Source organism: Alligator mississippiensis, chromosome 7, assembly GCF_030867095.1.
Source record: "Alligator mississippiensis isolate rAllMis1 chromosome 7, rAllMis1, whole genome shotgun sequence".
NCBI classification, from domain to species: Eukaryota; Metazoa; Chordata; order Crocodylia; family Alligatoridae; genus Alligator; species Alligator mississippiensis.
Window position 1 is genome coordinate 59,134,844 of NC_081830.1, and position 72,089 is coordinate 59,206,932.

Sequence of the window (72,089 nt, forward strand, 5' to 3'; positions counted from 1 at the left end):
CGTCGGAATAATACATTTTTAAAATCTGTTCAAACGACAGCCCCTTGCTACGGTGGTGTAGGAAAAACACACAATGGTATCCGCAGGCGACAGATTGGGGGTCTTGTAACTGTTTCGTTTGAAAAACAGTGCCGGTGACGTTCTTGTTTAAAAACAACATAATGCTTTGAGGAAAGAGAGCGCTGTTTGGGGGGTGACCGTACGAGTCGAAAAATTCTCCGCTGTTCCGATCCTCCAAGTAAACAGCCAACCAGTGTTCTCCGGGTTGATTATGCGGGTGGGTGTTGACTACTAAGCTCAGGGGCCTTTTAGACTGCTGAGTCTTAGGAAGCCAGTCGCTGGGGAAAACATCTAAGAAAGTGTCTTTGGCATAAGGGTCTGAGGATAAAACCCTGATGATCTGTTCAGTGTCCATCTTCACATATAGTCAAACAGGACGTTTCTTCTCTGATTTATTTCTATGACGTTGTCAAAGACCCCATACACGATCATGTTAACCGTGGTGGGCAAAGCTGCAGCAAAGCGTATTTCTGCTCTCAGGTTCCCGGTTTTAATCAGTGAATAATGATCAGCACACTCCTGGTCAGGAGACAGGTCAAAGGCAAATAAGGTGTACCCCAGAGCAAACTTCTCACGGTTGATGATCAGGGCCCGGTCTTTCGTATGTTTACCGGCTGTCTGTACCAGCTGCATGTATTCTCTCAAGCAGTTACCGTTTTCAAAATCTGGTTGTAGGGGTTTTGTTGGGGTTTGTTCTCCATCAACGTAGAGGGCCACAAAATTAATATTGTAATGTTTAAAATTAAAGGGGTTCTTAGCATAATTCCCACTAAAGGCATCGTTATCCACGAACCCGATGACGATGAGTTTGGGTAACTGTCCCAGAAACAGATTCTCCTGGTTGCTGACTCGGCTGCCGGCAGGAATGCTAAACACTTTCATACCCACGCGGTCTACGGGGTATTTAGCATTGGCCGTAAGCAAGGCCTCCGCGTGGCCCAATCGGACACCCGGAGCTACCTTCACTTTTTTCACAAAAAGTGAGGCAGATGTTATTTTTAGTTTACATTGGCCAGCTGCTACATTGCCCATCAAGCAGAAGGCATCTTTGCTACGTGTCAGCTTAATTTTCACATCCACGCCGTTCAGCAACAGTTTTTCTTGAAAAAACAAATCGCTATGGAGATGACCAAGCAGCTCTATCTTTTTGCTCCGGTCTGTCAGATTTGCCCGTCTTCGAAACCCCTGATTATGGCCATCCCTTGCAACCGATTCATGATGCCCAGGGGTATCTTTGTAAAACAGGCCGGCAGAAAATTGGGTGGCGAGGGTGTCATCACTGTAGTTGAGAACTGATTCGATGAAGGCTCGGTAAGGGTAACAGTTGTTGCTCTGGCTTATGAGACGGTCTCCCAGAGTGACATCCAGCTGACTGAAGACAGAGGCTAGTGGGTAATTCACCAGACCCACTGCAGCTCCGGCATCAAGATCCGTTCCATCACCTTTTACAATCTTGCAGCAAAGGTACAGCAGCGTGTTGTTCAAATCCATGTAATCTTCACCATTCCCAGCTATGAAAAAGTCAAGGGGGCTGGACTTGGTAATAGCCGAGAGTGGGGGGATCTCAACATACAGGCTTTTCTCAATGCAGGTCTGCGTTGGGGCTATTTGAAACACATCCAGTTCGGATTTGGCACATTCTTCAGACCCACAGTGAACAAAGGCCATGGCGGTTAAAATATATTTCTGTTTCCTCCAGGAGAGCGCCCCTTCTTTTTCCCAGGCTGCTTCTTGGTTTTTTGTGTCTGGCTTCCCCGTCGACTTACCCTCTTCTTTTTAAGGGGTTGTGGAGGTCCTGCACGTCCAGAGGCCGGTACGTCTCTCTTTCTTTTAAGGCTCTTTCTTTGAATATACATGAGACCAGACCCCTCCTGCTTTGCCGGCTTGACCACTTTATCTAGGACAGCTCGGGAGACATGACCAATCACATCTTTGGCTATGTTTTGTGCCGCATTTTTAGCGTGGGGTTTAATAATCTCCAGACCCCTTCTCAAAAGTGGAACGGCTTTTCTAAAGAGGCTGCGAAATATACCTCCCACACCAGCCCCATACATCACGGGTACCCCATGATATCCGGGAAGGCCATACCCAGCCTGGGCTTTATAATAATTTCTGTACAAATTAGGGTCCCCATAGTTTTTTACCATTACCATTGTACTTTTACTTATTTTAAAATCTCAAAGTCTTCCGGGGGCGTAGGTGAAGCTTAACGATCACCTTACCAAAGCGAAATGAGACGTGTTTGTTCTGATCCGTCTTTATTTCAATGCTGATTGTGTCGATGTGACGTTGACTGATGGGGACATAATGCGGGTTGTCATACGTGATGGTGACAAACTCGTTGTTGCTTCCACGGACCGGGACACAACGTAGCAAAGGTACCGAAAACTCCCCGACAAGCTGATGTTCCACAATGTCTGTGTAGACATACAGCGAATTGAATCCTCCGGTAATATCAGCTGGGAAGGGTGGTTTTTTAACAGAGACTCCGGGTAGCATTCCCAAAATATAGGCTAGCTCACCATACGTATAAAAACCATAAGAGTTATCTTTGGCTTTAAGTCTCACTTTCCCGAATGCTTGGTCATAGTGCATAACTAATTCTGGTGGAGTAGGGTTGTTGGTGATTGTATTGTTTATAAGATCCAGTAACTCTGTGATGGATGTATAATACCCCCGAGGCAGGCTGTACCCCCATTTTTTAGTCCCAGAAATAATTTTGAAAGGGGTGTCTTCGTTGATGTTGTTCCAGCTGTGTGGGTATTGTATTTCTGCTAACCCTATCTCCCAGTTCCCCAACAGATCCAGAGGTTTAACCAGTTGTATGGTAAAGTTTGAGCTGGTGTTCTGCGGAAAAATGCTGGAGCAAGCGTTGCTGGGTAAAGTAATGTAAAAGTCACCATCACACATCTCGACCTTTTGACTGAGGTACCCCTATATGTTACAAATTTGGGAGGCTTCCACCCAACTGTTAAATTTAGATGGCCACCCCAACCATTTTACCAACAACTGCTTCTTTCTTCCTTTTCCTTTCGTTGCTAGAACTTTTTCAACCCTGTAAACTCTGTCCTGTTTGGGATTCACTTTTTGTAGTTCTTCAGGGTAGAAAGAACCCTCAATAGGTTCATCTTCGTAATCTTTTAGGCGGTATACAGGCGTCTGCACACGTCTAAGGACTTCATCCACTATGAAAATCTCATCGGTGAATGTTTGTTCATAACCTTTTTCAAACTGCCCTTTGGCTCTAGACACCCTCACGTGGTTTCCTTTTCTAAACACGGGTGCTGCTGGTTTTATTTTGAAATAGTCTCCGTACACGGCTTTCCACACCCGTGGAGAGTTTGAGAAGTTCACGCCAGCAGGCCTGGTGCGAATAGTTCTGTGAAAACTGTGGTTGTAGCTCTTTATAAACTCTGGTAACACATCAATGTAGCGAAAGGTGTTGCGGGCTGTAAAATACCTCCACATCTTTGATTTTAATGTTCTGTTAAACCTCTCTACCACTGCTGCTTTCACTTCACTATTTGTCACAAAATGGTGAACATTATACTGTTTTAACAGCTTACTTAAAGACTTATTTAAAAATTCTTTTCCCTGATCAGTCTGTAATTTTTGAGGTACACGGCCCTCTGTAAAAATGGTTTTAAAGGCTCGAGCTATTTCACCACCTGACTTGTCTTTTAGACCCACGGCCCACGCATACTTTGATAATATGTCTATCGCTGTTAAGATGAACTTAACCCCTCTGTTGTGTTTAGAAAACTGCTGCATATCCACCAAATCTGCCTGCCATTGTGCATCAATATCTGAAACAACAGTCTTGTTTCTTTTAAAATGTCTTCTTGCCGGTTTGTGCAGGGTATAAGCATCCTGGTCTGAAAGCCAGGCGGCCACCCCACTTCTATTCAGGAACTTATTCTGCCTTTTGGTAGCTTCAAAAAACGCGTTCACCCCACCAAAACTACCAGCTTCACCAGGAGAGTAATAAACTTCCTTTGACATAGCCTCCTGTGTAGACATGTCTGTTAACCGTTCCCCCACTACACTTACCCCCACACTAACACCCATGTGGTGCATTCAAACACTTGAGGACAAATTTAAACCACAGCACAAAGACACCATCTTCCAAATTCTCAACTTCTGTTTAGTGGTCAGGGACCTGATAGGCCATAACAGCACCACGTGATCTAGGGCGGATCTTGCAGCATGAGGGGTTGGGCTTTGAGGGTCTGCCTGGGTTGTCCTTCTGATGTCATGAACCATGTGGTGTTGGTGTCACACACCACGTGTTTGGGGTCAGGGGTGGAGTTGCTGATGTCACGCACCATGTGATTGGGGTCAGGGGCGGAGTTGCTGATGTCACGCACCATGTGACCGGGGGCAGGGGCTGAGTTGCTGATGTCACGCACCACGTGACTGGGGTCAGGGGCGGAGTTGCTGATGTCATGCACCATGTGACCGGGGTCAGGGGGTGTGGCTGATGACGTCACACACCATAAAAGAGGAAAGGGGGTGGAGCGAAGGGGGCGGGACTTCCAGTCCTGCCCACCTGTCACATTTGCATTGAAGGGCGGAGAGCCATATACTACTACAGATCACGCAATTTATACATAGGCTCCAAATCCATACCTAATGTTGTTGTTGTTGTTGTTCATTCTTCAAATTTGAAAATGACCATGACATCATTGATTGGTTTGGTTTCTGTGAATATATGAATTGCTGATGAGGTCAATTTGGGCTTTGAACTGTCTATGGCACACTGAGCAAGAGATACCGCTTTGGGTTCTTTGATCAACAGTGGACATGCTGCTGTTGCAAGATTTAGCTGTTTGCGCTTCTTTTCTGCCTCTCCAGTTCTTCTCTGCTCATAAACATTAGATCTAGCAATGGATGAAGCTTCACCAGGTGTAATCATCATGAGTGAGATCTTCCCAAGACTTCAGGTCAATGTTGAAATGTTTCAAGGGTGACTTGAGGGAGTTCTTAAAGTCAAGTGTTTCTTTTGGCATCCCTGAAAGCACTTTCCCTCCTTTAGTTCCTTGTAAAAGATCTTCTTTGACAGTCACTCATCTGACATCCTGGTGACATGGCGTGCCCATCTCATCTGTGATTTCAACAACAAAGTATGGATGCTTGGAATGCCTGCCCATGTAAGAACCTCAGTGTCTGGGACCTTGTCTTACCATCTTATCCTCATCAATTTTCTCAGACAGCCTACATGGAAGTGGTTCAGCTTCATAGCATGGCATCTGCACACAGTCAGGTTTCGCATGCACACATCAGGCTTTTCCACACAATGGCTTTGTAGACCTTAAGTTTTGTTTGTTGATTGATGCCTCCATGCTCCCATACATTTGCACGTAGTCTACCAAAGGCCATGCTTGCTTTAGCAATTTTGCGTTCATCATCGATGTGAACTGCACATGACAGTGTACTGCTGAGATAGATGAACTTGTCCACTGCCTTGGAGGATTTGACCATTCACTGTGATGGTAGGCTCTACGTAAGGCTTTCCTGGTGCAGGCTGGTGCATCACTTCTGTCATCTTAGTATTGATTGTGAGACCAAAGATGTCACAAGCAGAAGAGAAATGGTCCATACTCCATTGCATATCAGACTCAGATTTGGCATTCAGGGACCAGTCACTAGCATGGATCCAGGTTTTCCGTTTCCCACAGAAAAATGCAGTGAAACCCAGACTTTCTCATTTTGAGAATGACCTAGATTTTCTCTTTTAAAGGAGAAAAACATGGGTAATAGTGGGTTTCCCAGAAAAACATGAGAAATGATGCACTCCTGGGGGAAGCAAGAGAAGGGCCATCAGGCTGGGGGTGTCATGTGCATGTGCACATGTACACATGCACATGGCCACCAGGCAGCCTAGAAAGCAGTTTGGGGGGGGGGGGCCGGGAACAGTGATTGAGGCCCCCATAGGGAGCAAAGGAGGGAGTTAGGCAGGGCTGGGGCTGAGCCCGGGCAGTACACGAAGCTTGGGGCCCAGTGCCAGAATGTGTGGCTAGAGCCTGGGTGGGGAGTGGGACAGGGCCTCAGGCAGTTCATCCAGGGGACAGCGGGAGGGCTGGCTCTCCACCACTGCGTGCACTCCTGGGAGGGGCATAGGGGGACATATGCCCCCCAGATTTGTGTGCGACACAGGGGTGGGTGCGGACTAGCTGCTACAAGCTTGGGCTCCTTGCCCTGCTCCTAGGGGCCTCCATGGCCCAGCAGGCAGGACCCAGCACAGCAGGGCAGAGAACAGGGTGGGGAAAGCTTGGTGCCACTGCCATAAGTCCCACGCTGCAAAGGCAAAATGCCCCCCGCCCACCCAGTAGCAGCAGGGGTGACAGTGCAGTTGTGCCCCTCACTGCTGCCGGATGGGCAGGTGGCACCTTGCCAAGGCAGTGTGGGGCTCCCAGCAGTGGCACCAAGCCTTCCCACCCAGCCCTGCTCTGCCCTGCTGTAGTAGGTCGCACCCGCTGGGCATTGCAGGGGAGCCCAAATCTGCTCTTCTCCCTACAGGCTCCACTCCGGCTTTGCCACCCATGGCGGAGGGGGACCCAGGCTCCATACTCTGCTCCACCACAGCAGCCGCTGCCTCCCATGGGCAGCAGCCAGGGCTCAGGTGTTGCAGGGGAGGCAGGGGGCTGTGGACCCAGGTCCCTGGCCCCACAGCCCTGGCAGCTGAGAGCCCCATCCCGCCAGTGCTCCTTGCCCAGGTAGGGGGCAAGGAGCACTGGCAGGACCCAGGGGGCTGTGGATGAGGAATGAGGGGCAATGGCATGGGCAGGACACCAGCATATCAGGGCTGCTCAGTGCCACAAATCAGTGTGGTGCGGGGGATGGGGCGCTGCAGCTGGACCTGTGTCCTGGTGAGAGAAGGGAGCAGGGGAAGCTGATTTTCCATGATAAAAAACCCAAAATCAAAACACCAACATTTATAGGTATTTAGAATTTATTTTATTATAGTGATTCAGGCACTGGTAGATTTTGAAATTTCTTTAAAATTGTAAATATCAATAAAACATTGTGTTCAACTGATACATACACCCATCTATATCAATATTGATACCAATAGAGATATAGTGGTGTTTCATTTTAATCATGAAAAAACCCAGATGTTGGGGTTTTTAGTCAGAGAATTTAAAAAATTTTAAATAAGAGAATTTGCGATTTTTTAAACAGAGAAAACCAGGATTCCTGGTCATCAGCCAATAGAAGATCACAGATAGTCACCTCCTATAATCTTCACCTGCAGGCTCCTCAAATTGAACAGTTTTGCATCAGTCCAGTAACAGATGTCAATCCCAGCATCAGTCATGAAAGGCATGTGTAAGCATGGCAGAGAATGTCAGATTGAAGAGGGTTGGGGCCAACATACAGCCCATGCAATTTATACACAGGCTCCAACATGAGTGACTAGTGCCTCCTGAATTGGGGGGGAGCACCCAAAGAAGCCACCAATGGCGGCAGCCCTGTCATGGGGGGCACCTGCCCTACTGACAGTATCAGTGTTTTCTGTTGGGGGGGCACTGGCCCTGGTGGGGGGGAGGGGGGGAGGTACTTGCACTCTCTGCCAGTCACCTATGGGCTCCAAATCCATACCTAATGTAATTGCATGAAAACTAAGTTACACCTGAGAACAATTTTTCCTTGGATGTTTCCCACAAGTTTGGTAGCAATAATTATATGGTCACTTCTATTATAATTGTGTGTTTACATATGTTCTTCTCTGTACTTTTTGAATGCAGTAAATAGATCTTGTCATGAATCGAAATATCTGAAGTGCTTGAGCAAGTAAGAGGGCTAGAGTACAACAGAGGTTTGGAAGGGCTCCTTCGTTTTTCATTGTTTAGGGTTAAGAGTGTAGTGCCATATACATATGCACCCCATTGAAGTTCAGCAATTTAAAGCAGACCTGTAGCTAGTGGCCTCAGGGCTACATGCAGCCTCTGAGTGGTTAACAGCTGGCCCATGGTCTCCTGCCCAGTTGCTGCTCCTCCCACCACTCTTACTGCTGCCATTGTCAGGGTCTCCAAGCTCCCCCTCTGTCTTTCAGCTTCTACTTCCTATCCCTCATCTGCTCATAAGGAGTGAGGCAGCATGGAACATTGAGGTCCAGGGAGCCCATGGTCCCAGTCATACTGTTGGTGCTACCCACACAGCAGCAAGGAAAGCCTACACTTCCTCTGCAGCTGTGGAGAATGGGAGGAGGAACAGAGGGAACACACTGCCCACAAGGAGTTGGGCAGTTCAAAAGCTGTACAGCCCTGCATTCTGTTATACAATTACAGTCACTTCCCATATCTGTTATTTTAGATATCACCATATATTACCCCCACTTTGATTGCCTGATGTTGACCTGTATGTAGATGGCTGATATGTAATACCCATACCAAGATACACCCTAATGAGTAAGCAGCCATGGGATTCTGCCTATGCAAGAGATCAGGGATTTTACAGCATGCTTCCCTATACATTCTTTCCTGTGTCCACACAATGAAGATGTAATTCCATCAGGACTTTAACAACTTCCAGCCCTCCATCAACTGACTCTTGAGTATTTCACCCAACAAATTAATTTCATGGACTTCACTATGAAACTTGGTAATAGTTACATTACCGCCATACCTTATCAGAAACCAACTGACCATTACGTCTACCTCCTCTCAAACAGTTTTGATCCTAAGATCACCACTAGATTTACTGTCTACATCCAATCTGTTACAACCACACCACTCCAATTCCACTGAGTAAGATACATACCTCAGGGATCTAGAAAAGGGTTTCCTACACTTAAAATACAAACCCCAAAGCAAGACTCAGATCCTGCTCCAACCTGCTTGCAATACCAATCCTGTGACAAGGACAATAGAATCCTTCTGGTCATAACTTACAGCCCCCAAGCTTGAACACATCTGACACATCAGTAATGAACTTGAATCCTTCCTGGTACATGACAACCATGTCCTGGCTCCCCAACCTCAAACAATATATTTCCAGCAAGAGACTACATATCTCCAATTTTCACCAAGCTACCAGGTCTTGTTGCAGACCCATAAGCCTGCTGTGCTCCTTCATCAACACATATCATATCATAACTGGTCCAAACAAAACAAAGTATAACACTGGGGGTTCATTCACCTGCTCCTCCACCAATGTCATATACACCATCACCTTCTCACAGTGTTTTTCTGCTGTCTCCATTGGCCAGATGGGGCAATCCCTACATGAAATAATGCATGGACATTAATTCAATGTCAATTCCAGAAATCCACAATACCCCACGGCAGCATGTTTCAACTTCCCTGCCCACTGACCTCAGAATAGCTGTAACTTTAAAAACCAACTTGAAGATGAAATTGTGGAACAAGGAATCATCCACAGACTGGATTGTGTTAACTATGAGCTCAACAGGGACTATGGATTCTTACCGCATTACCTAGGCTAGCTGTTAACTCCAGGGTCCTTCACGCTGCTACCTACCTTGTTCATTTCAACTGAACTAACTAACCCACTTTTTACTTCTTAGCAGTGTCCCTGCCCCTGTTTCTGTATAATACCTACCTTCTACCAGTCTATTCATGAGCTGTGAAAGTTCATGCCTCTAAGAGCTGGTCAGTCTCTAAAATAACAGCCTGTCCTAGCTTCTGCCTGACTATAGACGAACACAGCTAACACCCTTCTGTAACAAATTTGTCACACAGACTAGTGGAGAAGTTACTGCTGGACCTTGCATGCAGCTACTTCGACTCAGGAGGTCAAAAACATCCAAAGGCAGGATTAGCATAATATCCGAGTACTTTATTAAGTGGCTCTAAATTCATATTGAAACTCTTTGGGACAAGGACAACCTTTCATGTGTTTTTACAACTTCTAGCACAACTGTGTCATGACTACAGGCCCTGGGCACTACTGCTATGCAGTAACAGTGGAAGACAGAATTTAGGATTACCTCATTTGACACAGGAGAACCACATCAGTCCTGATAGCAAAACCTCAGACTGCAGCCAGTTTACCCAACCCCAGGGAAGATCACCCCAATGAAAAGGCAACATATTGATTCTCACACCTTAACACTTGGAGGATTACCAGTTAGACAGCCTTGTGTCAAGCTAAAGATGAAAATGAAAAAACCCTTGAAAATATATAGCAAAACAAATCAGTTCTACTGGAAAGACTGCTGACAAGAGTTCAATAAAAATAATAAAGTTGACATTGGAAAATAAATTAAACTGACGACATATTTGTATTTAATAACTGGGTTCTCTCAACTTTATATTTAAAATAAAGAACTTAATTGCTCCGCACAAAAAAAAAGAAAGGCAACACCTTTTTAATTTTTAACACAAGAGGCAAGGAAGAAAAACAAAAACCTTTAGTACTTTTCTTGGAGATATTATAGATAAAAGTCAATCAGAAGAAATAAATGCAGAATTTAATAAGAACTTGAATATAAACAAAAAATTGGATAAGTGCAATATATAAACAAACCTTCTTGTGAACTTGATGTAATATGGTGGATTTACATTCTGACAGTCTGTAAATCACCTACCTACAAAACAAAAAAAAAACTGGGCCCATAATTGGTTCAGAGTAGATGTGCATTAGTTTAATTTCTTCATAATACATTTTAGTAAAATTAGGAGAAATCCAACAGGACCCAAAGCTTGCATTTCCCACTTTATTACTAAATTAGCTCTGAATATTACATTCAGAGAAGAGCATGGACCAAAACCCTTGTTTTTTTGATTGCTTCTGTTGTACTTCTGGTGAAGAGCTTTCTGTAGATGGCAGCTGGAATTTCATTTAGGGAGAATTCCCAGGTGACAGCAGGGAGAAAGAAAAAAGTTGGCAGGATTCCTACTTCCAGTCCTCTTGCAGGAAAGTAGGTTTGAGAAGCAATGTCCAATCAAAAGAACAGCCCCAGACTATACACCATCTGGAATGATTTAGAGCAGCTCCTTTAAGTGATGCCAGGGGTTTCAGCCCCAACTTCATGGGAACTTAAAGACATATTTTCCTCAACATCTGGAGATTCTACTCTTAGTATCTTAGCACTAGAACTTAGTTTCATACAACAGTCCTGGTTTGTTTTGGCAACATCAACAGCAATAGCGGAAGAAGTTATTTATATTTTAATATGGGAAAGGCAAAGTTTAGAAGTGATGCAAATGCAGCAGCTTCACTCAAAGTGGAAAAGGCATTAGATCAGCTTAGGTGCAACTAACTGCAGACTGTTATCAGTGAGGATTATTTCAGCATTCATAAATCCTGCTATAACTTTGAATCTTAAGTGGACATTCGTTCACTCAGAAAACTGTTTTCCTTAATTTAGGACAACCCCTATAACCCAGATGCCTGCGCCTTTGGGATAAAAGTTAGGAGCAAGCTAATTATTAATTTGTCCACCTCTGTCTTTCCCGAAAAGCACAAGAAAGAAAACAAAAAAAACAAACCACAGTTTACAAGAATGGTTATAAGACAGAAACTAGATGTTAAAAATTGACAGTACTGCATAAAATGATGTCAGAATGGTCCTATGTTTATTGTATCTACCCATTTCCATACCTAAATGCTATGTTTAGAAATATATAAAATTGGGGTGCGTGTGTGTGTTTATACACACACACACACACACACACACACACACACTCACTCATCAACCCTTATATACCCGAGACAGCTATTCGCTTCACCAATAGCCATGAAAAGTAGTAGAGAAACAATGATGTGATCACAGCAATGAGGGATAAGTTAGTGTTGTTATTCTTTCAACATATGAGTATTTGCCCTAGTCCTAGGAGTAATTGTTGAGTTTGTGGAAATGAATTAGATGAAGGATTATAGTATAATTTTTCTAGTTTTCTAGTATATGGTTAAAACACAGTGAGACACATCAACTGTTGGGCAAATTTGGACGTGTAGATACATATAGAAGAATAATTAGACCCTCGCTATACTTCTGTTAAGTCTGGTGCAGCCTTCTTTTATGAAAAATATATTTGTGTTCTGTGTGTGTGTGTGTGTGTGCGCGTGTGCACACACACACACACACACACACACACACACCTGAAATGCTCTTTTTCATATAAGAATTCTTGAAAGTTTTTTCAGAACCACATGTCTAGAACAGAAGTTAACTACATGTTTCAGTAGTAAAGAGGAATGCCTACTAAGTGCTCAAAAATCTTGAGAAAAGCTTATGTCATATTCACAGTAAAGTGTGACATACACTTCACATTATAAAATATAAACAAGATTTGCATAGACAATTAGACTTGGTTAGACAATTAGACTTATTTTGATACTGCAAATAAAAATATATAATAGAATCTTCAGATTACAAAAATAGCAAACAAGCAAGATATTTTGAAATCTTCAGGCACAGGAGCCTTGTGGCATATTTTGGAAAGACTATGAAGTAGCATAGAGTTTTCCTCTTTGTTGAAATGTTTCAAATCCAACACAGGATTTTACTGCCACACTCCTGCTCGTTGGTTTTTATTCCCAGTTTGTTCAAAAAACATGAAATCCTAAATGGGGGAGGGGGAACAACAAAACAATCATAAATTAGTGATTTCTGAAATACCATTTATACAACTCACAGCAATCTTTGTTATTTTGCAGATAGTTCAAGATAGTGTTTCTGTGTTTTGGATCAATTGATGCAATCTTCAAGGCTTAAAATTTTCTTAGAAGATCTGTTTGTTAGTAATAAGGTCTAATAAATGGCTTCTGACCACACAGCTTTCAAAACAAAGCAACCACAATTTCTGCTTTTCAGTTTACTATTTTTAAAGTGAAGTGGGGGTGGAGGAGGGACCTGAAGGAATCTGCATGACATGAAGCATCATTTATCAAAATTTACCTTAAAAAAAAAATTTAAAAAAATTATATATATATATATATTCCCTTCTGTTCACAGAATGGTTACAATATACTCCTTCCTGCTTGATTTTGAGCCAAAGTAGACCAGTCATCCTGTCAATCATTAGTAGTGTGAAACACTCTATATCCCTTATTTTATTCATTTTATTTTACTTTTGAGACTGCATATTATTACCTTGACTGAGGACACAATCTTAAGAAAGAAAGGTGGATTTTCCCCAAATTGGAGAGTCAAGAGAGCAGGATGGAGGGTGGGGGAAAGTAGCTTTCCTACTGACGTGCTTTGGATAATTTTTCCTTTTGAAATGCACTTGAATCTTTTGGTGTCAGATTTTTCTCTCTGCTCTGGATTTTTTTTTCTTTTTTCTTTTTTTTTTCAAAGGGGGCTGTCCATTGCTTGAAAAAAAACCAAAACCCACACCACACCACACACTTTCTTATTGGTCATGCTGTGGTCTGCAGATCCATTATAGCAGTTTCCCTCCAAAACGAGAAGTAGGACTGTCCATTGCATACAGGCTTCTAAAACAAAGTAACTATCCATTCTGACACTCCCTTACATGGGAATTGTAGCTTAAAGAATTCCTCCACTGACTAAAAATTAAGTGATCAACATATTGCATTTGTTGACTTTATATAGTGAAGGTCACTTGGCTACCTAGCAAGTCTCATGATAAGAGATACATCTCCTTCCTCTGAAACCAATTGCTGGGGCAGGTCTTTAACATGTAGATACCTGCCAGACATGCAGGTAAAGGCATGTTTGGATCATGCATCGGATCTTATCAATTGTACTTTCTGCCCTGCCGTACATGCATAGCAGGAAGTGTGATTGTGGGATTGAGCATCAGATCCCATCACAGCTTACTACTGGTGCAGGGGGAGCACACCCCACTGGGAGCCCAGGTCAGCTGAGGGGACTCCTCATCACAGGAGAGCCTGGTGCACCCCTTCAAGTGGGAGTCCCATCCACTGATTCAGATTCCCAGCCAAGGTGCTGTACCTGGCCACACATTCAATTAATGCCATCGAAGGAACCAACTGCCAAGTTACTAAACATTTTTTGTGGAACAACTTTGTGCTTATTCCTCGTTTTAGGATGCCATGAATTTCTTTAACATGTGGCCAGGTTACAACTTAAGATACGATTAGCTGGCTAATCAGGTCTTAAGTGTATCATATGGCTAAGGCCTTAATGAATGAAAGTATCTTTACTTTGGAAATGAATGCTACAAATGGTCACAAGAACTTTTTGTCTTGTTAAGACTGGCCTGGCCATTTAAAACATTTGGGTCTTAATTAGATCTATTTCATATCCTGATAGCAAAGCTCCCTATTAAATCACAGAAAAATCTGACTATGGGTATAGGAAAAAAAAAATATCTATAGATATATATAGTTACTTTAAACTGGAAGAGGAAGCTGCCTCTGCTCCTTGTGAATACACAGCAGCAGCTGTTCTGCTCTAACTGAGGTCTTTGTGAGCCTGTAACTATGCAGTGAGCTACATACATACATCCCTGGATGAAGCAGGGTTAAAGCTGGAACAGTTCTGCTCCACTTGTATTGCTATAGAATCACTGTAGTTGTTACATCTATGTGCCTTGTTTATTAGTGCTTTACAATTCCTGGTATAATGTGGGTCTCTCTCAAATGTAAAACACATGCTTAAACTTTGAGCACAGGATCAATTCTGTGTTAGTTCAATGCATGTGCTATTGATGGGACTCGCACATTTTTACAAGTTGCTAAATTGTGACTTTAGTTAGTGCTATCCTTAATATTTGTATCTGCATGATAAAAATCACATACACAACATACCCATGAAAAGGTTCAATTTTTCAATTCCTTATTGATAACAAAGGAAGTACTATTATCGAAGGTGAATCATTGGCATTTCCCTCTCTGAACTGTTGCCTCCACTCCTTTTCTTTCATTATTCCTAATCAGTAGCACAAAACTATTACAGTGCTTTCAGAAAGTAATACGTGACCAAACTCTATGAGACTCCTGTGATATGGACTGGGCTAAAAGCATCCTTACATTAGCTTTCAGTGCAGTAGATCAGCTAATTAGCATAACAGCCAAATGTATCCACCAAGCCTTAATTGATATTGCATCTTTATGGCACACTAACAAAATGAGGCATCACAGGAACTAGTATCAACTAATAAGGCTATTCGCATATTAAAAGCAGCCATTCATATTTAATTTAGTATTTCAGATTTCAAATATAAACCCATCACCTGAAAAATTAATTTGCCATGCTTTCTATAAGCTTCATCCTTTGTTCCACTAACTTCGGTGAGCCCAGGATTGACTCTTATACTAGTACAATTCAAATATATGGATGAAAAGTGAGTTTATATTTGGATATTAAAAAATTAGTGAATTACAGACTTACAATAAGGAAGCAAGCACCAATCATCACAGCTTTCATTTTAACATCAAGGTCCATTGGGAACTGGATTCCAAAATTATCAGCATCTGTAAATGCCTCTCTTACAAATCCAGTCCACTGCTTAGAAATTCTTCCAACTACATCTTCATTTGACTTCACCTGAAATAAAACAAGGTGTCAAAGTGCATCATTCAACATAAGAATTTCACATGCACTTCTAAAGCTTCATAAAAATTTCAATGGCATTTGTTTGTTTGTACACGTTACAGCACTTGATAAATTTGTCTATGTCAGGAGTCAGCAATTATTATTATTTTAGCTGGCAATTATTTTAGCTGGAGGGCCACGTAATGAATTTTGGTGAGCTGTCAATTTTGCACACAAAATTTTTCAGAAGACATTTTAACAAACTATATGCACACACACACACTAAATAGCAATCTTCTATTATAACTAGGGGTGCACCAATAAGAGATACTGATAGCCTATTTTTAATGAGTCATATTGGCCAGTACTGATCCAATTGCCAATATGCAGCCAGGCAGCTTGAAGACCAGTGTCCAGCTGGTAAGTCTGTTGTGGGGGAAAGGGCATGGGGGAGGGGGGATGGACAGATAGAGGCCCCCATGGTGAAGGAGGGAGTAGGGCAGGGGCAGGCACTGCACAGCCAGGGTAGCTCATGGGACAGAGGCATGGCTCTTGCTGCTACGCGCATCCCAGGAGGGCACGGGAGGCGTGTGCCCCTAGATCTGCATGCGGGATAAGGGTGGTCTGCTGCTGCGGGCTTGGGCCAGGGCAGCGCTGGACTGTTCCCAGCAGGGGTCTGGGCCGGGCTGCACTTAGGGTGGGCAGCAGCAGTACTGGGAGGGGAGCTTCGGCAAAATTCGCTGTAGTCCCCCTCTCATCACTGCCGCCACCTGCACTGAACGCAGCCCTGGCCCAACCCCTCCGTCGGGAAGAGCCCAGCACCGCCTCAACCCACAGCAGCAGCCTGCCCTGGTCCCGCACACAGATCCAGGGGCACATGCCTCCCATGCCCTCCCAGGGTGCATGCAGCGGCAGGAGCCACTACCCCAGCCCTGCACCCTCCAGACGAGCTACTCATGGCTCTGTCTCACGCCATGCCCCACCCCAGCTGTGCAGTGCCTACCCCAGCCCCAGCCCCTCCCTCACCACTGGGGCCCCAGTCTGCCCACCCCCCATACCCCTTCCCCCACAACAGACTTACCAGCAGGACCCTGATGCTCTCCACATTGCCAGGCTTTGATTTTGGCCCCCTGCACACTGAGCTGTGGCTACACACATGCAGAGAGCATTTAAATTGGCCACATAAGCCAAAAAAAGCCGACTGTCAATGCTATCAATTTTCTGTACGTCGGTGCTGATCCAATATGGGAACAATGTATCGGTGCACCTCTAAATTACAATGTATTTTAATTTTATTTCAAGAAGTAATTTTTGTCCTTATTTATGTTTTTTGGAGTAGTTCATATAGAATCCATTGCAAACAGCTCAAAATGAAGTCTTACTTTTGAACATTGTGTGTGTAGATGTGGGGGACTGGGTATATCTGGTGGTTGTGCATACGTGTGTGTGGGGGAGCTGCCTGTGCACTTGGTCCCAGGAGCTGGCGGGGGGGGTTGGGCAAGTACCAAGATGGGGAAGGCTGGGGGCTGCATGCAGAAGAGCTCACCTGGCTGATGTGGTGCAGATACAGGTCACCCCCTCCCCATCTGGCCCGTGGCTGTACCTGTGGCATTCTGCATTGGGCCAAGCCCCAACCCATTCCTGTCTGGGGCAGCCTGCCTGCACCCATCACATTCCCACTGATGGCACCGCCCCAGCCACAGCCCTGGCCAGCAAGCAGTTTCTCATCAGGGCTGCCTTCAACTCACTCGGGCATCCCCAGGGGCCTACTCATTATGCTGGGCAGGCAGAGTGGGTGGAAGGTGGCCGGGAGCTGGAGCTAGAGCCCTGCACATTGGCAGAACCCACCTTGCTGCAGCTTCCCTCCTGCTGAGCTGGGCATGTGCTGCCCAGTATGCGCCACCACAACTGCTATTGCTTCCCTATGCTAAAAGCTGCCTGGAGTGGCGCAGCAGGGGCAGGAGGAGGAAGAGGAGCTGCTGGAGATAGGGCAACTGAGCAGTACCCGAGCAGCTGCAGCAGTGGCAGTGGTAGCGGCCACGCCAGGAAGCTGTGTGCAATGGCTGGGGCCGTTGGTGGGAGCATGATGCAGGCTGTCCCAGGCAGGGATCAGCCCCATGCAGAATGCTGCGCAGGCAGCCACAAGGCAGAATCAATCAACTGGTGAGCCTCATACCAGGCAGAAAGGTTGGCCCCTTGAAGGTATGACTGAAGGGATCTTCTCCCAATATCAAGCAACAGTCCACAGGAAATTCAAAGTTATACACCCTACCTTTCTGAAGTAGTGTAAACTACATGTCAATTATGTTAAAAAAAATTGTCAGTGTTCAATGCCATGCAACAGCCATTCCTCAAAACATGACAGTTTCTAAAATGTGCTTGTTTAGACTGATCTTGTAGACATTTATTGCTACTACATAGCTGCATTCTAAAAAGTCTGGATTATGAAACTAGAGTTCATTAAATTAATATACAATTACAGGAATTGAAAAAAATCACACCCACTTAAATGATCAAACAGGATCGTCCTAACTCAGCTAGATGATTAAAACTAGTTCAAGAAAGCTATAATTTAAAACAAACTCAGTACTGTAGACATAGGGGAAAAACTGTCCTATCATATCCTACTGTAAAAACAAGTTATATATGTATGTACATATATATAATTTACTATTTATTTCAACTGAATTAAAAGACAGATGACCTGTGTAACAATTTCAAAACATTCAACATGCATTCTAACCAGTGCACAACATTTTACTTCAACAGGATGGAACTGCTAAATTATCCAAATTATCCAAATAAATAATTCCATCTAAAAAAAGTCACTTTATTTTGATGAACCTGGAAGCCTGGATATTTACGATATCAAGATTAGTGTTTAAGATCTTTTTGTGTAATCAGTTGGATCAAAAACATTAAATTATTATAAATTGCAGTACAATGTAATGCAGAGATTATCTGACCATTTCAAAATGAAACTAATTAGTTACAGACACTGAACTGTTATGACAACTATAACTGTAAACAGAAGAAAGATGAATACTTTACTACCTACCTCAAAATTAATATCTTCACAACAGCTGCATACAATGCATGGACCAGTGATTTTCAATACTTCCATCCTTTTCTCATTTTGAATAGTAAATTTAGGCACACAAGGGTCCCAGTCTTGGGTAATGTAGCCAACTGGGGTACCTGGAGGAGCCTGAACCTCAAGCTTCAAAACAGAAGGGGGGGGGGAAGGGAGGGAAATAAAAAGGACAAGCATTTGTATAAGTATTACGCCTGTGCAAAGCAGCAAATATTTGATTCGGCTTTGGCCAATTTGGAGGGCCAGTGATTCAATTAGATTTGGAGATTTGGCCGCCGAATCGGGCTGAATCTCCTCTGAATTGAACAGGTGGCAGCAACTCCCCAAGCCCCCTGCATGGCTGCCCCACTCAGCCCCAGCATCCCAGCACTTAAAAAAAAAAAAGAAAAAAAGAAGCCCTGCACTCACCAGCTGCAGCAGTGGTGATCGGGGCCTCTCGGGGCTCGTTGCACTGCAGCACGGGGGGAGTGGGTATTGCCCCCCCTCCCCCCACCTGGTACCCGCATAGCAGCTGTTGCATCATATGGGTGCAGTGCAGATCAGCAGGGTACCACGTGCTGTCCCCAAGCTGGGACAGCTCCAGCAGTCACCCAGAGCCTGGCAGTACTCAGCCCAAGCAGCCTGAGCTCCTGGATAGCACATGGAGCCCCGCCGTGCTCTGCTGAGCCACACAGCACCTGTGTGATGCAACAGCTATCGCGTGGATGCTAGGCGAGGTGGGGGTGATCCCCACTGCCCCCTGCTGCACACTCGGGGGGGGGGGGGGAGCTCTGACACAAGCCCCCAGAGGCCTTATTCGCCACTGCTGCAGCCAGTGAGTGCGGGCCTTTTTTGTTTGTTTGTTTTTTTTTGGTGTCGAGACACCTGGGCCTGGTGGGGCTCCCTCCATGGTCCCTCCCTCAGCCCCCCTCCCCGCTACTTCCGGCACAGAGCCCAGGTCCAGCTCCCTGCAGCTGCGAGTGGGGACTGCCCAAATCTCTGTATTGATTTGGACCTTTTAATGGGGCTCCCAATTCAATTCAGAGATTCAGCCCCAGAATCAAATCAGCTACCAAAGCTTCACACAGGCCTAATGAGTATGCCAGAATTTTTAATGTTCTTATAAAATTATCTTTGGTACAGACAAATATTGTGAGGAAACTTCCTTTAAAAAAAAAAAAAAAAATCAAGCAGATTCACCTGAAAGCACAGATACTCAAACAGAACCAAAAGATACTGGACTAGTCAGACTATTTTTGTTAGTGATGTTTTCCAAATAAATAAGAACTACAATTTTCACCTTAACATTATATTATCGTATACCCCAAGCTCACATTAAATTAACTGCAGATCATTTTATTAATCTGATTTAAGTTTGTCTGCTAAGACAGAACATGAAAAAGAAAAGAAAAGAAAAGAAAAGAAAAGAAAAGAAAAGAAAAGAAAAGAAAAGAAAAGAAAAGAAATTCTGGGAGAAACAAAGCTTTGACAGATTGGAATTCAAAACAGAAAACAGCATATTACTGTACGTCTTTCAGTGGAAACTCTTAGTGAGGGCCTAGGAATGTGAAGATATTTTGAATTTTGGATTAAAAACTGTTGCTTCATTAGGGTTCAATCCTGAAAGCTGTTATGCATGAACTTTCCATGGATAATATTAAGTCAATGAAGAATACTTCAGTTTGCCTTCCAAGAACCACACATAGCATTAAGCCCTTAATTAGCATTATCTGACCAGGTTAGGAGTTCTATTAAAAAGGTATCACAGAAGTCATGAAAGACACTGGAAGAAACACTGACAGACACACACACTTGATATTTCCCAAAAAGTTTCAGATGAAATCAGTCCTATTGTATCTCCCCTCTTGACACCAAAAAAATCAAGCCCAAAAGAATTTAACACTAAAGAAAGACTTAGAAAGGAGCAACTCACCTCCTGCAAACAGCAAGGACAACAGCAAGAAGAGCACCTGAGAGGTCTTTGCAATGTGATCACTTCTTGCCCTATATTATCAATAATCTTAATGGTGAAAGGTCGCGATGGTCCACAACAATTGCGAGTACAGCAATCATTCTCTTCTGCTGCAAAGTATACCCTTTGTCCCATGGCATTTTTTATTTCATATTTGTTGTTTGTTTCAAAACCAGTAATAACTGAAAAGTAAACCAGTTTAGTTAAGTTTGTGCTGAGTGATTCTATTAATGTAAACACCAAAAGTAGCATAACCCCAGTCAGAATCTGGAAACCACTGTGCTAATCTCTAGAGAAATGCATGTGAAGATTCAAGCCTTTTTACTGAAGAGTTTACAATCCGAAAAGAATACTGCCTTAGAAGTGAAAAGGGGGACAATATTGCATAATTTTGTATGCATTTGTGATGTTTCTTTATATTATGAATAACCTGCTAACTATTTTCTCCACTGCTCAGTCTGAACTGACTAATTTCTGTTAGATTATGGCACAGTTGACTCACATTATATAAGACCTTTTCTGTCTTGAGAAAGGCAAGCTGAGAAGTGAGCAGATATGTCTGGCACCAAGGTAGTGGCAGCAAGGAGCCAGAAAACAAAAACAGATAACTAGGGAGGACCAGCATTGTGAATGGCCCTGAAGGAAGAACAAGAAGCCTTAAACTGATATGGGGAGAAAGCAGAGGGATCCAAAGAGAGAGAGAAAATACCATCAGAGCTGCAGACCACAAAGCTCCATTTTGAAAAGAGGCAAAAGGAAAAATGTTTGTGTAGGGAAGCCAAAGAGTAATCACAGTAAGTGATATAAGAGGCAGTGCTCATCTGGACAAGAATGGGAGGCAGCTGGGGGAGGGTGGGGATGAGGGAGGCAGGTGGGAGGCGGTGCCGAACAAAAGTGAATACAGTCTTAAAAGTGATATGGAAAGAAAACTTAGGGATATAATCTGGTTGCATAGGGTAATACAGAAGCAGTCCAAAGCAATATCCATTAAAAAAAGTCATGAGTGATAAGAGAACCTAGATGTGATAAAAAATAAGAGAACACGAGTACCAAGAAGTTGGAGGAAAAAACAAGTTCATTTAAAATTAACTGCAAGACATCCAGATGTCAGGCCAAATTATGAGACAAGAATGAAACGGAAAGGGACATCTCTAAAGAAACAGTTATAACTATGTGAATAAATTAGATCATAGATATATATTACACAGATAGCATCATTATACTAATTATTTACTGCACTTAATTAATTGTACTTCTAAATTTGAGATATTCAAAAAAGCAACTTCAAAAGTACAGCTCTACTCTGTTCCTCCTCCACTCCTGTTGTCCCCTGAACATACTATAATGCAGAATTAATGAAGATATGTAATTAATAAATTACATTAAAATTAATAAAGGCTCTTTCTTTTAAAAGAAATGCCAACAAAGAATTTCTTTCATTAACTCAGGCTAAAGTTTAACAATCATGTATGGTTACTAGATGATGGACCAGAGCAGTTTAAGACTGTGCTAATTGAAAGACTGGTACATACTTTCCAGAAGCTCAATCTGCTGATGAATTAATATCTGGTCAATCTGTTAGTGATTAAAAAAAACAGATTAGAATGAGAAGTGGAAGATAAATCTAGGGAAACAAAATATTTCCTTTTTGCTTCAGAAAAAATTATATTTCAGAATGAAAATCTGTGAATCAATCAGTATTTGCACGGTCAGATTCTCTGGCAGTTGCCATATGGAATTGATCTCACACATATCCAACCCACCCATGCAGACCAACTTAAAAGCTATTCCTGGAAAAAGACCTCAAAATTTCAAACATTCAGACTCTAATTTTGAGAGTTGTTATGGACTGGGGGACTTCTACAGAGGGCTGGAGCTGCAACACTTTCCTTCCCCCTACTGGCAAAACAATATTTTGGATTGTAGCTGGGACTAAGATATTGCTTCAGGATTTACTAAATCTCTCTGAAAAACAAAATTCTGCTGAACTGTTGCAGGAAAGCAAGTACCAATGTGGTGAAAGTATTAATCTCCAGTCTCTTATGTCTATTTGAAAATATCTGGAGGATGAAATATTAGTTATTAAAAAATGGCATGGCAAAAGGCATGAAGTCTGACTGTATTACCACTGCCACATTACAATATGAGCTTTTGCCCCAGTACACCATCCTTCCAAGAATTGCTGTTTACAATATAAAGATACATAATAGTGCAGTCTCTATAGTCATTCCAGCAAGGGGGTGGGGTGGGGGGGGGGGTGGTCTCTAAATTTGCTCCTGCCTAGCAAGGAGCAAATTAAAAAGAAACCAGAGCATATGACTCATGTCCTAAAACTGAGTCTGTAACATTACAAAAACTGAGCTACTGAAAAGCCACAAAATGGTAAATTCTTTCAGTTACAATGGGTCTGGTATAATTCTGACAACTGACCCAGATGCAAAAGATGTGAATGCACTCCTCTCCTTCCCTCCAAAAGAAAAACCACACGCGATCCTGTGAGCCACCAGTTCCCACTAGATTAAACATGTCAAGTTACCCAGTAGCTTTGCTTTTTCTGATCAGAGTAAAGTGAAGAATATAAATACCTGACTTAAGTATTCTAATCCAGGAGGACAGTTGAGAGGAGGTGGTGGTGCTGGCATCCAGGGTGCCCCACCAGGCCCAACAGGCTGATTTTGGACTGGGGGCACCACAGGTGCATATGGAGTTCCTACTGGGTGGCTCTGGAAGACATAGTTAGCTTGTCCAGGAGCACCTAGTTTATGGGAAGAGCAAAATAAAACCGGAATAAAATTCTGAAAATAGATATTAAAAAGAAAAGTGTAAATGTATCATGACAAAAAAAAAAAAAAAATATCACTGCAATCCCAGAGCTTCAGCATCAATGTCAAGATGTGACTTAAGTATTGTGGACTCTTGGCTGATAACGACATTAGCTCCTATCTTTCTAGCTGTCTGCAGCATGAATAGAGAATTTTTTTCCACACTGTTTTATTCCAAACTGGTTTGAAGAAGGGGGAGGAGGAGGGTGGGGAGGGAGGAAAGGGAGACGCTTTTCTTTTGACTTTTTAAACCTTTATTGCATAAATATTAAAAAGAAATTGGTAAAAGTGCAAAGGTATGTGGTCCTCTCAGGGGTTGAACATGAAACACTTGTTAGCAACAAAAAAACACCATATCGCCAGAGACTGAAACCTCTTCCTCATGGCATTGAGCATGTAGGACTAGCTGTCCATCTTCCACCTTGCAGAGGGAGAGAGGAAAGACTGGATCTGACCATTTCAGTATGTTTATTCAGGGACTGTTTTGCAAGAAAAGGTGCTAAATGTGCTATCCATGGGACTGTCAGGTTTGTTTTATGCAAAAGAATCAGTGTCAAAATCTGGCATTTTGTTCACCCTGAGCAGTGCCCAACTTCAGAGGGGAAATACTCAGAAGTACAGTTTATTCATTAAGATGGCAGAATATGTCCCTAAAGAATAACAGACTTCCTATATTTACAGTTTTGATCTGAAACAAGTTTCAGCTCTGTGTGGGTATTTTACTATACCGATACAGACCTTAACATGGATTCAGTTAGCAGCATAAAATGTGCTTTTTACAAATACAGTGAAATTACCCTTATATAAGAACAACATATGCTAGTATAATTGTGCCTGTTCTATACGAGTAAGTTGCACCATATTCATTATGCCAACATAGTTAATGCATACAACTTTTATTGGGGAGGAAGGGGAGCGGGAAAGAGCAGAGTCCAGACTGTACTTTGGACTTAAATTTACTTTGGTTTCTTAGTCAATAACAAACAAGGAAGCCAGCATCAGGTCCAGGTGCCTTTGACTCCCCAGCCTAAACGACTCATTTACAGCTGGTTCAAACAGGAGAGTCCATCAGCATGAGTCCAGAGCAGGGCTTGAACCCATGCCCCTGGAGCCATGCCAAGATGCCTTAACTACTTTGCTATCAATTTGAAGACTTCTCAGTAAAGTAGCTGTATACTTTTTTTTTGTAGCTGTATATTTCTGCTTGTTTTTACAGCTGAAGCATATTTTAAAAATAAAGTTTGCAGCTTTCAAACTTCTGGGATACAGCATATGCATACATTTATGCATTCTCTCTAAACAGAAAAAATATTGCTATTCTGGCATTGTGCACATATTTACAAAAATATTAAATAATTCTGTATCATCTTAGTGTCAAGTGAATAATCTCTGTATTTAGTTGTGCAAACAGCAGTGAATTTTTATGAACAACAATGACAGAAGCAGGTTCAAGTCAAGTAGTGTAGTGTACTTGAATGTGCAATGGCCCCACTAGATGGCGTACACGGTATTTTTTTTAAATGTGAAGGTACTTTGAAGTTTGTCTGCATTTGTACTGAAAAGTCTAGTTTACCCAATACATGTTGCGTATATAAGTTATTTTATATAGAAGGTTCCCCCCCGCACCTCCGCGTCGCCCCCCCAACAGATAAAACTGAATTTGAACTACACAATTTTCATGGGTATCCAAGATTAAAATTTAGCAGAATTTTAACATTCAGCCACTATAAATCCCTTCACCAACTGAATTTAATCTACATAGAAGAAACCATTATACTAAAATTATAAAGGACATTTGTTCAGTTGTTCACACACTGTATGGTTTAAAAGAGATGCTGAACTACAGACATTGGTTCAGTATCAGTCGCATGAGCAAAAGAATTCTGCGCCACCTTATATGTCTCTTGATGTAATCATATAAACTGATGATTAAAAAAACCCCAGACCTATGAAACCTTCATCATTTTAGGCTGAAGTATACTTATATTAAATATGCTGCTCAAAACAGCCTCCCATTACCCAAACTATTTTTTCCCCCAGGGAATATTATAGATCTGTTTTGTATGTGTCAATTCATAGCCAAATAACTTACCCTCAAAAGTTCCAGGTGCATACTGAGGATACCCATAAGCAGCTTGATTTCCTGTATAACCTGGTGGATAAGCTGGATTCACAAATCCACCAGGAGGTACTGAGACAGGCTTGTTTGCTGAAAGGATGAAATAACAACAACATGTTTATCCTCCATAAAAACTTACCACAAAAAGGCTATGAAAAGTTTGTTTACAAGATGATGCACATTAAAGATAAACTTTATATACAAACATTAAATAAATCTAAGAGACTTTAAAAAAAGGAGTATGTAAACATTCATAAAAGAATCAGAACATCTTAGATGCTTCTAACCCCAAGAGTGGCCAGAGGAGAAGGGGACAATTAAAATAAACGAAAAGATACAGGTTCCATGAACTGTCTCGCATGAAGTCATCAATTCATTTTCACTCTATATCAACTATAGTTACCAAAAATGCATGGCAGCATTCCTCAACAGAACAGACAAATTAATACACTATTCTTAAGCATAAGAGACTTAGTTTATCAAGGACAGTTTTACAAATACTATATAAATTATAAGCACACTTTTCTTACTCTAACACTTTGTGACTTCACATACTTCTTTCTTCAGCTAACCCACGAAAATGAGATTTAACAATTGCTACAAAAGTCAGTCAGGATCCTGAACACAACTGTCTTTAATTTTAGGAACATACCACTTAAATTAAGAAGCCCAGTTGCAGACATCCAGAATTGAAATTTTTTAGCAGAACATTTAAAAAATGTAGGGGGGGCAAGGGGAGGGAGGAAATCATGGACAGTAATAACGTACATTCACCTTTTAGGTTTGTCAGGGAAGTTACGTATCTGTGTGGTTAAGCGTCAAGACAAAAACACTAGGGCTGTGCAAGCCACCATCGTTTCATTTCAAAGTCCATTTCACCATTTCGAAGGGACAGCATTTTCTTTCCTTTTTTCATTTTGAAGCACTGTCCTGTTTCGTTTCATTGAAACTGTTTCGCTGTTTCAACATTTCACCCATAGGCTATAATGGGGAATCATGAAAATGCCTAAAACTTCATCGTTTTTTGTTTGATTTGGATGAAAATTGCAGGGATGGTACCCACTTCTGAAGGCATGAAGCCTGCCAAGTTTCTGGGAAACTGCACCTCAGACTGTTCAAAACAAAGTCCTGACACTTGCCAGCAGCGACAGCCTCCTCTCATCCCGTGCGCAGATCCAGAGCCTCACACCCCTGGGACAAATCCAGCTCAGCCCAGCAGCCCTTCTGGGGCTGCGAGCCCCCAGATCTGCGCCCTGGATGAGAGAAGGCTCAGGCTGCTTCTCCCACCGGGGACTGATGCCCCCACTCGCCTACCTGCTTGACTATAGCCCCCTGTTCAGCCCACACCTGGCTCCAGCCCCCCAGAGTGCTCCCCTCCTGGCGCAGCCCCCACCCGGCTCCACCCCTCCTGCGTGCTCCCTGCCTGGCTTCAGCCCCCCCAGCAGCTTAACAGCAACAGCAGCTGTGCTCTTGGCCTTGTGGCACAGCCCCCCTGCATGGCAGGGGGCAGCACAGCTCAGCTCCAGCTGCCAAGTTTCTGTGAAGCCTCCGCCACAGCACGCTGCTGCAGCTCACCTTGGCGCAGAGTGGGTGCTGCGTGCTTTTGAATAACTCCGGGCTGTCATCCAAGCCTGTGTGCCACTCGCAGAGACCGCTGGCCACACTGGCCCGGGTCCTGTGTGCGTAAGCCCTGCACCATCCAGCTGTCCATGAAGGACCTGGGCTGCATGGCTCCTGGGAGGAGTCTGGCACAGCCCCATAGCCCTCCCGGGGGTGTGGGCGGGCACCCCGATCTGCACGCTGGATGACAGGAGGCTGCTGCTGTTGGCTGGGACCGCTGCTGGGTACAGCCCATGCCGAGAGCTGAGAAGATTGGTACTGCCGCTGGCTTAAGGAAGCAGAAGCAGCGACAGCAAGCTGTCATCCTGAGCGCAGATCCGGAGGGCTGCAGGGCTGTGCCAGACTCCTCCCGGGTGGCACAGACCCCTGGATCTGCACACTAGATGAAGGAAGCTGCCGCTGTTGCCTTTGGCCAGCAGCAGCACCATTTTTCTTGGCACTGGGTGCACAGCGCTGATCCCAGGTGGTAGCAGCAGCCTCCTGTCATCCAGCATGCAGATCAGGGGCCCACACCCCCAGAAGGAGTCCGGCACAGCCCCGCAGCCCTCCCGTAGGTGCAGGTGGGCCCCCAATCTGCGCACCAGATGACAGTAGGCTGCTGCTGCTGGCTGGAACCAGCGGTGGGTGCAGCCTGTGCTGAGCGCTGGGATGCCACAGGCCCCAGCTGGCAGCCACAGCATGCTGTCATCCTGCATGCAGATCCAGGGCTGTGGGGCTGTGCCAGACTCCTCCCGGGGGGGCACAGCCCCCGGATCTGCACGCCAGATCACAGAAGGCTGCCGCTGCCAGGTGGGACTGGCGCTGATGCCAAGTAAGCCAGGCTTCAAAACTCAAAACATTTAAAGTGCCCTTGTTTTGTTTTGAAGCTGTTTCAAAGGCTTTTGTTTTGTTTCTATTTCACTGTTTTGAGCTTGAAAGGCATTGAAACAGCTTCAAAATGAAACACTAGGCAAGATTTCACAGAGCCCTAAAGAACACCTCTTGCAGTATTTCAGTGGGATCCTTAAAAGAAAAAAAAAAAGAGTCTCAAGTTACTCCCATTTATGGTACTGAGTTCAAGTAACATGTTCAAGTGAGCCATATCCCACAATTCAACATATCGTTATTTCTCTCAATCCGAGAACTTTATTGAAGAAGGTTTAAATGGAGACAAGTATCTGAATAACTTAGAATACTAGAGGGCAGGATTTCACCCTATATTCTAATGGCATCAATGGCAAAATTCATTGGCATTGATGGGGCCAGGAATTCATCCTGCTACACAGAAAGGGAAAGAATTAACACAGAGCAACATTCTCTAGTGAGCTTAAAAAGAAAAAAAAAAAATCTAATACTTCAAGGTAGATAACCTTACAACATAGACTAGAGGCCAACATATGATAGATAGTGACCCTGCGAGGAAATCCTTAAAATTTTCAAGAGATGGGACACACAGAAAGTTGCTAGTTCATCTGAATTCAAGTTTTACTTGACTACTTATACAGAAGAACTTGTTTGGCAGGTGGGTCTTGTATGGTTGTTAAGAAAGTGCCTTGGTTAAAAGGCATTTATTCCAAGAAACCCCCTCACTATTACTGTAATAATTATTTATTGTTTTGTTTAAATTCCTACAACTGATACAGGTCATGTTTACAACTGATATTCAAAAACATTTAATCAAAGTATCAATGAAAAAAATATTTTACTCACACTGCATGTCCATGGATCTGTGTTAAATTCTTTCTGCAAAATAAAACATTTTGTTTTATGCTTTGAATACAACAGATTGCAAATTGTGAAGAAAGCACTGATTGCTCTCTAGTTATGAAAAATTATCTAAGAATACACTGTATATATTAACAGGTGAGAAGGATTTTGATCTTAGCTGAACTGAGTTAATGAGTGGAATATTTCAGACATAAGACCAAGATACCTGAAGCCATGTCAGCTAGTTACAGAGACAGTCCATTAATATTCTAAACCAATGGTTGTCAACTGGGGTACATGTGGGCGGGCAAGGACGGTGCACTGCCACCCTTGCTGCTGCCTCACAGGAGCAGGCCGGGGCCAGGTGACAACAGTGGCAACCCTTTGCGGGTCAAACAGGCACCACCCAGACTGCCAGACGGCATGTGAATCTCTGGGGTAAAATTCTTTCCTGACATCAAATGGGGTGATCAAACTGACCCTGAGCAGAGAAGCAAAACCTCTAACCAGAAACCTCCAGACTTTTTAGTTCCAGCAGGAGCATCAGAACACTCCACTCAAAATCCACAGTGTACACTGTAGCCAACATCCAACGCTTCTGAGGAAGAGAGAAAAAAACCCAACACCTGTAACAACAGGAAGGGAAAAAGCTTCGTTCTTGGTCCCATGTTACAACCAGCAAAGCCCAGAAATACTGGAAATCCAAAAACCCTCCACGCTACACTGCAACCTGGGGACCACAGACACAAATCCACACACCGTAACCAGAGAGCCAGAACTTCCCCTTCTATCATCCTATCCCCTCCATAAACCTATTCCAACTTTTTAATATTCGTTCATAACTAAGCCATTTCAGGAGGTCTGTTTCAATGTCCTGCTGCTGAGTATGGTCCTCTTCAATCTCCACCTGCTCTGGACTGCAGAGCTCTGCTCGTGATCTCTCAACAATGTATACGTGTGGAGCTCCTGGATTTCCAACTGTTGTCTTTAAAGGCACAGTCCAGGCACTGATACTCCTAGATCATTCCTGCCCAACGCTTATCCAACCTCCTCTTGAAAAACTCCAATAAAGGAGATATCACGACTTCTCTAGGTAGTTGATCCCACTGCCTCACTTTTCTAATGGTGAAGACATTTTTCCTGATAGCCAATCTAAACCTACTTTGCTGCAACTTAAAGCCTCTGCTATGCATCCTTTCTGCAATGAAGAAAAAGTTATTCCTCTTCTTGATTGCAGTTCTTCAGATACTTGAATACTGTTATCTTGTCCCCTTTGAAATTGCCTTTCACAAACTGAACATGCTTATTTCTCACCTCTCCTCACATGGTTTGTCTTCTACTCCCTTTATCCAAGCCTGCCTCTGGATGCTCTCCAACTTCCCCATGATGTTTTTTAAGACCCCAGAACTGCATACAATACTCTAGATGAAGCCTAGTGCCAAGTCTTATGTTTTAATGTCCCTGTTGAGGCCGTCTAAAACTGCAGAATCACGCTGAGTCCTACACAGTACGCCAGTACCCTAATCCTTCTTCATTAACACCTTCTCGGAGCCTAGGCCAGGGGTTGCCAACATTTTTGGGAAGAGTGCCGAAAACACCCACAACTTCAACTTGTAAGATGTTTAGTGTGCCAGGGGTGGATGATGGGGGAGAGCCATGAGGGGCCCAATCCTTGCTGTTGCCATGTAGCCCCAGCCCCTTCCCCGCCATTCACCCAGAGGCATGTGTGCCAAGCAAAATGCCTTTGAGTGCCACACTCTGGTACCCGTGCCTAGGCTAAGAGTAGCCACAGTGCAAAATACTATTCAAACTGCATAGAGTGATGGATTTAGCCACCCATGCAAGAACTTGTTGCAACTGAAAGAGGCAAGTATAGTTTGTTTAAGCACAATCAAGAATTGAAAAATCCTTCTGGGATGCAGAGTAAACATTTGCTGGGCCCTGTGCTGCCAGATCTGAACTGGAATAGCACTTGGCTTAACTCGTTTGTACATGGGTGAGACTAGGGTGGATTTGATTTAAATCACCAGTCAGGAAGTCTCGATTTAGTAACTGTTTTCTACAAAAAGTACATTCTTGTTGTTTGATATAACTTTAATATATATTATTCACAACTCAGAGCTAGATATAGGTTTCATTTTTAGAAGGCACATGCTATACATTTTAAAGCAGTTATTTATTTTGATATTTTTACAGATTAATTTTGCAACTACATCAGAAAACTGAATTACGATTTGGTTATTTTATTTACCAAAGCTAAATGAAGCAGATACTTGTGAAGTCATTGGGAGGTGAACTATCTCCAATTCACTAGATCAGTCATGGATATTTGGGGGATATTTTTGCCACACTGTATTAGGAGAACATCAAATGAGCACCACCACCATATTTTATTAGCTTAGGGCTTGCCTCGCTTTCTTTCAGATTTCTTCTCATCTTTGGTTTCAGCTTCTCTCTTTTATGGCCTAGCAAGCCTGCTGCAATAATAGGTCTTCCCTTCTACCATACCATTCATTTCCTCTGTAGATCTGAATCAATGGAGAGGCTATACTCAGAAACCTATCACTCAAGACTTCTGGAATATTATGCTCAAAATGGTTCTCTTTTGCTTCTACTGCCCCTCACTCCTTGCATTTATCTCCAGGCTCTTCCTCCTTGCCCAGATCTACTCCACCCCCAACAATCCTCTCCATTTAACTTCTTGAAACTGCACGTTTAGAGAGAGGTAAGGGCTTGACTCTGTGTACACTAACTTGCAGAGAAACAATAGGGCTGATGGGTAAGTAATCAGGTCTGTTCTCTCTCATTTCCATATACTGCTGTTAACAAGGATGTTATCTCTAGAGAGACAAGTCCACAGTTTGAGAACTGAAGCCAAGCATCACAGAGATGCTTAATGGGATCTTCTAGACTGAGCACCGAGTCTCATTGGGTAGAGTGGTTTTCTTTAATCTTTACTAATCTACAGAGAAGCCTCTGGGAACCCCATAAGGTTGGGCCCCTAATATAGTCCATGGCCTGTTGTGACACATTTATAAAACTTTTCTAAAAAGGTGACATGAATATATTGTCTCAAATAGTATATAATTAGAAGTTATAATCCCTATTCCATGATATCTTTGACCTTTAACATATCTTAAATTAAAACTATATATGTTTAATTTTTAAAAGCATTTTAACCATAAAAATATGGTTTTTTAACCATATTTTAAAAAATAAAAAATACAATGAGATTTAAAAAAAAAATCTGATTTTTTTTAAAACAATCTTTTTTATTTTTATCCACCCTAGGTAACTTTTAAGTTGACATATCAACTTAAAACTGCAATGAAAACAAGCTCTGAGAAGAGCTTTCAGTCACATTAGCATGTGCTCAAGAGCCGTGTTTTTTTCTGTCCAAAGTCAGAACATGCATTTCTTGCTTTTCCATATAAACAAAACAATGTTTTAGTTCTTCTCATGGCCTTTTACTACTCAGATTAAAAGGAAGGCAGAAAGGAAGCTGCATGCAAGACTGCAGCAGTCAAATAATTTTAGAGGTAATTTTAACACCTCTCCTTCTGCTATTTACATTTTTTTTTCCAGTTCTCAGCTTGGGAGTTAATAGGCAGTTGTATTTATTTACTTTCCTCCTTCATATGAGGGAGTGTTTGAGCTGTATTGTATACATGGGAGCATCTGGGTTTTTTTTAAGTTTGTTTCCATAAGAAACAGAGGCAGTCTATTGTTCACTTTCTTTCCGTTGGTCAGTTACTAGATAGGAGAGAACGCACAAGGAAAAGAAAAAAGTTACAAGACTGAATGCATTCAGGAAACCCCAGTACATTTAAAGACTGTGTAATTTGCCACAGAAAAATCCAGTTCAATTATCTGGAGCCAATAACAATTTCTAATAGCAATGTGCATCATCACTGAGTACAGCTTTTCACTTTTTAGCATTAATTCAGGCAGGAGTTATCCGTCATAATTCACATAGATGAAAAAGTAGACTGGAGTTTCCTGATCTCCCTTTAAAACTTTCTAAATTAATACTGTGACAGGAAATTCTCATGGGTGAACAGAGACAAAACCCACCATAGAAAAAGGTGTGGCTAGAATGAAGATAAGAACAGTGGACACATTTAGCAGCCACTTATGTCAGCATATGGTTTTGGACAAGTCCTTGCAAAGTATTCGAAGGGGGGGAGGAGGAGGATAGGGGGACAAGGGGGTATACAATGAGACTACAGCATCTCAAGGTTACTGTAAATTCACTTAAGGATGAGGGGTTATAAAAGAGCTTAGCACATGAACAATGGGTGCCCCCACTGGCTGGGAGGGCACGGCGATGCTGGCAGCGGCAGGAGCACAGCAGCAGAAGCGCAGCAGTGGTGAATGCATGGCAGAGGCAGGCAGCTCCTACAGACGCTGCTGGCACTGTCGGCAGAGGGGGAAGCGGGGAAGAAGGTGGCAAGTGGTGACCAGGGGTCAGAGACTACCTGCAGACGCCGCCAGCAGTGGCGGTGGCAGCCAGTGGGAATCACTTAAAACTAGACATCTATGCAGCTTGTGCGTTAAAGAAAACCAACTACAAAACTGATAAAGTCACTGACTAGCCCCTTCTTATGCTCTAGACCAGAATTTAAATAGGTGTAAAGAAAATACACTTTACTCATTCAGTTAATTCAACTAGTTGAATTCAATGACCTGTTCATTCAAAGATGGAAAAAACTTAGGGGAAAAAAGGCAGAAATTTGCTTTCTTTTTCAGTAAAAGGAAACACATACACACACACACACACAAGGATGGATTTAATGAATCTAAATTCTTGGAAAACATGGTAACTGGTACATGTGCAGTCTAACTCCAACATTACAGATGAGCGAATTGTATAAATGTGTGTTGAATTAAAAACAATGTGTGTACATATAAAAACATCTTATGTAACCAATACATTTTACTAAACAAACCAATTTTGAAGTGCTAGGTTGAGCAGTTTAATGGATTCTAATTTCTATCTAAATGCAGTTTATGCAAATCATAAGGGGGAAAAAAGTCTAGTGAAAAGCTTCACTATTTTCTAACATTAATTTGAGTTAGTAATATCACATATCATATTTAGTGTAAAGGCTCAGATTCATTGTTACATTTTAAATTGTTACAAGTCAAATCTGAAAGAAAACAGCAAGCAGCACGGCAAAATGTAAAAATCAAGTTTTCTTACTCACTAAAAGTATTTACACCTGGTTCCTGTAACTGAATTCCAATGAGATTGGAATAACAAGGAAAGATTGTGAAATAAGTGAAAATTTTGAATGAGGAAAGCAATGAAGGGCGGGAGGGGGCAAGGATGAAAAGGTAATTGTTTTCAGCTGATGTTATGCAAAAGAATACTTATCTGGCTGAATTTAAACTCTACAAAAAGGGTGGGAACAAAAGGAACATTAACAGTGCTTTAAAATATTTGTTTTCTCCACCCAAACATTCAAAGTCATTTGTATGAAGATGAATTACTTTCAGCTCTTAACTATTTACTTAGAGTGGATAAAGGTAGTAAAATGCACAGATGCCTCCATGGTAGTAGATATTATATCAGTCTATTTTATATGTAAACTTACTCAAAACAGGTTATAGCTTACCAGTGAAAGATAAATGAAACTTTAGCTACATATACTGTTTCTTAAAAGCAACATGAATGCTAGTCTCTATAGCAGAGAGAATCCTTCCACAAAGAAATTTCAGGAAACAAGATTCCACTGCCAAATAGATTGTATGTACCCTTTCTCCTCTCAAAACTATAAGACAGATGACCTAATCACTTGGGCCATATAAACACTCCTCCCAGCTTGGAGTGGCTGTGGTATGAAGGAGAAATGTTTTTTCAGCGTGTGTCCCTTTATCAACAAAATAGCTAAGGCTCTGAACATGCACACATCCGTAAAGATAAGCAGCCTTTACACTGATCTACAGGAGAAGCAGATGCTCTGGAACCTTTTCAAAAGCAGAATGTTTCTAAAGGGCTGAAGCTGGTGCATTCGAATTATTGTGTGAAAACCAGCCAAAAACAATCCAAATGTAGCAAAGCACTTCAACTTTAAACCTGGAAGGAGCAGTGTTAAACCATGCCCATATAACACTTGTCCAGTGGAGTTTAGAAGAACCCAGCATAGAGGTTCCAGGTGGAGTAGGAAGGGGAAAAACTGAAGTAAAACTCCACCAATTGAAGTATCATGTCCATTTCTATCCGGGGGAAGATGCATTCAGTGCAAAACTACTAACAGCTCCCTTTACACCCCATGGCAATGCAATAATGCCTACAGCAGCAGCTACTCCAAAAAAGCTTGTCATCTGTCCACTCTGGACACTGATGTAAACTTGCCCTATTTTTTGTTTTGCAGGTGTAATGTCCAGGTGCCAGGTTCCTAATAAAAACAGCATCAGATAATCCTGCTGTGTTGGGAGAATACTGCCACTTAACTCCCAATTTAAGTGGAGCAGGGTAGGGGTTAAGTTAAAGAGAAAAGGTGTGCACCAAGCACTGAGTCACTAAACCCATTTATTCACAGGACACTACCAAGGAAGGAAGAGGCTTGTAGCCTCTCTGTGTTGCCACCACTCCTTACTGTGCTCTCTCTTGCTCAAAATGCAGTTCCCAGATAGACATAGCAAGAAGTGCTACTGGGGAAGCTGGAGTCACAGGGCTTGAGCCACTGAGCTGTTTGCAGCCCACTACCCAAGTATAAACTGAGTGTAGAAGCGCTACCACTCAGTTATCTTTTTAAATATGCTCGCTTTGCACAGATGCAACTATGCAATGTGCAAGACAGAGATTCAGGCTCAGCTGAGTGCTGTGCCATGAGATTCCCACTAGACTTGATGACAGCAAGCACCTAATGAATAATGAGATGAAAGAAAAATAGCAAATATTGCAATTTCATCTAATCCCAGCAGAATTTGCAGTTAACTACATTCTCACTCCCTTCAGTAATATAGTCATACTTTTATCACTCTAGTTTCACAATAGAGGAAGCATGACCGTTTCACCTTGAAAAGGTAAATGCTATCTGAGAAAATGTAACAGTTAGGGGCTTTTTTTCGCAACTCTCATCCAAAAATGATATCCAAAACCAAAAGTCATACAAACTGGGATGAAACTGAATCCAGGCAAAATGAGGAAGTGATACTGGTGAAGAAGTAATCTGAGGAATTTGGGTACTACTTGATGAATGGTCCCTGCCTGCTGAACATACTGTTGGTACACAGCTTCAAAGTCCTTTTGAACATCTTGTTTCCTTTGCATATCCAAAAAAACCAAAATTGGGCAAAATGCGAACTTCCAAATAAGGTTGGCTGGAGGACTCTCCCATTTTATCAGAGATCTGACCATGGTTTTTAATGCGTTTGTGACCTTCAGGCTCACTTCCTGCAAATCAAACTGGGAACAAAGCACCCTTACCTTGAAAATAACAATGATGATACAAGATCATAGTCCAAATTAAGGTTTCTATCATAATATTCAAATCCTACCAAGAAGGCCAGCCTATGGTACTTACAGAGATCACCTCTCCTTTATATCCACAGCCAGCAACAACAGCTATGTGCTTATGGGGCTTTATCAAGTCTGCATATCAAGGAATCCTGCTTTTGTCTATGCGACGCACACAAAATCATCGAAAGCCAGGGTTAGAAGGGACATCAGGAAGTCATCTAGCCCAACCCCTTGCTCAAAGCAGGACCACCCCCAACTAGATCATCTAGGCCAAGGCTTTCTCTACCCAGGTCTTAAAAACCTCCAAGGACAGAGATTCTACCTCTTCTCTAAGCAGCCGGTTCCAGTGCTTCACCACCCTCTAGTTGTATTTCATCCTACCACTTTATCCAGGGGCATATGAACCTAATAAGGAACAGGTGGATTCATTATACATGGCTACCAAGCTTCTCTGTAGTCAGTCTCATGGCAAGGAAGTTTGGCACCCGGGGCAAAGCCCGCAGCAGCAGCCTGCCCACACCCCATGCACCGATCTGGGGGGCACATGCCCCCCATGCTTGCCCAGGAGCCCCTGCAGCTATGGGAGCCGCCCTCCCCTGTGCCCTGCCGAACTAGCTGCTTGTGGCTCCATCCTGTGCCTCTGCCGGGTAGTGCCTGTTGGCGCCCCTTCACGCTACAGCACTGCCTATAGTCAAGTTAACTTAAATCAGTTATAGCTACTGTCTGCATTTCAGCAATAGGCCAGGAAAAATAGCAGATTAAATATTTTAACATGGATGCCAGAGGGATGAGACACCAGTAACCTAAAATGTGACCCCTCTTCCTTCCCGTAATACAGATCAAAGGGTCCTGGTCAGCCAGAGGGGAGAAGAGTTTAGATTTGGTGTTTGAGTCACGCTGTCCAGTAAAGACAACCATTAGCATCCAGTTTTCTGCCACTGGCCAAGTCGGGCCACAAGCTTGTTGATACGATAACAGGAGAGAGATGACAGACAGCGCCTCAGGCTCTGCCTCCCAGTCCTTATTAAATAGCCAGAACTGTTGCTAAGACGCGCCCTCGGGCCTAGCACGCACCCCCGCGGCAGACACCGCCCCGCCCCGCCCGGACGCACCTGCGCGGCGGGCTGTGCGGGGAGCCCCTCAGGCAGAGCGGCCGGGGACCAGCTCGGGCCGGGGCCGGGGCCGGGCTGCCCGCACTTCAGCAACGAGGAAGTAACGGCGCCGCTCCCTGCCGGAAAGGGGGCGGACAGCCTGTTTGGAAAGGCTGCAGGTGCGGCTTTCGCTTTGCCTCAAGGGGCCGCGAGCAGGGGCTGGGCGGACGCCTGCCCTCGCCCCGGACCCGCACCGCCCCGCCAGCCCCGGGGCCGCGCTTCCCGCCCCGCGCACCCCCTTGCCTTCGCCTCGCCTCGCCTCGCCTCGCCGCACCGCTCCCTCGCGCTGCCTGGGATGGGGCAGGAGCCGCGGCCGCCTCGGGGAGGGAAGAAGCCCGGAGGGCGAGGGCAGGGGAGGAGGCTGGGCGGGGCGCGGAGAGGCGCTGGCCCGGGCCCCCGCGGCCGCCGAGGGAGCAGGGCGGCGCCTGGCCTGCAGGCGGGTCCGTGCGGGTGCCCCGTCGGGGCCGCCTTGCTCCCAGCACCGGGGCCCGTCGTCCTGGGCGGGCGCCGCTGCTTGCAGCCCGTGCGGCGACGGGCAGCGTCTCGCTGCTCCTGCGCCCCGCAACCGCGCGCGGCCTTTCGCCGGCTTGCTAGGCAGCGCCTTCAGCACAGTCCGTCTGCAGGGATCGCTGCCACCTCCTTTTCACTCCCAGAGAACTCCCCAAAGCTCCCCTGCGTGTGTGATGGAGGCAGCGAAGTAAGTGCTGCAGGGAATCGGTATCAAGCATCTTCACTGCGGTTTTGTCCAGCATCCATTAAAGCTGGAATTAAACAAACAAACAAACAAACAAAAAGTGAGGTTCCATGAAAAAATGACAAGGAAATTATATTGCAGGGATTTCTCTCTGTTTGCCTTGAATTCAGGTTGATGTTACCTGGTCCTGCAAAACATGCCTAACCCTCTATGAATTTAAAGATCCCTGGCCTCCATAGAGAAAGTCAAAAAGACCAAGGCTAAATTGATGCAGTCTTCACAGGTTAATCTAAAGCTGCATAGGTTGAGCCAATAAAAAAAGTGAACAGACACCAGCTTTTGATTCCTGAAGTGCAACTGCAGCCCTGCATGGTTCAGACCAGAAACAGCAGGTAGAGGGAGGGGCAGAGCATGCCTTCCTGCTCTGCTGGAGCACACCGCTTGGGCCAAGGCTAGTGGGCTTGCAGGGAAGGTGCAAAGCATCCTGGGGGGGGCTGTGAATTAATAGGAATTGCCACCTGATCAGTTGCACTAAACCTAGTAGTTTTGTTTTTAAGCTACTAACTAGTTAAATTGGTTTAAAAGTGTAATCTGCATATATTTTCACTGAATCAGTAGAAACTGAATCAGTGATCTTTCATTACTATTTAATACAGAAAACATGCTCCCCACCTTTTCCCCCAAAGAACGCAGGTACCATTTCAACAGATTTCTGTGCATATTTACATTTTATCACTGTGTTTAAAGCTTATGGATTATAACTCATTCATGCCTTTACAATCATGGTATAAAAGCAACCTATTATTTATTTTACATTTTCAGTAACTCCCAACTTTTTTATTTTCAGTTTTGACTTTACTTTGGAATTCCAAGGTACTGATTTGTCTAATTTAACATGGTAAGCCGCTAGACATTTTAGGCTTTCAAAATCAGAGAATTTTCTATCATTGATGGAAATTTTCCATCAATTTTCCATTCTTTGCATTACAGTAATAACATTAGCTAATCACGTCAGTTTGCAGTCCAGTAAAGGCAGTGGGTATGCAGTATTTGCAAAGTTTTACCTGTACTGATATGTTATGTTCTAACCATGAAATGTGCTTTTTCCTCAGGGAATAATTTATAATTTTCCATTAATGAACACTGCTCTGTAGTCCTGTATTCTATTAAAAGGACATATTTGTTATTGGTTCATGTTCTCAACTACTTCTACCACATATGAATAGAACTTTCAGGAAGACTTTTCTTTCTACTTTCTTTGCTATTTCTATTTTCTCAAGTCTTTTCCTTGTGAAACGATGCCTCTTGGATTTCTACTGAGCACCAGATCTACTGAGCACCCAATTTGTATTTCACTGATTCTACCAGCATGTACAGATCTAATTAAGATTAAATCATGTATCCTGTATCAGTCAGTCTCTCACCAGCTCATTGTATTACATACACAATAGGGGCTTTTCATGAAAAAGTCACAGCAATCCAAATGTATGTATTTGAGAATTAAGTCAGTCTACTATGCATCAACCAGTTCATATTATTCTTTACTGTAAGTATCAAAGGAAACATTTTTTCAAGGATATTGTACATTTCAAGTTTTTCCATAGTCTTTACAAAAATCACCTTGATTTTCTTCCTTTTGCCACCTGCTGGCAGAGCCCCCCTGCAGCGTCTTGCAGCCCTGTCTGCCTGAGACCGAGCACCACCTGTGCCACATAGCACAGGCCTGCCTTGGCTTGACCCGGGGGCATGCACCTTTGGGCAGGACTGGGCAGCTCTTTCTGTCACTAGAGTCTCGATACTGCACACCAGGCTCCCTGCCTTCATGGAGCCGGCCTGGCCTGATACGAGGAACCGCTTGCAGGATGTGATGGGCTAGGAGGAGGCGTAGAGGTAGCAGGGATGAGAGAGAGGGTTGGGGGTAGGGGAGGGCTTTGGGTCAGAGAGGTAGCTAGAGCTGGGCTTAGAGCCCCGCTTTTTGCCTAGAGCAGCCTGTACAGGGGGAGGCCAGCCTGAAAGGAAAGGAGCTTGCTCAGCCCAGTCCCTGAGCCCTAGTCAAGGGCTTCCCAGGAAAGGCATGGGGAAGCGCTGGGGCCTGGGCACAGACAGGGAGCAGAGCAGCAAGGGCTGGTACTGCTCACAGCCACAAAGCAGTGGATGGAACAACTGCAGCTGGACGCATGTCCTGGTGCTGGGAGGGAGCTAGTGGGGGCAGGCAGGACACTGGGATATCAGTGCTTCTCAGCACCCCACATCCTGGTGACCAAAGTGGAAAGGGGCGGCTCTGATTTTTCTATGATGAAAAAAAGAAAGGAAATGCTAAAGTGTATAGGATATTTAGAACTTGTTTATTATGACGATAGAGGCACTGCTAGGCTTCCAAATTGCTTTAAAATTGTAAATATATCAGTAAAGCATTGCCCAACTCTACATATAGTGCTGTTTCATTTTAAATCACAAAATAACAGAGATTTGGGGTATTTTAATGAGAAAATTTGGGTTCATCAGAGAATTTGGAATTTTTAAATGGGGAACACCAGGATCTTTACTGGTGAGACAAGTGGCAAGATGTAGACAGAGGAGCCTGGGGAGGGGAGCTGGGCAGGGAACAGGTTTCCCAGCTCCCACCAGGAGGGAGGTCCCAGTGCCAGCTCTGCGACTGTGGGACTCATCCTGGGAGATCCTTATCACCCAGGCTGAGCTCCTAGGTCTAGGGGCTTGGACCATGGAGCCAGCGCTGGGAGATAAGTGTCTCCCAACTCAAGGCCCTCCACCACAGAGCTCAGGCTGGGAGATAAGGATCTCCCAGTCCTTGGTTCCCTATCGGAGATATCTGAGCAGGGGGTTTGGAGTTCCCTGCTGCCAGAGCAGGGGGGACATAGTCCCCGCCCAGGCTCCTGTGGCAGAGTCTACCCCTGCAGCAGGCAGCTCCTAGGGGCAGGGAATTATTTTCTACCTCCTGGTGGATGGGTGACCGGGAGTAGATTTTGTTCCCAGTCAGGCACCTACATGAGCACTATTTGCGCCATTACTAATCGTGAGTAAATTTGCTACTTGTATTTGCAGATAGCAAAATTTACTTGGGATTAGGGAGGTTTACTGTGAAATAAGCATGTTCATGTTTACAAAAACTACAAATCATATTGTACAGGATATACTTAATGTAAAAAATTTAGAGGACTATAACTTCATTGTTATGTAGAGAACAAGAAGGACAAGCATAATTAGTGTGGAATCAGAAAAAAAAATAAATGCCTTAAACTTTGATTATTTGAGTTATAAGATGACATAACTGCTTTGTAGAGAATTGCTGGCTCTGTACAGTAGAACAGATAAGGGAAAGTGTTTGTTCTTTGTAACTCCTCTGCAACTGCTTCACTCACCACAGCCTTGAAGATAGCAAAAAGTATGTACAACTCTGATTTCCAGGTGCAAGAAGGAGGTTTGTGAACTAACCTCGCCTCCCCCATAAGTTCCTATCTTGATTACAGCAATGAAGTAATGTTTATAGCTGCTTTTTTTTTTTTTATAAGCCTCCTGATTTTGCTTTTGGGGGGCGGACTTCTTCTAAGTGCTTGGGAAATCTATGTCACTTTGGAATCCCCTCTACAGCTGTAGTTTTTTTTTAAATAAAAGCTTTTGTTAACCTGATTCAAAAGTATTCTGCGTGTGTTTTCACAACAATTCCTGGTGCCGTGACTCGGATCCAGAACACGTGCTGAAGAAGGAGGACCACGGACTGCCCCCCTCCAAACCCTGAGGCGCCAAACTTAAGAGGTAAGAGACCTAATTCAAAATCTCTTTTGGGGTTTCAGAGGAGAACTGCCTGTAGGCTCCCAACTTAGCCGTGGTAACTAGATCTAAACCTTGTTAAAAACAGGTCAGTCTAAACCTTACTGCCGGCTAAAATTTTCTGTCTGGTAAAGAATCCAATTTTCTGTCTGGTAACGTATGTTTTATTCAGGGAAAAACTTTGAAGCACCTTCATCCAACAGCACATTGGGCTTGTAGTTAATTAACTAAGGCGGTGTGGGGGAGGAGGTCTGGCTGACTAAATGAATGCGTGTGTGTGTGTATTTAAAAATATAAGCCACTGACCAGGTCTAAAACTACGGTTGGGTTCAGCAGCCCCAATTCTGCCTAACGGCAGTTTTAAAAGCAAGGGGGCCCAACTGAAACCTCATGACCCAGTGGACAGGGCTTCAGAGTAATTTTGTCTTTTTCTATCTGGCTATTAAATGAATGTGTGTGTGTGTATTTAAAAAAAAAAGCCACTGACCAGGTCTGGGACTAAGGCTAGGTCTAGCCGCCCCGATTCTGCCTAAAAAGGTAGCGTCAAAAATAAGGGGGCCCAGCTGAAACCTCGTGACCCAGTGGACAGGGCGTCTGAGTAATTTTGTCTTTTCCAAACCCCTTGTCCCAGTAGCTTCTGCTGACAGCAGGAGTAAAAGGATCCCTCTTGTGTTTCCCTCCCCATTTCCATTTTATGAGCCGGTATCAGGTCAGAAACCTTTTGTCTGGGCGGTAAAAAACTGCGGGGCAAGGCACTAAGCGGCCCGGACATCCTAAATAAGCCTATCCTACATCTCCCTGTGTGACTAAAAATGGGAACAAGTCAGTCTAAACAAGTTCCCGTCCCCCCTAAGAAGACTCCGGCGTACTTTATGTACACACACTATTCTCCCGAGGCTTGCAAGTACCTGGATAAGTGGAACTGGTATACTAGGAATGATCCCGTGAAGCATTTTCCACAGGAAGGAACATTTAATCAGGATAAAATAGTGCACTTAAGAGGGGCTTTAGAGTCCCTTAAATCCAAAACACCACAAAACCAGTGGGACGCGTTCTTTTATTAGTATAATGAGATGTCCAAAAGGCGGACAAAATCTCAAACTAGAAGTCTAAAAGACTCTCAAGAAAAATTAAAACACCAGTTAAAAGCTGTTCAGGAGAAATTGGCTGCTCCCCCAAATTACATGCCGGCCACCGCTCCAATGTATCCAGCATTGCCCAGGGCACCCCACCGCCGGAGCCAGCAGAGGATATCCTTAACCTTTATTCAAACCCTGCTCTCCTGAGACTCCCACATCAGCAACAACTGGTTCAACATCAGGCTGCAGCCCAAGCTAGTAACCCATTAGCTAAAGCTCCTTTAATAAATTCATCCATGGAGCTTAATAGTCCGGACTCATCCACCATATCTGCCACTCAATCATCACCAGTGTGACAATTTACTCCTGGGTCACAACCCACCACAGGTGTATTTAAAAGAATGGGAATAAGCACAAAAAGATCTCCCATCAATCTTAGATCCCGAGCTGCACAAGTTTACCCCCTAAGACAAATGCCAGGCATTAACACCGATGGACAAAATATAGTAACCATGCATGCACCCTAAACTCCAAATGATCTCTACAATTTAACTCAAAAATTCCCAAAAATCAAGGAAAACCCAGAAAAATTTCAAGAAGAATTGCTGACTGTTATACATTGTTATAATCCAACATGGGCTGACATTAATCAGCTCATGCAATCCATTTTGCCCAAGAAAACTATGCTACGTCTGTACGCTGCCTATACTTAGCCAGATCAAAACCCAGGAATTAGCCAAGACTTTATTAACAAGAGAAATGCTTTGGTTCGGGCAGTTCTCACAATTTGCCCAAAAAAGGCAGACTGGACCAAAATAAATACCTGTAAACAAAACAAAAATAAACACCCCAGTAACTATTTAAAATGCCTCAAACAGGCATTTAAACGATATTCAGAAATAGATAACCCAGTTGAAAATGCTAAACAAGCAATAGTGGCAACATTCATCCAGAGACTTAACCCTAAAATTGCTGAAAAAATTCAAACAGTAATTATTAGCTGAAAAACTAAAAATTTAACTGAAGTCCTTGCTTGTCGACACCGGAGCGTCCCGCTCCACGCTAAAGGCTGCTAAGTTTTCTTTCCTACCTTATTCTCCTGAAACTCCTGAAACTGTAAATATTGTTGGTATAGGCGGACAACCTATCCCACATCCCATCTCTAAACCTGTCTCCATCTCTATTAGCCCTTTGTCTGAAAATCATGCCTTTCTTCTTAGCCCCTGTGCACCTGTCAACCTTCTTGGTAAAGATTTGCTGTATAAACTAGAATACATAATTTATTGTAGCCCAGATGGTGTTTACCTTAAGGTACCGGAACATAAAAAAACCAAGCTTGTGGCTTTGCTAACCCAGGAGTACTCTGATCCTGACACTTCCTACTTGCAAGAGAAACTGTTAGCATGAGTACCTCCACAGCTGTGGTCCACCCATGCGAATGAAGTGGGGCACATACTAAGTGCTAAACCAGTGCGTATCACCTTGAACCCTGCTGAGCCACTTCCTCGTGTCCCACAGTACCCCATCTCAAAGAAAGCTGAGGAAAGAATCAAGCCTGTCATTTCCTCACTCCTTAAGCAAGGGATTATTGTCCCAATACGCTCCCCTCACACCTATCCTACCTGTCAAGAAACCTGATAAAAATACATCGCTTTGTACAAGACCTTCGAGCTGTAAATGCTGCTGTTTTACCTACTTTCCCCGTGGTCCCTAATCCTGCCACTATTCTTTCCTGTATCCCTTCAGATGCTACATATTTCACAGTAGTAGACCTTTGTTCTGCTTTTTTCTCTATCCCCGTTCATAAAGATAGCCAGTATCTGTTTGCATTTACTTATCAAAAATTCCAATATACCTGGACAAGACTCCCTCAAGGATATACAGAGTCCCCCACCCTGTTTTCCCAGATCCTAAAAAATAATTTAGATCCTATCATGTTCAAAGGGGGGTCCACCCTTGTTCAGTATATTAATAATCTATTGTTAGCCTCACCCACTTTGAAGGCCTATAAACAAGATACTTTAACACTCCTCACAGCTTTAGCTCAAAAAAGCCACAAGGCCTCAAAATCTAAATTGCAGCTCTATAAGTCTAAGGTACATTATTTAAGACACAATATCTCAGCAGGAGAAGAACACCTTTCCCCTAGTAGTGTTGAAGCTATCCTCAACATTCCTAAACCTATGACTAAAAAACAGATGAGGGAATTCTTAAGTGCAACGGGTTATTGTAGACAGTAAATCCTAAGTTATGCTGCTTTTACAAAACCCTTGCAAGCATTTGCTCATAATACCACCCCGGAACCCCTCCCTTAAACTCCTGAAGCCAAACAAGCGTTTGTGGCCCTTAAACAAGCCCTCACTGTTACTCCCGCTCTTGGACTTCCTAATTATAAAAAACCCTTTACCTTGTTTTATCATAAACAAGAAAGAATCTCTTTAGGAGTACTCACTCAGCTACATAGTAAAAAACATCACCCAATTGCGTATTACAGCTCTGCCCTTAATCCCGTAGCTGCAAGACTTCCTCCTTGCCTCCGCTCAGCTGCAGCTGCTACCTTGTTAGTTAAAAAGGCAGATTCTCTAATTTTAGGACACTCTTTAACCATTGCAGTTCCACATACTGTGATGGCCCTTCTCCTCAAGAGCAAAACTCAGCACATTTCCAATTCCCGTCTTACTAAATATAAGAAACTTCTACTATCAGCTGCAAATGAAACCTTAAATCCGCTGTTCAATTCTAAATCCTGTGTCACTTCTACCTATTACCTCTAATAGTAAACCTCATGATTGCCTGTCTGTCACAACTCAGTTATTAACCCCTCAAACTAACCTCAAAGACTATTTGTTAATAGTTCCTGTCTTAGAAATGATGCAGGCAAATTAGTTGCAAGATATGCAATATACACTCAGTATGCTATTTTAAAAGCCTATTCTTTACCCCAAGCTCGTTCTACTCAAATTACTGAACTCATTGCTTTAACACGTGCTTGCATTCTTGCAAAAAATCAAACCACAACCATTTATACTAACTGTAAATATGCTTTTAATGTTGTTCATAGTTTTAAACAAATCTGAAAACAAAGAGAGTTCCTCACTTCATCAGGAACCCAAATCAGTCATAGCTGTTATGTAAAAGCGCTCTTAAAAGCTGTTCAATTACCTTCTGCTATTGCTATTATTAAATGCAAAGCTCATAAAAAACCCTTTGATAATGTCACACGAGAAAATAATCTGGCAGACCGTTTTGCCAGAAACACGGCCCTTTCTGGCCCACAGGCTCCTAACTCTGTTCTTGTTTGTTTTTCAGCAAACCAGTCTCCTTTAGCTAGCCTTTCAAGTCTGGCCCTTCTTCAAAATCAGCCTCCCCCCCCCCCCCAAACAAAAAAACAAACAAACAAAAAAAAAACTAACTGGCTGCGTGCAGGATATTCACTGCACCCCGACTCTCTCTGGCGCGCCCCGAATGTCCGCCTAGTGACGCTTAGCTTTTACCACATCTTGCTCGTTTAACCCACTCTGTGGCCCATACGAGCAAAGGGGGGATGATTGCTACAGTACAAAGAAATTGGTTTGCCCAAAATTTTCCTTCCATGGCACAACAGTACTGTAGCTCCTGTCCCATCTGTTTATCTCACAACATTGGGCAACGGATAAAAACGACACCCGCAGCCCATCCCCGTCCATGGGGACCGTTTGTAAATCTGCAAATTGATTTTGTGCAGCTACCTAAGTGCTGTTCTTATGAGTACATTCTTGTTATTATTGATGCGTTCTCTGGATGGGTAGAAGCCTACCCATGCATACATGCTGATTCCATCAGTGTAGCGAAGAAATTGCTCAAAGAATTCATCCCTAGATTTGGAATGCCCCTCACAATAGATAGCAACTAAGACACCCATTTCACAGGACAGATAGTAAAAAACATCTGCCAAGCACTCAACATACAGCAACACCTACACTGTAGTTATCATCCACAATCAAATGGTGCTGTAGAATGTAAAAACTTTGATTTAAAAACGCACATTTCAAAAATTTGTGCTGAAACAGGCCTCAAATGGCCTGATGCGCTGCCCTTTGCTCTTATGCACATTAGGAACAATGTTAACAGGAAACATGGCCTAACCCCTTATGAAATACTCATGGCACGACCCAGGAGGATGCCAGCCACACCACCTGTTGCCCCACACCGAACAGAGCTACAATTAACTGATGAAACTGTACTAAATTATTGCAAGGCATTAATGAAGTATGCCAGGTCTGTTCATTCACAGGTCCAAGAAGCCTTACCTCAACCACCAGATGTTCCCTGTCACAACCTCGAACCAGGAGACTGAGTCTACGTAAAGGTCTATCAATGGAAAAACCCACTTCAGCCCAGATAGAAGAAACCTTTCCAGGTACTTCTGACCACTAATTCTACTGTTCTTTGCCAAGGTCACCAAACATGAATTCACGCCTCACACTGCAAAAAGGTATCACCTCCATTAGACCCCGAAGCAGCTAAATTCCAACCAAGGTTGGGATCTTTCCCTGAGACCAAGGACAAAGACCATCAGGACCTCACTCAGGCAAGTGAGGAGCATCAGAGTACAAGTGCTAGTAACCTCTCCCCTGAACCCAACACCTCAGCCCAGCCAGATTCATCAGTTGAAGAACGAAGATATCATCTCCGGCCTCAAAGAAAGTAAATACTCCCATTCGGAAGATCACCACCTTAATCGAGACCAAGAGCCAACGTTATCAGTCCTTTAGGTAACCTGAGCCCAAAAGACGAAGAAAGACTTTGGCTGCCATCCTGGGTTTGGCTGGTTGTGTTCTTTTTCTTACTAGTGCTGGTTATGTTTGTTGTTGAAATTCTTTGTCCCTCCTGTCTCTAAAAATGGCACTGATATCCTTATACATCACACTTGGGTATCTTAGTATCACCCAAGGAGGGTGGAAGAAAAAATTATACTTGCAGATCTCCCTTATGGTAGCTCAAGCTGGAAATAAAAGTGACTGCTAAATATGCTCTCACAGCCCAGCGCACCTACACCAAAGAATCCCAATAATCAGAGTACCAATATCCCTCCAGCAATGGGAAAAAATAAACGGCGGCTTCGTTAGACACTACTCGTTAGCTGCCCATCAGTCCGTATCTAAGGAATAGAGGGCCGCCCCTGCTAACTGGATAATCTCCCCAAGAGTAGAGGCGCCTTTCTGTTTCAGATCCAACAACACCAGAGCTTATAATAAAGCCACACCTGTAGAACACTACCCTCATTGCCTAACTACTCTAGATTATAGCCCTAATAGCTCCAGTGGAATCCTGTTGAGTAAAGTACCCTCTCTCAATTGTACAGGATTCATGGTCTACAACTTTTCTAAGGAACCTCATGTTGCTCTCATTGCAAACAGATCAGAATTTTACATTCACTCCAATTTTACTTCTTATAATATCTTTCAGTCCAGCAGGATAGCAGCCAAATGTGGTCCGTCCTATACGATGCATATCAATCAAAAGTGCCGGATATGGCACAACACCTGTCCAGATTTGAATACCCTTTCTGCCCCAGGCCTTTACTGGCTCTGCGGAAACAGGGCTCATAAAATCTTACCTTAAAATTGGGTGGGGGCATGCACTCTTAGACGTGTTATCCCTGGTTTCAAAATGCATAGTGCAATAGATCTGAAACAAGTAAAAAATTTCAAGCATCACATGAAAAGGGCAGTTAACCCCTTAGCTACCAGAAACACAGAATTCCATCAATTTGTGAAAACCTTCATACCATAGCTTAAAATAAAAAAATTAGAATTAGCCATAATTAACATTTCAGCCACAACAGAAGCTATGGAGGATGCAATCCAGGCTCTGCAAGAAGAGATCTCCCAGATCTCACAAATAACTATACAACACCGCATAGCCCTAGATTACCTATTAGTATCCCAGGGAGAAGTATATGCCTTAGTAAACTCCATCTGTTATATCTGTTCAATCAAGACTTGCGAATAGAAACCGACATTCATAAAATTCAAAATCAGTTAAGGGTCCTACATCAAGTAGCCTCAAAAAATACTGACCGGGGTCTAGAAGAAATGTAGTCTTGGCTAACCTCCTGGCTCCCAGATTTCAGAGCCCTTGACAAGAAAATCCTGTATGCAATATTGTTTGTCTTGATAGTTCTGACAGTGTTTTATGTCTTAGTGCAACTGATCCTCTGCTGTATGAAAGCCAGCGGAAGAAGCTTTAGCAAAGCAAGAAAACCCACGGCAAAGTCTAAAATAATGGTGTTACAAAAGTGTAAGCAGATTAAAAAAAAAATGAAAGGCTGCATGATAAAATAGAGAAGCTCATGAGAATAAAAGTTTAAGGCTAAAGTAAGACTAAATAGTCTCAAAGCGGGGACTGTGAAATCAGAAAAAAAAAAAATGCCTTAAACTTTGATCATTTGAGTTATAAGATGACATAACCGCTTTGTAGAGAATTACTGGCTTTGTACAGTAGAACAGATAAGGGAAAGTGTTTGTTCTTTGTAACTCCTCTGCAACTGCTTCACTCACCACGGCCTTGAAGATAGCAAAAAGTATGTACAACTCTGATTTCCAGGTGCAAGAAGGAGGTTTGTGAACTAACCTCGCCTCCCCCATAAGTTCCCATCCTGATTACAGCAAAGAAGTAATGAAGTAATGTTTATAGCCGCTTTTCATGCTAATTTCACTATATAATCACATGAGTTGTAAGCGACTGTTAAAAAGTATATAAGCCTCCTGATTTTGCTCTTGGGGGGGGGGGGGACCCCTTCCAAGTGCTTGGGAAATCCATGTCACTTTGGAATCCCCCCTACAGCTGTAGTTTCTTTTAAATAAAAGCTTCTGCTAACCTGACCCAAAAGTATGCTGTGTGTGTTTCCACAACATTAGAAATGTAGCTACTAAATACACAGCCAAGATTTTAACCTCATAGTCAAATTAAAAATTATATGATGCAGATGAAGCAAATGTGTTAGGAGGGGAAAAAAAGATACTCTGTAGTAATTGTGTGTTTCTTTTGTTTAAAAACAACAACAATAGCAATAACACCACCACAAATGCTTTAAAAATATTAAAATTTAACTGAATTCAATTTCCTGATGGGACAAGAAAACAAACCTCATTGTCAGCAATGTAAAGAATTTTCAGGTGAGTGAAGCATGACTTCTAGGAATGTTCTTTGGATGTCTATCACCTATATTTTGCTTGTATTTCATTATCTGCCTACTTAGACAAAAAAAAATATTCCTCCTTTGCCTACTGTGGGCCCATTCCTAGCAAAACAGACAAGCAACACTGTTATTATGTAGTACTTATTTCAGGCAAACAAAAATCTGAATACTAAAAATCCATGATATTTGCAGTGAAGTTTTCAAACTCAGCCTTAATTCTGTTCTTTCCTGTTCTCTTATCTTGAAGATGAAAAATCAGCCTTGTCAAAAATATTTTACTGTTCCTAGATTTGCCATAGACTTCCCATGCAGTAAGTAACATGATTTCTAATGACATGGCAAAAGTTCTTAGAATAGTTAGAAGGCAGTGCATCATTCTGAAATGCAGATGTGATATTTATTTACTAACTTATATGCCATGGTCCCCAAAAATGCTCAGGGAGGCTTACAATGAAAAACAGAGACATTATAGAAGCAGATAAAATATTAAAATAGAGCAATAATAAACAAACTTCCCGAACAGTGCCCCAGAACTTCTGCTAAAAGCCTCTCCAATTGTGATATAGGTGTGGAAGTCAGGTCTGATGGGAAGCAGAAAGGGGTGTTGTACCTAGAGATGTGAGTGGGAATTGGGCAGCCTGGTTGGGATGGACTGGAGGGTTTGCTCTTCTGGGTAATAGCCAAAGAAGCAAAAATGTGTGGGGTAGGATGGAATTTTAATGTTTAAAGTTGCTGATTGGGGAGTCTGTTGTGTCTTATCTTGTGGGTTGTTTGTTACTGTAAGTCAGTCAAGCATTTTTGGATAGGATGGGATAGAAATCTAAGCAATACTAATATAAATAAATAAAAAAGATGTATGGTGCTTCTTGAAGATGTATAGGCTTGGGCTGTAATGGGCCTCAAGAGGGAAAGAGTTCTAAAGCTGAAGACAGAACAACCTTTTTATGGAAGATTCAGAGTATACAGAGAAATGGCCGACTTATTAGTTGAACCTAGGCCAATAGATCTACCTAGGCAGAGCTTAGACACATTCTGGCTTTCATTTTTTTCTGTGATATCTGGTGCAGAAATAAAACTACTGGTCATACAGGAAATAATCTGAGGCCAGTAATTTATAGAGGATGGAATAAGACAGTAAAGGGTTTTGTCTCTGACTAATCTGGAGAAAGATGCAAGAGGGAGAAATTTACCAGTTTGTGGTGGAAATATATGTTTTTTCTCTTGCTTCAAAACTTTAAATGTTATAGGTAATGTTGTTTGATGGTGCAACTCACCTCCTATTGAAAATCAATAGAATCTCAGTGGATGGGGTCTATAAAGAGAAATATGTTCCCAGTCTTAACTATATTTTTGTTTAGTATTTTCGTATTCTACAGAAATATAAACACCTAAAAATATTTTCTGAGTCAAAACCACCAGAATAGACTGTGTAAAAACTGATCCAGTGATTCTAATGTGCTTCATAAACTTTGCTGCTAGATTTTATAACTTCTGAATTCTAAAAAACTGGTGCAACTAAGATTGGGCCTCTGCCATTATGCTAGGTAGAGTACATGTGTGTGCAAGTAAGAGGCTATTTCAATAACCTAAATTTAATAAATCTAGGTAGACAATATAAAAAGGGTGGGATAAATAAAATATTTTAATTCTAATTCTACACCAAGAAAGAAAAACAAAGTCACAATAGAAATTTGTGGGCTGGGAACTGACCTGATATCTCCTGAATCCCAGTTTTGCACTTCATTTTTCAGTAAAATGATTTTTCTCCCTCTGTGGTAGTTGTTTCATTATATTTAATGGCAAGCTAAATGTATAACCTCTATATTTATCAAATATTTACAGTGTGGGTCACAAAGATACTTTTTTAATTTATTCATTTCATTATACAATATTGTGTTAGTCAGCAAGCTAACAATCTTAAAATAGTTTTCAACAGATGTAGCTACTTGCAGCAAGTGCATTTAAAAATATTTAAAAAAACCCAAAATTAAGTGAAGTGCAGGGGTTCAATTTTGCAGATGTTTTATTAAAGTTTGTATATATATAATAGGCTTGTACAACTTTGTACAACTATGTAACTTTTGAATCTCAAGCAGCAAAATTTGCAAGGAATCATTTAGACTGCAGAAGTTGATTTAACAGTGAAAGCCCAGACATCATTCATCATTCCTCAAGAGCTGGAAGAATTTAATAAAGGGGTAACCAACCAGAAAACCCAAAGTACCTTATTTATTCCTGAAGTTTTTGCATCTAGCTGGTTCCAAGTCACAGCCTGAAATGAGCAGTGGAAAAGTTTTCCTGTAGCCAGGCAAATTCACACAATCATTGTCAGAACTGCAGTAAGCCTGCACAAGCTTCGTACAGGTACAAGCCATCACATTTACAGCATTTAGGATTAATAGATCTGTGTCACCAAGACTGTAACATGTAGCTTGTATAAATCAAGTATAAATTTTCTGCTAACTGGCTAGTCATGTAACAATATTTATTTAGGATGACTTGATGTCATGGACTGTTTTGAAGAAAATATTGCTTTTCCCCTTCTGGACAATCTCCAATTTGTCCACATACTTTCTGTAGTAAAGGGCGCAAAACTGAACACAGTACTCCAGATATACCACTCTCTAGTTTTTAACAGAGAGCCCAATTGTCTGTTCATCTTAGCATAATTTCTCTTCAGAGTGGCTGCAACCTGACGGTGAGTTTCAGAAATGGTTGCTAACAAGTTGCCCGTCCAAGTGTCATTTAAAGCATGAGATTGCAAATAATCTGGAATGGCATCTCCCAACTACCGTTGTTCAGGAAGGTGCAGAAGGCATCCTGCCATAGCTTCACGTGGGGAAAATCTGTGGGCTGCTTGAGTTCCTTGGACAGCCATTAAGACCAGAGGTAACTTTTCATCCCAGTCTTTGCCTTGTTGTTCAGTAACCTTTTTCAAAGCCAGTGTCAAGGTGTGGTTAGTTCTTTCAACTTTGTCTGAGGATTGAGAGTGCCCTGCTATGTGAAATCACTGTTTTATACCCAGGGCCTTACAAAGTTTCCACATTACCTTCCCCACAAAGTGAGGACCTTGATTAGAGTCATTTTTGTCAGGGAACCCAAATCAGGCACAACTGGTGAACTTAGACTGGTGGGGCAGGTGAAGCAGCACATGGGAGCAGGGAGGGGGTGGGGAATGAGGTGGGGGGGCTTGCAGCTGGCCAGGAACACAGCTCATACTTTAACATCTCCACACCTCTGATCACCATAGGGACTGATTGGATGGGCCTCTCACCTGCCCAGCAGATCTGTATCCTTGGCCTCTGCCTCTGAGTGCTCCAGTATAAGGTGCAATCCTTTCCTTCCTGGGTGAGGCTGAAAACAAAACATTAGTAGCCATAAACACATCTCCCAATGGAGATCGTTTCAATCCTACCCAATGGGGTAGTGTCAAAAAGGGTCCGAGGGAGGAGTTGAAGAACTGGAGGCTGATTACCCTCCTGAACTTTGAGTACAAGCTACTGGCCAAAGTCTTGGCCAAGCGATTTAAATACATCCTAGGTGTGATCATCCATGACGACCAGTCATGTGGGGTGCCAGGACACCAGATCCATGGAGCCATGGTACAACAGAGATGCACTCCAGCTGGAGAGGGAGAGAGAGCAGAACGTTGCATGCCAATTTGTGTGGGAGTGCATCGACCACAAGGACCTGCTCAAAGATCACAAGGACCTGAACTGGCTCACAGCCCACCAAGCCCTGCCAGTGAGGGCCTGGAGGCATAGAGAGGGTCAGCTGGGGAGGCCCAGCTGCCTGTGGCCCAACTGCCACGAGGCCACAGAGGCAATTGACCACCTTCTCTAGCTCTGCACTTGTGCCAAAGAGGTATGGAAAAGGGTGAAATAGCTTTGCAAAATGGTGACCAGCACCACCCAGCTAACCAGAGAAGCACTGCCCTGTATGGGCACCTCACCAGACACCAGGGGAACCCGTCAGCCCATTTAGACCAGTTTGTGTCCTGCAACAGGAGTGCCCTGTGGAAGGCCAGTAACCTCCTGTTGTACAGGCACACAGACGTAGAGGTAGTAGGCTGCGTGAAAATGGCGCTGAGCGAACTCAAGACCTACTACCAGAAGTCAGTAGTGGAGGATGGAGAGGATGTAGCCAAAGCCACCTGACACAGACACGTGGCACAGGATCTTCCAACTTCCCGCTAGTGGGAAAGGGGGCGGTGACAGTGAGGAGGAAGAGACAAATGGAACCAAAGACAGTGACAGCAGCCGCGGGTCCTCCAGCGGGAGCTGGAGTGACAGTGACCTGGATGACGGGTGAACTGAGTAGGTGACCCTGCAAGTGGGGTGGGGATGAAAGGAAGGGGTTGTCTGGTCTGAGAGACCAGATTTTGTGTGTGTAGTGCATGAGGCGGATATTGTAAAGGGTCTGGGTGGCCAGTGGGCCTTTGTATGGGTGCAGGCTGTGCGGGTACAGTTTTTTTATAACTGGTTAAGGTTCTCTTTGTGGTGTGATACTCAGAGTATAGATTATCTTATATATATTACATACACAACATATTTCCCCCCCCCCAAAAAAAAAAAAAAAAAAAAAGAGACCTGCTCTTCCTCCAGGTCTCCCGCTTCCCCACTTACCTCAGGGCTTTGGTCTCCTTCCCCCAGTCAACCTAGTTTAAAGCCCTCCTCACTAGGTTAGCGAACCTGTCTATCAAGACACTCTTCCCTCTCCTCTTCAAGTAGTTCCCATCTCTTCCCTACAATCCTTTTTGTAAGAACATCCCATGGTCAAAGAACCCAAAACCCTGCTGGCAACACCACCAGCACAGCCAGATGTTGATCTGCATGATGCACCTGCTCGTGCCCAGGTCCTTGATTGAAAGGATCAACGAGAACACAACCTGAGCACCAGACACCCTCACCCTCACCCTAACATCCAGAGCCATGCAGTTACTTTTGTTATGCTCAGGGTCTCCCCTGGCAGTATCATTGGTGCCCACATGGATGAGCAGTATGGGGTAGTAGTCAGAGGGCTGGATGAACCTTGGTAGTCCCTCTGTGACATCTTGAATCTGGGCTCCGGGCAAGCAGGAGACCTCCCGAGACAACAGGTCAGGTGAGCAGATGGCTTCTTTCATCCCCTGCAGAAGGGGGTCTCCAGCCACCACCGCCCATTGCTTCTTTGTGCTGGCAGTCATCTCAATCCTTCCCACCTTGGTGAGGTCTGGCCTGTCTTCCTCCACCATTGGAACATACCACTCCTTCTCTGCTGCTAGGGCTGCATATCTGTTCTCCAGATGAACCACTGCAGGTGGAGGTGAAGATCTCTGCTTGCTGCCAGAAGTCACAATCCTCCAGTTTCCACCCTCTTTGATATCCATGTCCTCTCTTCTTTAGTTCTGCATCTGGCAGTTCTTCCTCTACAGTCCTGGAGGTCTCCTCCAGCATCGAATCGATGAAATCCTCTTGGAGGAAGATGCATCAGAGCCTCACCACCTCCTTCTGTAGCTCTCTTGCCTGTTCCTGATAGATACCATCAGGAGGCACTGTTCACAATGCAAGCACTCCTTGACCTGGCCATCACTGGAAGGAACCTGCAAACTGCTGTCCCTTTAGCACCAAACCTGGACATGGGTGGAAGCGTCGATGGTGAGTGGTCCCACCTGGACAGAAACCTCACAGGTGCAAGCAAAGGCAGTGGAAGTGGCTCTGGCATTGCAACGTCCCCCAGCTATTTCCCCGGGTCTCTTAATCTGCTTTCTCTCTCTTACTGCTCTTCTTCCAAGCAGACCTTCCCTAGCAAACTCACCTGGAAGTTGGCCTGTTTATTTTTCATTGGCCCCAAAGGGTTCCTTCTTTTCCTGCTTCCTTATGCCAAGCGGAAAGGTTTGCCCCTCAAAAAGGGGTGGGAGGGGGCACAAACTGGCCTAGGAACTGGCTTGTGAACTGGCTGCAAACTGTTTACCCTGTTTGCAGTCCTTGTTCACTGGCTCCCTGGTTGCCTGGGGAGTCTCCTTTTATACCCTGCTGGGCCCGGATGTTCTGGACATGTAGTCTCAGGAATCATTCCAAGTCCCAGCTTCTCAGTATCATTCTTCAGGGTTGAAGCATGTAGGTGGCAGGCTGCCCAAGTTCCTGTGGGACTAGTGCTACTGTGATTTAATTTAGTTTTATTTATTGCACAACTAATCCTGTTACCTAAATTTTGGATAAGTGTCTTTGTTATTTTAAATCTAAAAATAATTGAAAAATAAGCAGTAGATGGAGTAATCACCAATAGGTGTGATTATGCACAAAACATTTTTTTAGTTAATAAGATAGACTTTACATTATAATAGTGATGTGAAAGGCAGTGAAAATATGTCTCTCTCCAAAAAAATTGTTTGGCAGCCTGACAAATATTAAAAGTAAAAAAGATAAATATACTGGGTAAAAGTCCATGTGATAAGATCTGTAAACTATCACAGATAATCACAGTGAATGTGTGAGCCATTACTGGAAACGTTTGGTATGGTACTGAGAAATATTTAGTTGGAAGTGCCCAGATTGGAATCTTCTATTTGTTTCAACTGACTTTTAATAGTAGGTGTCAGATGCACAAAGCTATTTCCACTCTCCAGAGGTCAAATGCGAGAGCAGAGAATTACACATAATTGTCTATTTGCCATAAACTACGGTTTTTTATCAGAACAGAAGTGACTTGCCTCATGTCTGCAATGGTGGACATGCAACCTTAGACAACAGAGGTACGTTTTATGAAGTGTTGCACGCATTCTTTGACACCTCGCTGCATCCTTTACACCAGGCAGAGTGACTTCCCATACATGCATGAAAAAAACACCTCACTAATCTACTCAGTAATATCCTGGTCCAGCAGGTACCTGTAGTGATTGATCGACCATTCAGGGAGTAAACATAAAATGTCCAAGATACTTTTATACCATACCAGAGGTTCCAGAGGACTGGAAGAGGGCAAGTGTGGTATCTATCTACAAGAAAGGAAGGAAGGAGGATCCAGGGAATTACAGGCCAATCTATTTGACCTCTATTCCTGGAAAAATTCTGGAAAAAAAAATAATCGAAGAATCCATTAGCAATAGGCTAACAAAAGGCAACATTCTAATAGATAGCCAACATGGCTTCGTTGCAAGCAGGTCATGCCTGACCAACTTCATTTTGTTCTATGATGAGGTAACATGCCGCCTGGACAGGGGAGATGAGATTGATGTCATATACTTAGATTTAAAAAAATGTCTGACTTGGTCTCCCATGAGGTGCTCATGGTAAAAGTGGGGAGCTGCGGCCTTGATAACCCAATGGCCCAGTGGCTAGGAAACTGGCTCTGAGGCAGGACCCAAAGAGTAATAGATGGAACTGAGGCAACATGGCACTTGGTGACTCGTAGCATCCTCAGAGTTCAGTACTTATATCGGTGCTTTTTAACATATTCATTAATGATTTGGATTCAGGTGTTAAAAGTGGATCAGCAAAGTTTGCATATGACACCAAATTATGGGGAACTGTGGTCACATTGGAGGATAGGCTGGGGATACAGGCTGACCTAGACAGGCTCACAAGGTGGGCAGATCAAAACCTGATGATGTTCAACACCAAGAAGTGTAAGGTGCTCCAGCTGGGGAGAAACAATCTGCAACATGGTTACAGGCTTGGCAGTGCTATGCTTACTAGCACCATAACTGAAAGAGACGTGGGGGTCTTGATAGGCCATAGAATGAACATGAGCCACCAATGCAATGCCGTAACCAGCAAAGCAAACAAAACACTAGCATGCGTTTACCGCTGCATCTCAAACAAGGCTAAGGATGTCATCCTCCTGCTTTACTTGGCCTTGGTGAGACCATAGCTAGACTACTGCGGCCAGTTCTGGGCACCACACTTCAAGAAGTATGTGGAGAGGCTTGAAAGGGTCCAAAGGAGGATTACATATGTGGTTAGAGGTATGGAGAGCAGGCCATAAGATGAGACCTATTGGCTATTGCCACTTCATTTTCTTTCTCACCATAACTAACAATGTTATAGTTTATAAATCACCAGGGATGCCTATACACAAGCAGGGAGCTATTCTGATGCACTGTAATTATAGTGCATTGGAGCAGATTCAATCAAATCTGCTGGAGCATAGTAATTACTGTACTCCATCAGCCTCTAGCATCTTGTGTATCAGCATCCCTGCACTTCACAATGGCGGCAGAGGTGCTTTATCTAAAGCTCATTGAATGAGCTTTAGACAAAGTGCCCCTGCTGCCATTTTGAAGAACGGGGATGCTGGTACACAAGACGCTCTGGGTGCTTTAATTAGAGCAGCTCTTGGAGCCACTGTAATTAAAGCACCTACCCCCAACTCCTGGAGCACATGTATAAATGCCCAAAGAGCCAGCCTAGAACAAGATATTGTTAAACTTCAATAAAGTTCAAGTCACAGGAGGCTCAGGAAATAAAAACGCATTGTGTTTATTGAAGATTTCACTGAAATAGAAGTCATAAAGGTAGAACTACCTCTGTTGGAGCCTCCGAGGCATAGTAAACAACTTCAGCAACTGGGGCAGAGGGAAAGGATTATGCAGGCCGCTGGAGAGCAGGCAGGGGGAGGGAGAAAGGGGGATGGAGCCTTACTTGTCTCTGCTTTCTCTGCACTCAAGCAGCAGCTACTACTACTGCAATGTCTCCACAACACAGGCTCCCTGGGAGCTGCCCCTGGTGACCTATTCACTCCCCCTTCCGTGCCCAGATATGCTACTTGTTTCAGGACTGTGTGCCATGGCAAAGACTCCCCAGAAGGGAACACTATTTTGTTCAATCCCCTATGCCCCAGGCACCTTCCTGGATGAGAGGCTACACCTATCCAGCCACTATGGCCAGATAGCATGGGGTTATTCCTTCCACAAAGATTTCTGAGGGGTGGGGGCAGAGAGTGACCCCTCTGAGATGCCACCCAAGACTAGTGCACTGCTTGTTCCCTCTGCCAGTTATGCTACTGTGGGGCCTACAAGAATAGGGGGTTTGAACTCAAAAGTTTAATATAAATAATAAGGACAACATGGAACCAAGAAGGGGCTTTTCACACCGAGACAGTTGTGAACTTTTGGGATATTTGGAAGCTGAGAAAGGAAAGTATTAGGCATGTATGGACTTTATAGAGAACAGATGTTTATTTGTTCCCTTAAACCCCACCAACTGTTATGGTGTATATCCATGCATATGGAGAGTTGAAAACAGCAAACACTATGCTACAAGAATTCCTTCTTTGTCTTTGAGTTTGTGGTATTTCCCAATCACAATCTTGCTCTCTTTTCCTTTTTTTCCCCCTAAGGATTAAATGTGTTCCCCCTCTTTTAGTAAGAATGAAATTCAGAAACAGGATCTGAAATCACATGGGTGGCAGTAAAACTAACTTTAGAAAGCACTCAGGAATTTTACTTATTACAAAAAGGCAGGGATAATAGCTACAAGCCGCTATTCTCCATTTTGATGTGTCTAGATGCAGCTTTATTGTGTATGCATTTTTTTTATGTTTTAATTACTTTATTATTATTATTTGCAGTAGTGTACTTCTAGTTTATGACCCCAGGATCTCATTGTACTAGGTATAACAGACACAGAAGAGAAGCTGACTGTCAGAGACAATAGGGGGGGATACTGAAAGATGGGGTTACACAAATAAATGAAACAATAGTAGTCAGCATAATAGGCAGGGATCCACTTAGTAACGATCTAAATCCTATCTTTAAGGCATTCACATGCTTTGATTGTACCTATTAAAGATATTTTACATAAACTAAAAAAATGTTAGGGGCTATGATTTCACAGCTTTGGTCTCCAAAAGGATAATACTACCACATTAGGTTAGAGTTTAAACCTGAAAACATTTTGTATGGTCATGGTACCATTCACCGGAGTGTTGACAAATATGGCTTTACCCCATATTTTATTACAAAACTCCAGCTAGTTTTGTAAGCATAGTTTGTACTAGATTTCCTGACTAGAAAACCAACACCTTCTCCTTTCTTTTGTCATTAAGTCCAGAATTCCGTGAGTAATATTTTCTTTTGTTCTTATAGTACACCACTAACCCACCAGCATGTGGGTGTGTTTCAAAATATAGGTTATTCTTTCTGCCTGGAAAATTTACATCTCTTGCAAAATACTTTTCCAACTTATGTCACCAACTAAAAGCTATTTTGTCAGAAAGGTGTGGTATAGTTTATAACTTCCTGTTACGCCAGCTACTAGGGTTAAGGGTTTCCCCCCCACAAATCTTTATTTCCTGCATAGGTATGATTGTAACCAAAAAAATAATTCTTGTAGAATTTTCATGATCAGCAATTATAAATCAATCCCAGTCATAACAAGAATAACATAAGTTTGCAGGTCAGATGAATTGTCAGCCTCAAGGAAAGAAGCACAAGGAGAGAGCAGGTCAGGAGGATTCAGTAGCATCATAATTGCTTTGCAGCCAGCTTGAAATAAAATATATTAGGGTACTATTCTTCTCTATTTGATTTAGCTGACATATTTTAAGTCATTCTGAGGTCACAAAAAATCTTTCAGAATATTATATTACATTTCTAGACCCTCAAAGAATGAATTATGACATCTTAATCCATTTAAAACTAATTGAATAAAATGTTAATCTAATTTGCAATATGCCAGTTTCAATATCACTGTAAAGAAAACACTGCACTCTTAGATCCTCATCCATAACCTCATCATTCATAAGAAATTGTAAAACCCTGACTCCTAGAGTCATCCATTATTCATCAGAACAGGTCCCTTTATAATCAAGTATGATATAATTAGAAAATAACAGAGACAATACAAGGAAAGCAGCTCCCACCCTCAAGATCAAGAAAATGAGCAGCCCACCAATGTAAGATGCACCTTCCGATACTAGTACAAATAAAAACAAATATAATTAATGGTAACTACAGAGACACTTTTTTGATTTCCTGAAAAGAAACCCCCAGCAGCATTTGAGGGACAATTAAACACACCATGTATCAAGGTACGTACTGTATCATGAACTAGAATCTTTATTTTATTCTGCTGGCACAAAGGAGCAATCAAAAAGGAGCCTTGAGACATATCGGAGCCTTGAGACATATCTCTGGTGCAAGGTGATACTCAGCTGTTGTAGAGTTGTTGCAATGTATCCACAGTGCCTTTTTCTTCTTTCCCACCCAGGATATGGGGCGTACTGAGGTTGTAAAGTGGGTGGTGTGTACATTGTGCTGCGTGTTAGCTGCCTCTGATTCTGTTAAGTCAAATATATTTTGGTTCATAACAGGATGTGTGACCCAGAGAAGAGGAAGCAGAGAAAGTTCACTTGACAAATTGTTCTCTTGCGGCACATTATGATGTAGTGTAGTTGGTTCTGATGCTGGAAGCAAAATGATTTAGTCGCAGCAGCCCCAAGCAACCCACTGTGAACTCTGCACTACCCAAGCTAGACTTCTTATAATATCTAAGCTCCCTTACAGCAGTGAGCAGCTTAGACACCAAAGTTTGTTTTTACTCCTTCTAGTATGCATCACAGTGTTTGTGGTGCAAGTTACTGTGCCCCCCCTCTTTCCCCCACCCTTATAAAAGGAAGCTACTATCAAAAGTAATCCTGGTCTAGTTATTTTGAATTAAATATTTTGTGTAAAAAACAAAAAACGGAAAAAGAAAACCCTAATAAGACCTATTTTCAAAATTGATATTTTTCAGGGGGTTTGCCCTTTTTCTCAATGACATTGAAAAGAAAGAACAGCATATTTGATGCATTTCAAATTTTCCTTCTTTTTTTAATTGACCTTTTAAAAATTGAAAATACCTGAAAATCCTTTTCCCCTGTCATTTTTCAATTTGAAAAAGAAAACATTCTAAAAAAAGTACAAATGTAGACAATGCAAGTCAGAAAACATTTAGCCTAAATATTTTGAAGCCCATGGAGAAAGCAGACTATTTTGACAAAACCAGTAAGGTGGGGTTCTGTTCCCTTTCTGGTCATTCAAGTTCTCTTCACATATAGTTAGACTATAATGATTAACTTTTTACAAGGATACTAGTCTGTTAAAGAAAACTGAACCATATGTCAGATCCACTATAGTGTGTGTTCCCCTTTAAAAGAACAGCAGTGTTTGTGTGGCCTCCCAGTGACTACTCATGTTGTACTTGCAATACCAGGACTGTTGCATGATTTCAAAGAACTTAATGTTTTTGAAGAAAAGAATTTCCTTCTATTTACTCTTCTCTTCCTCCTCCCTCTCTTTTTACCCCCCCCCCCTTTTCGCTTCTTCTTCCTTTATTTTACATTTCCTTTCTCATCCTCCTGTCTTCCCCCTTGCCCCCTTCTTCTTCATTGTTGTTCCCTATTCCAGGTCAGCAATTTTTATAGCTTTCAGTCACATCTTGCAGTCAGGTGCTAGGCACGCTGATTACTTTGAATTCAACCAATATCCTGTGTTTGATTTTCCCTGGGTCATTTTCTTTCCATTGTTGTTGCAGGAACCATCCAACCACTTGCTTGAGCCTCAGGTCTCTGTCAGATGTATTCATACCAAAGTGGCCTAGTCTGCTCTTGGTTTGCTTTTGCCTGGAGCAGCCTGCTTTAGGCCCTTGATTGCTTATTTTGTTTCTGATCATTGTGAGAGTTCAACTCCTTGTGTAGTGCGCAGGTTTGTCATTACCCAGAAATAGAATAGTTTTCTGAAAGCATGCTGTTAGGTTTACAATAATTTGGATTATTAAGAAGTATTAGCTTTACAGCTGAATACAAGGCATGACCTGTGGCCTAGCAATGCAGCTGACCACAAGGCAGAATGATAGCTAGGCCTTTGCTTGTGTCAAGTAATCATTTTAACTGCACCAAGCATTTTCTGAGTTAAAAAGTGAATCTGTGTCTGTGTGCTAAAAAATCAGCTACAGCAAGAAGTAAGATAAGACAGAGAAACCATTGTTTGAGCTTACTGGTTGTGTCCTTGAGAAGTATCTTCTACTGTGTAAGGTTTTGCTAACATAATGTTACTGTTACTTAACTTTTAGCTTTTAAAAGTGCTAGTTCAGCTTAATAGAAATATGCTGTTACAAAGATTTGTAGAGCACCGCCCCAAGTATTGCTTTTTGTTAACCATATAGTCTTGCTTTGTTGTAAGAAGTATAAAAGATTGCCTCACCCTTGAGGGGGGGCCATTTTGCCTTTTGCTGGCTTTATGGTCTTTGCTCGAGCAAATAAACAGCTGTCTTTCTTTACCCGCGTTGTCTGTCAATCAAATTACAGCTAGACAACGGACCTTAGGGAGGTTTCTCCCACCACAATTTGGCACCCCAGATGGGACCCGTCTAGCTTGGAGCCTTTGCAGACCTCCACCCCCTGACACCCCAGCGCGCACCAGGTGAGTTCACCTATTTGGGTCAGTCTCGGGAGGTGGATGGTCCCCTCAGGACCAATAAGGCGGGATCCTCAAGTCGGGTAAAGGAACGGTACCGGCGAGTACCTCAGGTCAGGTATGTTTTTGGTTTCTATCTGGTTTCTGGTTTTCTGGTTTTACCTCTAGAGGTCTCTGGAAGTAGTCTTTGAGGGTATCTGTCTGCTGATCTAAACGCTGATAGAGCCAGCAGCCTCGCCGAAAGGCAAAAGACACAGATATAAGGTAGAAATGCTGTTATAACGGCCAATGACTAGGGTCTCGGACTCAAGACGTCCCTCCACACGGAGAAAGCCAGTGGGGTCCGAGAACACCGGTTGTTGTACGTGGACGAAACAGCTTCTAGGCAGGTAGAACTTAGGGAAATAAGACTGCTTGTGCTTGGATATAATCATGGGTTCCGGTTTAGAGAAAGTTATTCCTGATTCACTCCTTGATTTTATGATTAAGAATTGGAAACATTTGGAGGGACGGGCGGAACTGTCTAAGTCTCGTATGGCAGAACTCTGTTTAATTAATTAGACGTCTCATACGTCTCAGTTAGATTTGGGAAGACAATGGCCAGAAAATGGATCATTTGACCTAAATCGCCTGGCTGCCTTACGAAAGATCTTGGAGGACCTCCACCCTGGCCAAATTAGTTATTGGTATTTATGGGACAACGTTGCTAGCAAGCAATTAAAACCTTTAGCTTCCCAGACCCCTGCACCTTTTCCAAATCTGTTAGCTCCCCTTCTTTATCCAAAACCTGCTGCACCACCATCATATTCAGAAGATGATTACAGACCCATGCCTAGGCCCCATAACCTACCATTGATACCACCCCAAATGTTTGAACCCCAAAACATTGCCCCTGGGCCGGCCGAGGGACTGGGAAGTCTTCCGGAGGCATCACCTCGATTGTCTCTCTCGGAATCCCCGAGTCCTGGATCTGGAGATGGGTCCAGAGATCCCTCTCCAGATTCCAGTTCCACTCCGATTTCAAATCGCACTCGTCAAAAATTGTCTAAGCCTGCACTTCAGTTACCTGTAAGAGAATACCCTGTGCCTGGTGAGGGTGGAGAAGTTATCAATCACTGGACACACGCTCCGTTCTCCACCACAGACCTCTTAAACTGGCAAGAAAACACCCCCAGGCTCAGAGATGATCCCGAAGTAGTTCTAAGATGCTTCAAAACCATTTTCATGACTCATAACCCCTCCTGGTCAGATGTCATGCAGCTTCTCGAAAGCCTCTTAACTACGGACGAGAAGACTCAAATACTACGCCATGCTGACCAATTTCTAGCTGATCAGCCCCATGAAAACCACCCCATGCCTAATGGCGTGCCCAGGCAAAAATCCGAATTGGAATTACAATCAGGAAAGGGGGCAAAATTCAATACGAATGCTGAAAGACAGCATTTTAGAAGGATTAAAAAAAGCAGGAGATAAAACTACAAACTGGTCCAAAGTGACAGCAACTGTTCAGGGTCCCGAAGAACACCCTTCAGACTATTTTGAAAGACTCTGTAAAGCTATACGTCAGTATGGAAACATAGACCCCGAGACACCTGCCACTTTGCCTGTGTTAAAACTTGTATTCATAAGTCAGGCTAGCAAAGATATTAAAAAAAAAAGCTCCAACATAACACTGAGGGTGTTAAGGATAAATCCATGGCAAAAAAAAAATCTTAGCCATTGCTACTAAAACTTTTAATGAAAAAAAAAAGAAAAAAGGAAGAAAAAAACCCAAAAGATGCAGAAGAGCCAGTCTTTTGAGATTATAAAGCTGCCTGCAGCTTACTTCTCTGCACAATTAGATCCAGTGGCAAAGGGGGGAGTAGGCTGCCTTTGCACAGTGGCAGCAGCTGCAACCATAGTCGAGAAAGCCCAGAAATTAGTCCTCGGATATCCCCTTATCCTAAAAGTTCCACATAAAATAGCCCTCCTCCTCCTCCAGAAAAATACTCAACATTTTTCTCATCAGAGAATAAACAAGTATGAAACCACACTTTTAATGGCTACAAACCTGGTCATAGAAAGATGCAATGCCCTGAATCCGGCTACTCTATTACCTCTACCCAGCAACGGGGAACCAGACTCCCACGATTGCCTTCAAGTTGCAGCATTTTCAGACAAACCCAGGGTAGATCTTAGTAACTTACCCTTAGACAACCCTGACTTGATTTTTTTTGTAGATGGCTCTTCAAAATTAGTAAATGGAGTTAGAAAAACGGGTTATGCAGTAGTAACTCCATTTGAAGTACTTGAAGCTGAACCACTGCCTGGGCAGTGGAGCTCGCAGGTGGCTGAACTTACTGCCCTTACACGAGCTTGTCAATTAGCATCGGGCCACTCTGTAAATATTTGGACTGGTTCTAAGTATGCCTTTGGAATCTGTCATGCCACTGGACAATTGTGGAAACAGAGAGGATTTATGACAGCTTCTGGAACTAAAATATCAAATGCTAAACAAGTCAATGATCTCCTACAAACTATAATGTTGCCAAAAGCCATAGCTATAACGCATTGCCCAGCCCATACCAAAAAGGGAGATCAAGTCTCAAAAGGCAATGCCCTGGCCGATGCTGCAGCTCAAACAGCAGCCTTACAACCACTATCCGCCCTAGCCTTCCAAGCTCAAATTCCCCAGTCAAAGGCATATTTGGGAATATTGCTAGAGCCAAAAATGTACGAGTCTGCACCACCTTTAGTACAACAGAGATGGAAAGTGGCAGGAGCCACCTGTGAAAAAGATGGAATTTGGCGATTGCCAGATGAAAGGATAGTGTTACCTAAAGCAGCTCTTAGACCCTATCTGCAACAACTCCATCAAAGCGAGCATTTAGGTTGTGAAAAACTTGCCACTATCACTAACAGGCTGTTCTACGCACCCGGAGTCTACCAGGAAGCAAAAAGGCTTTTAGAACACTGCAGTATATGCAAAAAGTTTAATATCAAAGGAGAAAAATCAGGACCCCCTGGGGCCCACCCCTGGGCTTATACTCCCTTTGAAAGACTGCAAATAGATTTTGCTGATATGCCTAAAGACAATGGGTACAAAAACCTCTTAGTAATTGTTGACCAAGTCACGGGGTGGGTAGAAGCTTTCCCCACCAGAAGAGCTACAACACAACAAGTAATAAAAATACTCCTTAATAAAATTATACCCAGGTTTGGTCCTCCACGTATCATTGAAAGTGATCAAGGATCACATTTTACTGCTGACATAAACAAAACACTGGCCAGCTGCCTAGGAATAGAATGGAAATTCCATACCCCTTGGCACCCAGAAAGCTCAGGACAAGTAGAAAGAATGAATCAGACCCTGAAACAAAAAATTGGAAAGCTATGTGCTGAGAGCGGGTTAAAATGGACTAAGATTCTCCCACTGGCCCTTATGTCCATCAGAACTACCCCCAGGAGAAAACTAAAGCTCAGCCCTTACGAGCTGCTGTTTGGACACCCTGTTCCCCAACATTTCCCCTTACTACCGGCTCACACTTCTTCTCTTTTAGGCGATAAAAAACTCACCTCTTATATTTTATCTCTACAGTCTCAGTTAAAATCTCTCCACAGGTATGCTGCTTTAAGCCAACCCCTCCCTGCCGATGTCCCAGCACATCGCATCCAGCCTGGAGACTGGGTGTATATAAAAACTTAGAAACGGTCTCCCCTTGAACCTAAGTGACAATGACCGTATCAAGTCCTCCTCACCTCCCACACCGCCGTAAAAGTAGCAAAGAAGGACAACTGGATTCATTATACTCGTACAAAAAAGACAGAAGTTTCACCAGAGCTCAGGATCGGCTCCAACGCGAGCTTCCCTGACCTGGAAAAGGGGAAGCCAGAAGAAGACGACTGCAGATTTCGTGGGAGCACCGCACACCCACCTGACTGCAACACGGGTGAGCCAGAAGCAGATGAAAAAATAAAAACAAACACCTCCTGGACCTGCAGCCCATTAGATAATATAAAACTCAAACTAACCAAGGTCCACTAATAAACTGTCACCCTTTTGGGGTCCTGCCCAGCCCAGAAAGCACCAAACTCCAAGTACTGCATCCTCTAGACACTTTTGGATCAGCTGAAACCGAGCACTTTGAGACTGTAACATATCCCAGAAGATCAGTTATTGGAGCTGCAGGGTTGTGCATACTGTTTGTGCTGATTTTGGTTATAATATGGTTTTTATAACTATGTTATTTCTAATCTTTCTCTTTGCTGGAGAAATAAGTCTCTCACAGGGGTCAGCTATAGCTGCCAGTTGCTGCAGATGTGCTAATCCTGGTGCCCGAGGTTTTCCTGTCTGGATAAGCGATTCAATCAAACTCTTTGATATAGACGGGAAGGTCAACATTGCCCGTTGGTATCCTCCCTCACATTGTTATAGTTCAGCAGAAGTTCGGGTATTTACTTATGAAACAGAATATTGTGTAAAGCCTAGCCACCCAGTTTTCAAACAATTTGCAGAGTCTCCTCAGGCTAAGACTACTCTTAAACCTAATGTTGCCCACATCTCTGATAATAATATGTACCTCCAATACGTTGAGAGAGCTGCTAAAGCAGAAAACTAAAGTGATTGTTGGGTGTGCAGTCATTTTCCTCTCCACACTCAAGGAGGCATTCCTATGACTCCCATCCCCTTGGGCCCCATCGAGTCACTTTTAAACCCCTCTAATCAAGCTTGGGACCAAAGTCAGCAGGAGTTCCTTTTAGTAAAGCCTGTTGTTGGAAATTGGTGTTTCTATGTAAACTGCTCAGTATCAGACTGCATTAATTTAGACACAAACATATGTCACCACTATTTTACTAGTTCTAGTGGAGGAGACTGTCATAATAATAACACAGCAACTCCTACCTATTGCAGCTCTTACAATGATTTCTACAGCAACAAAAATTTAACCAAGGGCACTAATCCTATCTGCACCCCTATCTCCTCTTTAAATAATACCTTGTGGTATTGTTTATACACTGATACCTCCCGGGAACAATGCTTCTTCAATGAAACTACAAATCCTTCCTTTAAATCAAAGGGTGAACGCGGGGTGCTAGGATTAGAAAACGGGGGCCGAATACCTCCTAAGTATTCAAACATCACTGCTTTAAAAGAACAATACTGGGTCTGTGTCTCCCACGCCTACCATAAAATCCCTGCCAAAGGAAAAGGTATCTGCTATCTGGCAATGCTAAAACCCTCTACGTCCTTCGCCACGCACCTTCCACGGGGCAGGTGGCGAAACAAGAGGGATTTGCAAGAAAGCTGTGATATAATAGATAAATATCAAAAAACTCTGCTTACCAAAGAAGTGTTAGTCAGGTGTTCTTTAGCAGGTATACTCCCAAGAGTAGGCACTGCTTGTCTTGGAAAATTTACACTAAGCCTACAAGCTGTGATAGAAATCATGGCTCATGAATTCAGTGAAGGTCACAAGGAACTCTCGAAGGCCGTTGCTGCCTTGGCTGACACCCAAGAAGAACTCCAACAAATGGTAATTCAAAACCGCATAGCCCTTGATTTTCTCCTCGCTGCTCAAGGGGGAGCTTGCGCAGTTATCGTACCAGAATGTTGCGTTTGGGTTAACAGTTCTTTTACAATAGTACAAACCCACCTCAATGATGCAGCTGTCCATATCCAAAAAGCCGAAGATATAGCAAAAATCCCCAAAGATACATCTCTTAGTTGGCTCACAAATTGGTTGCCTTCCCTTACAGGATGGCTTAGACCTTTTGTATTAAGCTTAATTGGAATTGTTATAACTATAATCTGCTTGTTGTGCTGTTTTCAGTGTCTATGCTCTCTAGGACAACAGTTTATGCAAAGGCAAGTAAAAATGTATGGTCAGTTTGTACAAATATCCAGCATCAATCATCAAAACCTAACCCCACAAGAAGTTAAATACCTAAAAGTGTGTTCCAAAATTTCCTCTGAAAAATTGGAACAAAGTGGGGAGTTGTAGTGCGCAGGTTTGTCATTACCCTGAAATAGAATAGTTTTCTGAAAGCATACTGTTAGGTTTACAATAATTTGGATTATTAAGAAGTATTAGCTTTACAGCTGAATACAAGGCATGACCTGTGGCCTAGCAATGCAGCTGACCACAAGGCAGAATGATAGCTAGGCCTTTGCTTGTGTCAAGTAATCATTTTAACTGCACCAAGCATTTTCTGAGTTAAAAAGTGAATCTGTGTCTGTGTGCTAAAAAATCAGCTACAGCAAGAAGTAAGATAAGACAGAGAAACCATTGTTTGAGCTTACTGGTTGTGTCCTTGAGAAGTATCTTCTACTGTGTAAGGTTTTGCTAACATAATGTTACTGTTACTTAACTTTTAGCTTTTAAAAGTGCTAGTTCAGCTTAATAGAAATATGCTGTTACAAAGATTTGTAGAGCACCGCCCCAAGTATTGCTTTTTGTTAACCATATAGTCTTGCTTTGTTGCAAGAAGTATAAAAGATTGCCTCACCCTTGAGGGGGGGCCATTTTGCCTTTTGCTGGCTTTATGGTCTTTGCTCGAGCAAATAAACAGCTGTCTTTCTTTACCCGCGTTGTCTGTCAATCAAATTACAGCTAGACAACGGACCTTAGGGAGGTTTCTCCCACCACATTGCCACCTCAGTGTTTTCACTGTAAGAGACAGTATATGGACTTCTTTTCTGGTCTCCACTCTATCCATTCCCTGTTTAAAATCATAAGCATTATTTTTGAATTACAAAGAAGTAGTTTCACCTCCTGCCATTTGTACCAAGCAGCCTTGGTGCAATGCTGAACATCACTTTCATCAACAGTCACTGATACCAAAGTCTCTGAATTCATTTACTCTGAAACTCCCTTCCTGTGTATCTTTTATTTCATTGAACATTACATATAAGCCTAATAAATACAAATCATTCATAGCCAAATATATTTTAAGATCTCCTAGTGTGGGGCAGATTTTATTTTCCCTGGAACAGTTCCTGCAACATCTTGCAGAAAGCTAGAGAAGCTTACCGTGGAAGTAAAGGTTTGAAATAGTTTTAACCCTTGGATGTAACAATACATTTACAGGCATGTAACTGCAGCTTCAGGTTGGGCCGTCATAAGAACTTTTAAACACCACCATTTCTATGGCCCATCCTTTCTTTAATCCAGAGGGTGGCATCTACATGAGATACTGACTGCATAGTTGTTACTGTGCAGTCATTTAGTACTTGTTTATACAGGTTATACATGTATACATGTTTATATGCCAACAAATGTCTTTTTTGTGATGCTACTGCACAGTAGCCTAATGCTACTGCACAGTAGTGCTCAGTCATGGTTCTTGCCAGGTGACACTACTGTGCAGTAGTATCGAGCTACTGTGCAGTCAGCATCTTGCGTAGACGCGGCCACAGCTATACAGTGACTCACTCTTTTCCCTGTCCTTTACACACTCCAAGCATTACAACTACACTTTCCATTCCCCCACAAACACACATGTAAGTCACCATCCAAGTGCATTGACTTGGTGTAAGTTTTCTAGATCAAAATGGAACCTATTGATGCTGGAATTAAAATGCAAGGCTTCTACATCATGAAATTAAGGGTTTATAATATGCTGTGCAGAGGAGAGAACAGAATTCAAGGATTTTGCTAGACATTAGCAAATGTTTTGATAAAAAGGCCTCCACTTAGTCATACAATTTAAAAATAATGTCCAGCTACATCTACATGTTTGTATATATCATTTTGTTTCTTTCTTAGAGTGAATTTGTTATTAACTACTACAGTTTATCTTATGCTGTTGCCTCATGAAGTGCAAATATTCATACTGAGTAATGTCCTTATACTCATTGTCCCTCTTTTCTTCTTTTTATCTATACCAAATCCTTTCCACTATATCAGAAGGACATATTTAAGTAAGTCAAGTATATGCAGCTGTAGCAGGATGGGGTACCTAGGGGTGGCTGTGTTCCCCCCCCCCCCCCCAGTTCCTTAACTGTGCCAGTTTTTCACCCTACAAGCACCCTCATTCTCACCCACCACATCTTGTGGTATGATAAATATAGACAGGCCGTCTCTTGAGTTTTAGTTTTAGACATGGTTGGGCTAGATCCTATTAACACTGCTGTTTCTACCCCCTCTTTGACATCCTGTTTCACTGTGGATGGTTCCCAAGTCTCTTAGCCTTATGGGCCGTATGCATGGCTCTAACCACCCCTTTACAACACCCCAAACCTTGCAGATAATACTGATGTTGTCTTGTCTATGCCTCATATTAATTCATCCCCTTGTCCTCGCCGGGCTGTCCGCAGCCACATCTCAAAATGCAGCGCCCTCTCTGGCGCCAGCGTCGGTGCCCTCTAAGTGCTGCACCCTCTCTGGTGCCGGGGTCCCCACGCTACAGTGGGCCCCTATGAGGCCTCCTCCTTCCCCAACTAGCCTCACCCAAACCACCGGTGTTATACAACAGCAAACAAAAACATAAGCCCCCGGGCTAATGGCAATACAGCACTCGCATCATGCTCTGCCCCTTTAAGAGAGTAAAACTCCCTCTATGAGTCTCAGTGCCTAGTAGGCA

At 43.0% G+C, this 72,089-nt stretch overlaps 2 protein-coding genes across 4 annotated transcripts; one reads left to right on the forward strand and one right to left on the reverse strand.

The window, feature by feature from the left end:
• Positions 1–10,375: 10,375 nt before the first annotated feature.
• On the reverse strand, positions 10,376–37,888 carry PLSCR1 (phospholipid scramblase 1). Of its 2 annotated transcripts, none has more exons than XM_019491802.2 (9): positions 37,651–37,888; positions 28,792–28,824; positions 25,456–25,572; positions 23,127–23,296; positions 22,074–22,116; positions 20,503–20,723; positions 18,555–18,716; positions 15,353–15,508; positions 10,376–12,593 (listed from the first exon to the last, which is right to left on the reverse strand). In XM_019491802.2, exons 2-9 carry the CDS (start codon positions 28,802–28,804, stop codon positions 12,534–12,536), a joined length of 942 nt encoding a protein of 313 aa, XP_019347347.1. In that variant the 5' UTR covers positions 28,805–28,824; positions 37,651–37,888; the 3' UTR covers positions 10,376–12,533. The 2 variants fall into 2 exon arrangements, with proteins under 2 accessions (XP_019347347.1, XP_019347348.1); XM_019491803.2 differs by lacking the exon at positions 37,651–37,888 and adding an exon at positions 37,369–37,489.
• Positions 37,889–62,866: 24,978 nt separating this feature from the next.
• Positions 62,867–70,148, forward strand: LOC132251428 (syncytin-B-like). Of its 2 annotated transcripts, none has more exons than XM_059731013.1 (2): positions 62,867–63,533; positions 67,128–70,148. In XM_059731013.1, exon 2 carries the CDS (start codon positions 68,180–68,182, stop codon positions 69,506–69,508), a length of 1,329 nt encoding a protein of 442 aa, XP_059586996.1. In that variant the 5' UTR covers positions 62,867–63,533; positions 67,128–68,179; the 3' UTR covers positions 69,509–70,148. The 2 variants fall into 2 exon arrangements, with proteins under 2 accessions (XP_059586996.1, XP_059586995.1); XM_059731012.1 differs by lacking the exon at positions 62,867–63,533 and adding an exon at positions 63,559–63,645.
• Positions 70,149–72,089: the final 1,941 nt, after the last annotated feature.

Coding starts and splice junctions, on each gene's coding strand:
- LOC132251428 (XM_059731013.1), top strand. CDS start 68,180: ATGACTCCCATCCCCTTGGGCCCCATCGAGTCACTTTTAAACCCCTCT.
- PLSCR1 (XM_019491802.2), bottom strand. Junction 22,117..23,126: donor GATTAGAATACTTAAGTCAG/GTATTTATATTC, acceptor AATCACTAACAG/ATTGACCAGATATTAATTCA. Junction 15,509..18,554: donor GTGAAGATATTAATTTTGAG/GTAGGTAGTAAA, acceptor GTTTTATTTCAG/GTGAAGTCAAATGAAGATGT.